Genomic DNA, 72,089 nt, shown 5'->3' with positions numbered 1-72,089 from the left:
GAGCAGGTCCGACGCTTGCAAGGAACGGTGGTGACACTCGAGACCAGACACCGCCGTCATAACATATGCCTCAGGGGCATCCCTGAAACAGTTGGTGGAGAGGACCTGCTGCCCTTTTTCCGGAGACTTACCTCCTCCATGGGCCTCAAGTGTAACTCAGACACCCCACTGATACTATCCGCCTTCCGGGTGCGCAAATCACCAGCAGCACCAGCTGGTGCCTCCAGAGACACGATAGCTACCACCAGAGACATAGCGGCGAAAGCCGCCATCATGGCCGGATCTAGATCTTTGGGGTCGGTGAAATTAGAGGGAAGCGAGATAGCCATCTACAGTGACCTCCCTTTCGCTGTGCTTGCTGCAAGGAGACAACTGGTACCGGTCACAAAGAGACTGAGAGAGCACTCCGTCCGATACCGATGGAGCACAGACGGCTCACTGATGGTACAGCAGGGCACTGATGTACTCACCTTGACCTCAGGGGAGGACCCAGAGACTTTCCTCACGAAGTTAGGCTTGCTAACCAACGGACACCATAAGCGGACCGAGAAACGCAACACTTAGCTATTATAACACTGTAATTCATGTGTTTATATGTGTATATAGTTCATAGGAGTTGTTCATACGCCTAACCTACTACCCCACACATAAGCCCTACCATCCGGTCTTCACAAGCGTAGAATGCGTCAGTAGGGAACGCTAAACTCAAGTAACCTCACTAAGCAACCTCACTAAGCAGAGGTCAAAGTATAAAAATATAAAAGTAGAAAATGCATTTTGGCACCTAGCAATGTTACTGTATATATTTCACTCATAATGAAATGTTTGTAACCCAACGGTATGCTACATGATCTTGTTATAACCTATTCAATAACCAATATATTGGAAAAATGTATACTGTGTGTACAAAACCCAATAAAATACAAATATAAAAAAAAACACCGTGGGGGCCCCTGTTCCCGGCGCAGGTTCATCCTCCTAGCGCCAACCTGGGCCAAACCTACGGTCCTAGTCCCAATCATCTTCTACCATTGAAGGGAGTTGGTCTGCCCACCACTCATCCAGTACGGTCTATGATAGGGGGGAGCAAGGAGGCCTCCTCCCCTGCGCCCGATAGACAGCGGCGCGAGGCCGGCGAGGTTAACAACCTCGAACCATGTCGCTTCGCCGGAGCCTTGCCCTACCGGGAGCGTGGTTTAGGGACTTCACCCTTCCAATAGCGCATTTGCGCACTTGCCTGCTCTCTCCCATGAGAGTTTGACTCAGCCGAGTCGTCTGCCAAGCGGGGGGTTCCACTCGCGCCTCTGTCCGGTTGTGATAGAGGGAGGGCCCTAGCCAGGGCTGTCTCCACAGAGGCGGACCCCGCCGCATCAAACAATGCCTGCAAACTCTGCTCCTGTGCAGAGGCCTCCATAATATCCGAGATGATGGTATGTGACACCTAAGGAGATAGAGAACAGGTATCACTAGCAGGCAGCAGGGGCCGCATCCCTATAGTTGGCAGAGGCAAGTATTATACGCATGCCGGCTCAACAAACAGGGGTCCAGGAGCGGAGCCGCCAGCCAGTAGCAAGCGTAAAATGGCACAGACAACGCAGGCCAAATCATGGGGCACAGACAAAGCTGGCCAATCAAGGGGCACAGACAAAGCAGGCCAATCATAGGGGCACAGACAAAGCAGGCCAATCATAGGGGCACAGACAACAGCTGGCCATTATCTGGGCACGGGTAGCACCGGCCAGAGGTGTATGGAGGCAAAACGTAAATCCTTACGGATGACAGGCAGGCATATCTTGACACGGGAGCGTGTAGGGTAGAGATGTACCAGGGTCCCCAGAACAGGCTCAGAACAGTGTGAGGGATAGTGTCCCCAGTAGGGTCCAATGTAGGTAATATGCAGATGTCAGTAGCAAGGGCAGAGAATCCACGCATAGAGCAACTGCAATCAGCAGAGATCGAAGCAAACACGCATTGCACTGCCACATGCAGTGAGACAGGGAAAACACATGCACATAGCAAACCTCAAATCACACCTGAGATATATATATAGTTAACATGTGGAAGTTGTTATCAATGAACCCTTCCGATTGTGAGAGCTGAAAGGGTGAGATAATCCTGCAGGGAACTGAACCTGCAACTCTGAGGGTTGAGTAGAATCTACAGATCATATGTTAATGAACTGAGCTATCCTCTGACTAGCTTTAGTAAGAAGTGTATCATAGACTGTAATCTCAAGTAGATATTAACACAGAAAAGAAAAAGGTGGTGCCCTGCGCCCTTAAAAGAAGGGCGCACACGCGGCCGGCATAGCAGAAAACAAAACCGCGCACCCCCGAACCCGGCCACGCGGTCACGGGGAAGAGGGCGCACTTAAGCCGCAACCCGCGGCAACAGAGAGGCTCCCTGTACCCTCCCCACGCCGCCCGTTTATAGCCAGGATGCGAGCGAGGGAGGGACAGGGAAGCAGGTAGGGGATTCCCGCTCGGCGGACGAAGCCGGCGGGCGGGAATCAATACACGGCGCACAAGGGACCGCCGGAGTCTTTCTCCGCGGTCCCGACGGTCGGCAGGGAGGCGGTCAGAAGACCGCTTCCCGGCGACCGTAAAGCAATCCAAGCAGGAAAACAAAGGGGAAAAACCCAAAGTAGAAAAGAAATGCAGAATAATATGAAACAAGGGACTAAGAAAAGAAACAAAGTTCAAATACCTCACAGAAAAACGGAGGAACAGATTATACATAGGAATAAAATACACATATGAATAATTTGCATTTCAAAATGACACATATAAAAACCCACAGCCACCCAGAAAAACCAGGAGGCAGAGGTACTCTGACCTGTACTGTCCGCGGAGCAGCAAAGAAAGAGGAAATGGTGGCTTAGGAGGATTCTTATATAGATACCTTATGTTTTTGTCTTTGGTGTCTATCTCTCTGTTAATGTGCTGCTGTGGAGTTCTAGTAAAGAGAGACTTAAGCAAATATGAAGCCTCCTGTCATGCTATAAAATTGAGATTGAAAAAGTCAAGCAGTGTCAATGGCTGAGATGGGCATTTTTTCCCCCCAAAACAGTTGTTTTTGCCGAACTTAGTAAATAAACTTCTTAGTGATTAACCCTTTTGAAAAAGTCTCAAATTAAGCTTCTTTTTTTAGATTGCTGGATGAGCCTCAGATTTAAATTCCTTTGTCTGTTAAAAATGTTCAATAGTGAACAAACCCAACTAGTCTACTTACCTAAAGGAACACTATAGTGTCGGGAATACAAACATGTCTTCCTGACACAATAGGTCTAATAGTGCTGTTTAGGTGGCCAGCGTCACTCTCCTTGGAATAAATCATCAAAATTGACCATTTCAGCCATTTCAATGCTTTCCTATGGGCAAAACACAGTGCTGTGCCATTCATCATCTCCAATGCATCTCTATGAGGAACGATCAGCGCCTACATGTAGTATGGAGGCCCTGAATGTCAGTGCTGCACAAGAAAGCACTGTCCCAGGAAGCAGCTTAAGTGGTCGCCTGAGTGACTGACTGTCACTAAAGATGTTCCTAGTCTGTAGTGTAAAACACTAAAAAGGCAGTATTTAAATTAACATACCTGCAGGTACATACTATGCAAACCAGAACAACTACATTAAGCTGTAGTTGTTTTGGTGACTACAGTTTCCCTTTGTCACGTGTGGCAGTCCGAAGACCGGGATCCCTGTATGCATGAAGCAGATGATAGGAGTCTCAGCGTGGAAAAGGACTATCAGGATCTGGTGCAGGGTAACCACACGCCCCCTGATGCAGGGCCGGACTGGGAATAAAAAGCAGCCCTGGAAAAATGTTATACCAGCCCCATCATAAATTGTACCAGCTGTGACAGATATACAGTTACAATTATTTAACCAACAAGAAGGAGCGCACTCACAGGACTTAAAATAAACAAAAGAGCTGTTTTATTCTAATCAGATGTGCAACATCTTACTTCAACGTTTCATCCTTATAATTTTGAAAGGTCCAGTAATGGGAATGAAACATTGACTGAATGCTGCTGCACGTCTGATTTAAATTAATCTTATTTTGGTTAGTCCTCATTCCTATGAGTGCACTCTTCGTTGTATGTAGTTTGATACCAGGGAATGAACGACTGAGAGAAAGGCAGGGTTATCCACTAAACTAATATTTTTGTGAATGAAAATGTAAATTGCAAAATTTAGGCTACAATAGTAAAGCTGTCACTATACCCAAGTTAAATTTTGTTTCAAATCCGCTATTTTGGTTTAAATTATGAAATTTACTTTTTAAAATTAAAACTATTAGTAATAACCCTTTGGCAAATGTCAAACCCTTCATACATTATATATGTATATGTGTATATATATATATATATATATATATATATATATATATAGATATGTGTGTGTGTGTGTGTGTGTGTGTAATTTCCAAGTGTATTATGCATGAAAATATTATATATTATAAACATAATAATTATTACAATTATGCTTGCGATTTATATACACACACACACATATATATATATATATATATATATAGTGATATAATACCATTTGTGCATATGTATCTATACAGAATACTTTCACAAATAACAGATAAAGCAAAGCTATATTTTATTTTTTTTAATTCAACATGTCATTTAAAAAAACACAAGCATAAACACAGATTTTTGATTAATGGATACACACTGGCACGTACTGATGCCCACACACTCACATACACTGGCACACAATGATCCATACTCACACACATACAGTAATCCACACTGACACTCACACATACATTGATCCATACTGACACTCACACATACATTGATCCATACTGACACTCACACAAACATTGATCCATACTGACACTCACACAAACATTGATCCATACTGACACTCACACAAACATTGATCCATACTGACACTCACACAAACATTGATCCATACTGACACTCACACAAACATTGATCCATACAGACACTCACACAAACATTGATCCATACTGACACTCACACAAACATTGATCAATACTGACACTCACACAAACATTGATCCATACTGACACTCACACAAACATTGATCCATACTGGCACTCACACAAACATTGATCCATACTGACACATACATTGATCCATACTGACACTCACACATACATTGATCCATACATTGACCCATACTGACACTCACACAAACATTGATCCATACATTGACCCATACTGACACTCACACATACATTGATCCATACATTGACCCATACTGACACTCACATATACATTGATCCATACATTGACCCATACTGACACTCACACATACATTGATCCATACATTGACCCATACTGACACTCACACATACATTGATCCATACATTGACCCATACTGACACTCACACATACATTGATCCATACATTGACCCATACTGACACTCACACATACATTGATCCATACATTGACCCATACTGACACTCACACATACAGAACTCCATACTGACACTCACATAATATCTTCAAAAACACCTCCCACACACAATTACACACTCAAATATACACACACCCTATGAATCCTACCTTACTCCGTGCTCACTCAGCTCCTGGCTTAGAAGCAGCCTGCCTGCAGCTCTGTCTAGCCCCACTCCTCTCCCTGCCTGCCAGCACTTTACACACAGGAAGCAAAAGGCAGAGGACCCGCGTGGGCTGCCCTGCTCTGCCTGATTACCGAGTCACATGCTTCCTGTGTGTGAAGGCTGACAGGCAGGCACAGAACTGCCTCCCTCCCTGCTCCTTATCCTTCACTCTCGAGCAGCATTGACAGTTCACTTTGGAGTGCCTGCTGCTCACGGTGTGTACTGTGTGGGGAGAGGAAGGGCTGCTACACTGTGCGGCCCCAAGTGCACCGGCCCACCGGGAAATTTCCCGGTATCCCGGTGGGCCAGTCCGGCCCTGCCCTGATGTTGAGCAACAGGGTCTGTGCGGCCACATACCAGGGCCCTGATGCAGCTTAGCGGATGTCAGGAGCTGATATTAAGTGGATAAGTATCCAGTATTAGAAACAAGGCAAGACTAGAATAGGCACCAAACAAGACAAGACTAGAAGAACCCAGAACCAGAGCAGGACAGAAAGCAGAACCCAGACCATGTACACAATACATGAGGGAAACACAAACAGGACAGGACAGGACTGTACATGAACTGGGAATACAAGACAAATAAAACGAGACAGGAGATACAAGGCAAAACAAGAGGAGACATAACTAAGTATGTAATAAACATTGTAATAAACATTGGAGATTTAGACATACATAAATGGCCAAGATGTATGCAGCCCACCACTTCGCCAAAGTACTCCAAGTACGGCGGGTCCTAACTGCCTAGATATGCATGTCTAAATAAACAACAATAAAACACACACAGCAGTTACCTGCAAAGAAAGGAGTAGAGGAAATGAGACCACTGCTTTCAGGAACAGACTGAAACAAAATGGGTATGGCAACAAAAAACAAACATTTAAAGGAATCCAGGAGACTGGGAATTCCAGGAACAGAATAAAGGAATGAACCCAGAAAACCCAGCATAAAGAAAACCAGACAGAGAATAGAAAACCAAAAAAACTAAACAAGAATTGTAAAAAGAGTACTGGATAACATAAGCCAAGGCCAGACATATCCGCAGAATGGAACAGGATGTAATACCCCTTAAGGACACATATCATGTGTGACATGTCATGATTCCCTTTTATTCCAGAAGTTTGGTCCTTAGGGGGTTAACAAACTCCTCTCTGCTACTATCACTACTACAAGAGAAAGAATGACAAGACAATATTGCCACCAAAGAAAAAGAAGGAAATGGATTTTGGGATGTGACAGGAAGAGGCTAAGTTGCTAGTTTCACCTAGAAGTAGTGTTACTATTCACAGAGGTTTCCTTCCACACACCCCTATTCCATATCCTGTTTGGAAACAGCATGGAAGGTCAGCAGGCAATTTAAAAAGTATACAATAGTGTTGTAAAACACCATATCAATGGGTATTACTTGTTTTATTACTTACTTCCTTCCCCTAGGGCTTATTGCTAGTGAGAATTGAGCTTTCAAAGTGAATTTGAAATTAAAGTCAAAATAGCCAACCTGGAAAAGTTCTCTAAGCCAGCTATGCTTCCAGCCTGACCTTATATTTGACTTATTAACTTTTGTATTCACTCAGTTTAGCAAATAACCCTGTCTGTGTTTGTGCTGCATGGTTTGATTATTAAACATTTACATTTCAATGAGTTGAGAACTCCATAATAAACTGAAAAGAAGTGTATCTCCCTTTTGACATGCCTTGCAGGGTACCTTCTCTTACCTTATCTTTCAATCTTATTCTTATCTTCTGCCCCCTCCCTCCTCCTTTAATCTGACTTCATTAAATATTAGAATCATGAAAATACTTGTCAAATGCCATCTTTCTAGTGTTCTTGTGAAATATTGGAAAATAAAAAAAAGTACTGTAGCAGAATGGGCTGTAGTTCGGTACCCCTTTTTGGTACTAGAGGCTGTCCATATCGCTGTGTGTGTATTTTGTTCTGTTGTATTGTATCCCTCCATTGCAACACTGTGTTACTGTGATATTTCGTTGTTCGGTACTAATAACAGTTATATTGGATTACACTACATGGTTCGACAAACGAACAAAGTACCGAACAACCCAGCCACCCCAGCACCAATTAACCACATTAACCGTCTGCATATCTGGTTAACCGCAAATGCCCGAACCCCTGTGTGATCTTCAGGGTGGTCGTCGTTCGTATAGACGAACACATGGAGGCGGCCATCTTGGCATACGAATGACACCAGCATGGTTTGGTCGTCAAGTGTCTGGAACCCAAATCAGACACTCAACGGCAGGAACAGCGCTAAAACCACCAACATCATGGAAGTTTATGAAAACCCTCTCGAACAAAGCGGTATTCTCTGAGAATAAATATACAATCGAGGGGATTATGCCGAACTAAGTCACGAACGTTCTAGCCCTGGGATTTCATATGTTTTGGCTACTCGAACAAAGACCGACCGCACAGCCCTTTTGTATGGAACTATTTTGGGCATACACCTTGCGTACGGTCGGTAAAACTAAGACCTCCAGGAAATTGGTGAACCCCTGAACCGTTCTTGGTGATTTTTCAGTATGTTGTTCACCCAGATTGGGGCTATCAGGGGATATGTAAATTATTGGTGCATGTTATGGTTTTGGGGTACATCCAAGAATTGGGGAAAAATGTGTTTTACAACTTGAAGATAATTAAGTTATCTCTCATGCTGAGGAGAGGGAATATGTGTACTGTATATATCTATTGATTGGTTGATTCTTAATTCTCTGTGGGTGTCTCTCTTGCATGGGAGAATTGTATAAAAGCTGAGTGTGTGCATTAAAAAAACAGTTCTGCTCCTGATACTGTCGTCCAGTTATTGGGAAGGGTAATGGGAGATTCGTGGATTTGCTTGCTGCTTATGCTGTTCTTCTTATAATATCCTGCTTGTTCCTGAGTAGCTGTTGGAGTACCAGCATAGGAAAGTATATGCTGAACTAACTACTCCGCTACAAGTACATTATAAAAAATATACTAAAATCTACAACTAGTGAATATTAATACTATCATGCAAGACTGCTATCAGCAATTTTGGGGCCCCTTACTCAGCTCACTAATTTAACACACACTGACATACACACTTACTGACACACACTTTCACTGACAGGCACACATGCACAGTTACACACATAAGACACTGCCACACACACATATTTACACACAGAGGAAGTTGACACATACACTTACACACAGAGGACATTGGCACAAACACTCTCTCTGACAAACACACTCTCACTGATTTGACACACACAGACTGACACACTCGCTGACATACACACATTCACTGACAGGTGCACACACACTCACAGACACACAGTACACTGCCACATACAATTACACACAGATGAAATTGACACACACACACACTTACACATAGAGGACACTGGCACAAACACTCTCTCTGACAGACACAATCTCATTGATTAGACACACACTGACAGACACACTCACTCATTTGACACACACTGACAGACACACACATACTCTCACGCACATTCACAAATTGTTATTATTTTATTATTTTTGTTTAAGCCCATCCAGCATCCATACCTTAAGGAGAGCTGGAATTATCCTTTCCCTGGGGTCCAATGGTGTTCCTTTCCTTGGGGTCCTGGGTGGGGCTTGTGTAATCACCATGCTCTTTCAGCACTGCTGGAAGACATTTACACACAGATAAAGTTAACTTACATACAGAGTACACTGGCCCGCATGGGCGTCCCTGGATTTTTCAGCTTGTTCTCCTATTTTTCGTGTGAGATTGAAAATACAGTGCAATACCGGCGTCAGCCAGTAGGTGGCACTGTGTATGGAGAGAGACAGTGATAGGAAGCCTATAGATCAGGGAAGTGAGGCAAGGGGGGACAGCCTATAGATCAGGGAAGTGAGGCATAGGGGGGCAGCCTAAAGATCAGGGAAGTGAGGCATAGGGGGGCAGCCTAAAGATCAGGGAAGTGAGGTATGGGGGCAGCCTATAGATCAAGGAAGTGAGGCATGGGGGGCAGCCTATAGATCCAGGAAGTGAGGCATGGGGGGGCAGCCAATAGATCAGGGAAGTGAGGCATGGGGGGCAGCCTATAGATCAGGGAAGTGAGGCATAGGGGGGGCAGTCTATAGATTAGGGAAGTGAGGCAAGCTATATATCAGGGAAGTGAGGCATGGGGGGTAACCTATAGATAAGGGAAGTGAGGGGGCATCCTATAGATCAGGGAAGTGAGGCATGGGGGGCAACCTATAGATCAGGGAAGTGAAGTATGGGGGCAGCCTATAGATCAGTGAAGTGAGGCATGGGGGGCAGCCTATAGATCAGGGAAGTGAGGCATAGGGGGAAGCCTATAGATCAGGGAGGTGAGGCATAGGGGAAGGCAGCCTATAGATAAGGGAAGTGAGGCATGGGGGCAGCCTATAGATCAGGGAAGTTAAGCATAGGGGGCAGCCTATAGATCAGGGAAGTGAGGCATGGGGGGCAGCCTATAGATCAGGGAAGTGAGGCATAGGGGGCAGCCTATAGATGAGGGAGGTGAGGCATAGGGGAATGCAGCCTATAGATCAGGGATGTGAGGCATGGGGGGCAGCCTATAGATCAGGAAAGTTAAGCAGAGGGGGGCAGCCTATAGATCAGGGAAGTGAGGCATGGTGGCAGCCTATAGATCAGGGAAGTGAGGCATAGTGGAAGGCAGCCTATAGATCAGGGAAGTGAGGCATAGGGGCAGCCTATAGATCAAGGAAATGAGGGATGGAGGGATCCACCTACAGATCAGGTAAGTGAGGGATGGAGGGAGACAGCCTATAGATCAGGTAAGTTATGGATGGGGGGAGGCAGCCTATAGACCAGGTAAGTGAGGGATGGGGGAGGCAGCCTACAGGAAGGGTCAGCAAGGAGCAGGAAGGTAAAGTAAGAGAAGGAGCAGAAAGGAGAGGGAACAGAAATGAGCAGCACAGAGCAGGAAGGGACATCAAGGAACTGGAAGAGACAGCAAGAATCAGGAAGGGGCAGAAAGGGTATGCAAGGAGCTGGAAAGGGCAGCAAGGAGCAGGAAGGGACAGAAGGAGCACAAAGGTAAAGTAGGAGAAGGAACAGAAATGAGCAGGAAGGGTCAGCAATGAGCTGGAAGGGGCAGAAGGAGCAAGAACGTAAAGTAGGAGAAGGAGCAGAAATTACCAGGAAGGGTCTGCAAGGAGAAGGAAGGGTCTGCAAAGAGCATAAAGGGACAGAAGGAGCACAAAGGTAAAGGAGCAGAAAGAATCAGAAGGAGCACAAAGGTAAAGTAGGAGACAGAGCAGAAAAGGGTAGCAAGGAGCAGAAAGGGTCTGCGAGGAGCAGAAAAGGATCAGAAAGAGAAAGGAGCAGAAGAGGGAGCAAAATAAGCAGAAAGTAGCAGAAAGGTAAAGGAGCAGAAGGAGCCAAGGAGGAGAGAAGACAGTGTCAGAAGAAAAAGAAGACTGTGTCAAAGGAAGGAGAAGAAAAGGAGATTGGAGCAGGAAGGACAAATTGGTAGCACTGTACAATGGGCTAAAGTGCATATATGGTATATAAAGTACATAACCAACAAATGTATGCACCATGAGTAAACATGAATAAAGTGTTGAACTAATTACCCAATAAATGTTATATCACAAGTACTGACCTAGTACTGGAGACCAAAACTCCCCAATGTTTTGGCTGTTGCCTTCTTCCAGGGTATCTCAATAACCTATGGTCTCAGGCATCTTATATACCTGAATAAAGGCTAAGTGCCCACCCACTTAAAACGATTTAATTTACTAACAGGGACTGGGCAGTAAATAAGAGACATTAAAGCATAGTACACACTTTGTGTGATAAACTAAAATGGTTAGTTTGACAATTAATATAGGAATTCAAGCTGACACGATAAAAAAACGTGGATATTTGAATGATTCAACCATCATAACACTGTTACAATGGATACACCTATACATCCCTGTAGGAGAGGTCAACCAAAAATCACTCTCAGTTTCATTTTCATGTTAGCTCTGGCCATTATGGTTCAATGGTTCAATCAATTTCTATAAGTTAAGGGCAGCTTTACAATATATTGACTGGCATAAACTCTTTAGTGAAAAGAACACTAAGGATAAATGGAACATCCTCCATCAAATATTATAAAGGTACATTTCTCAGTATGTACCATTGGGTAATAAATATAAAGGAAACAAATTAAAACCAATGTGGCTTAGTAGAGAAGTAAAACAAGATTGAAAATAAGAAAAGGGCATTTAAAGCATTTAAATCGGACAAATCAGATGCATCCTATAAAAGATATAAAAGATATAAGGAAGCCAATAATGCGGCCAAAAAGGCGATTAGATTTGCTAAACTTCAAAATGATAGCCAAAGAGAGCAAAACCAACCCCAAAGCATTCTTTAAGTACATAAATTCTAAAAAAAAAAAAAAAAAAAAAAAAAAATGAAAGTGTAGGTAAACTAAAAACTGAAATGGGGGTGTTAGTTAATGAAGACCAGGAAAAGGCAGGAATTTTAAATAACTATTTCTCCTCCGTATATATTAAGAAAGAACCCATGGCAATAGATGTGCAAATGATTGCTACTGAAAACTTGCAGAATAATTGTAATTGGTTAACTCAAGACAAGGTACTGAAGCAACTAAAGAAAGTTAATATAAACAAAGCTCCAGGGCCTGACGGTATCCATCCACAAGTACTTAAGAAACTAAGTGCAGAAATAAGTGAACCTCTGTTTTTAATCTTTTAAGATTCTTTTCTTTCAGGAAGTGTTCCGGAGGGTTGGAGGAAGGCAGATGTGGTTCCTATATTCCAAAAGGGTTCAAAATCCTTGCCTGGAAATTATAGACCTGTTAGCTTAACTTCTGTGGCTGGGACAATCTTTGAAAGGTTATTAAGGGATAATATTCAAGAATTCCTTGAGAAGAACATGGTTATCAGCAAAAATCAGCATGGTTTTATGAAGCACAGGTCATGTCAAACTAACTTGATTGCGTTCCATGAAGAAGTAAGTAGAAGTATAGATTGCAGTGGACGTGATCTATTTGGATTTTGCCAAGGCATTTGATACAGTTCCACACATTAGATTACATTCAAACTCAAGGAAATCGGTCTAGATGAAAATGCTTGTTCTTGGGTAGAACATTGGCTTAAAAATAGAGCACAAAGAGTTGTCATCAATGGTAAATTTTCAAGCTGGACAGAGGTGGCAAGTGGTGTCCCTCAGGGGTCTGTTCTGGGACCCCTTCTATTTAACATGTTTATAAATTATCTTGAAAAAAGCATTGAAAGTCATGTTTCAGTGTTTGCAGATGACACAAAACTCTGTAAAAAAAAATAGAATGTGAGCAAGATATTACTTTGCTGCAGAGGGATTGTCATGCATGAAAAAGGGCATTCATTCTCGGGATGAGAATATCATTTTGCCTCTTAATAAATCACTGGTAAGAACACATATTTAATATGCTGTGCAAATTTGGGCACCTGTTCTAAAGAAGGATATTATGGCACTAGAAAAAGTGCAGAGGCAGGCTACAAAATTAATAAAAGGAATGGAACTAACCTATTTAGTTTAGAACATCGCCTGAGAGGGGATATGATAACATTATACAAATATATTCAGGGCCAATACAAACCATTGTGTGGAAAATATTTAAAGGTTCTCAAAAGGTAATTTATTTGTAATACATCTTTTTATTAGAAATGTTAGATATTATTACATACACTAGTAGCATATATAATAGAATGTGTTAATATAAATTAAACACGATCACAGTGTGCTATATATACAGATAACAAGTTATACACCCACAGTGTACACAAAAAGTATACTTAATATACTGGTACAGCAATAGTTCAATACCAATACCAGTATATTAAGTATACTTTGTGTACTGTGGGTGTATAACTTTTTATCTGAATATATTTGACTTGAAGGTGATAGGGGAATACACCTCGGTTACACCCCCTTCCTATTAATATTTGCGTTTGAAGCGCCAACAGAACCTCTTTTCTATTTTTATACAGTGTGTTAAATGTTATAACAATCAACACTCCAAATCAATTTTCGAAAAAATATAATCCATAAAATGTTATATTTGGGGAATCACTGAATGTGATTGTGAGAAAAACATACTTTTTTATGTATCCATTCCATGTTATTTTTAGATGAAGATATTAGTTTATGGCATTGACTCACAATCTTCACAAAAATATGGTGCTCAGCATGGTGGTGCCCACACACATAATGAACCTATTATGTGAATCAGTTTACATTCACTAACATAGGAATGTATGTGAGCATATAAAGAATTTGTTTATTTATCACAAGATGCTATTTCAGATATGATAATGTGTGGGACCACTCCTTTTCCATTATTCATTTGTGTGACAAGCGGCCTTGCTATTTTTTTTTTTACCTTAGGGCATTTTAAATGGAGACATATCATTGTGTAGCTACATGTTCTGAATGTGAAAGAATGCTAAAAACTCTAAACCCCTTTCTCCTGGAAAAAAAAATGTAGCACAAAAATGTAAACTTGCACAAAGTATTTTGTTTGTGTTAGTCATGTGCAAAAATGTTGTCATAAAAGAATTTAAAAAGGTAAATAGTTTCACATTCACATATATTATACATGTATGTTACAAGCATACATACATGTGCATACAGCGAAAAAGTGAGTCCAAACACACACAAGAAAAAGCTTGTTTCCTATATGCACTGAGATGTACAATTGATCTTAAAGGGACAATATAGTCTCCAAAACGTCTACAGCTTAATGTAGTTCTTCCGGTGTCTATAGCCTGTCCCTGCAGGCATTTTAATGTAAACACTGCCTATTCATTGAAAAGTCTGTGTTTACATTATTGCCAAGTGACACCTCCGGTGGCAGTCACTAGAACGACCACTAGAGGTGCTACCTTGGTCAGTTCTGCACAACTGACTTTGCGTGGAGACATTGAACATTCCCTATAGCGATGCATTGACTCAATGCATTTCTACGAGGGGATGCTGATTGGTGCAGCACAGCGTTTTGTGGCGCATGTGCAATAGTCTCCCAATGCTTTCCTATAGGAAAGCATTGACATGGCTGAGATAGTCAATTTTGACAATCTCAGCCAAGGAGGTGCATCAGGGATGGAGCAAGCGCAGGCAGACCTGTGCAGCGATGGAATAAATGTGAATGAACTCACCTTTTACATAGGTTACAGTTGTACCAAGGGGGATGGAGGCTAAATAGTGATATTACAGCTATAGTGACAGGAATACAGGTTTGCCTTCCTGTCACTATAGTGTTCTTTAAAATAGGCACAAGTGAAACCAAAACATCTTGTTATGCAATTGTAAAGCACATTTTAAAAAATGTATTTCTATGTTCAAAACCTGTAAGCTCACCAATTTTGTCTTTGATTTTGGATATAGCATAAACTTGTTTGAATGTTTTAATAATTAAAATGTAAAACCAACATTTTGTATAATATTAACTGAAGTCTGAGATATTAGCCATCGAACAGTTGAGATGAGTGGAAAGTTTTGACAGATTTGAAAAATCAAACTTTATTAATATGTAAGGCTAAAAATAACAGGCGTATCAAGAAATGACCCAATACCTTAAACACTGTAACATACATATGTTAATACGGAACCTGAAGAAGATACACACTGGGTAGAGGTATACATTGATCAGTCCGAACATTAAAAACAGGTTAAGTGAATAGCATTGCTTATATCATATATATATATATATATATATATATATATATATATATATATATATATATATATATATATATATATTAGGCAGCAAGTGAACAGTCACTTCTTTGTATGTGTTGGAAGCAAGAAAAATAAGCAAGCGAAAAGATACGAGTGACTTTGACATGGGGCAAAAAGTGATGACTAGCATCTCCAAACAGCAAGTCTTGTGGTTTGTTTCTGGTATACAGTGGTTAGAACCTTCCAAAAATGGTGCAAGGAAGGACAATTTGTAAACTGGTATTAGTGTCATGGGGGCGCACAGGGGCTGCGAAGGTTAGCCCAACTATCCGATCACACAGAAGAGCTAATGCAGCTCAAATTGCATAAAAACTTAATGCTGGCCATGATAGAAAGGTGTCTGAATACACAGTGCACTGTAGTATGCTCCGAATGGGGCTGCATAGTCACAGACTGGTCAGAGTGCCTATGGTGACCCTTGTCCACTACTGAAAGCACCTTCAAAGGGGACATGAGTGTCAGAACTGGACTATGGAGTATTGTCTGGTCTGATGAATCATGTTTTCTTTTAGATCAGGTTGTTTGCTGGGGGGGGAGAGGGGGTTGTGTGTGTGTGTGTGTGTTTAACCTGGGGAAGAGATGGCAGCAGGATGCACTATGGGAAGGTGGAATACTGGCAGAGGCAATGTTCTGTTGGGAAACCTTGGGTCCTGGAATTAATGTGGATGTTACTTTAGCGTGAACCTAGAGATTATTGCAGGCCCCATACACCTCTCTATGGCAATGGTGTACCCTGATGGTATTGACCACTTTCAGCAAGATAATGCACCCTGCCACATTGCATAAAAAGCTCAGGAATGGTTCGAGGAACATGACAAAGAGTTCAGGGTGTTACCTTGGCCTCCAAATTCCCCAGATCTCAATCCAATTGAGCATCTGTGTGATGTGCTGGAACAACAAATCTGATTCACGGAGGCCCCAACTTGCAGCTTGTAGTATCTGCTGCTAAAGTCTTGGTGACAGTTACCACAGGATTTGTTCAGAGAACTTGAAGAGTTAATGCCTCAATGCATCAGAGCCATCTTGGCAGCACAAGGGAAACCTACACTATATTAGACTGGTGGTTTTAATGCTGTGGCTGATCAGTGAAGTGCATCAATAGTACAAAATAACAGGGAAGGAAAGCTCAAAACAAAACAGTAGGAATATAAAAATGACAATATGACAGCTTCACTAACTCTGTTCGCTCCTGTTTTAATTTTTATGCTCCGTATTAATAAATAAAAAAATGTTTCAATTTATGGTGGATGAGTAACGCCTGAAAGCTTTCAGATCTCCAATATAAACGTATGTATTACAGAGAGGGCCACGTGGTGTAATGCATGAATGACAATAAAAAGACTGAAAGGGATGTTTGCCTCCCTCTTCTACTCCAGCCCCCAAGTACAGCATTCCTCTTTGGGAACTATAGAGGCAGAATAGAGTCCTCCCCCACACTCACTCACAGCTCGGACTTGTAGCAGGACCTGTCTGACAATTAACACTCACATTCCTTGAATTAAAGAGAAAGCTTTCAGCTCAACAAAGTGAGCGTCTTTAGGTACAGTGCATTTTAATGTCTTTATTCTGCTACTTTTGTATGTGTGGGTTGAATAATACCTTGCAATACATCTATTCGCTGTTGTATAATTCTTCATTTCTCTAATATTTGAAGAGTATTCTTAATTTATCCTACTGAAAGCCATGAGATGTGCATGTGCTGATAGTCTTACTTGCTGAGGCTGGTTTAGATTAGTGGGTGTTCCAGTGTGTGCATCAGGGCGGGATGCCCAGTCCTGACAATTTTTTTAGATAGTACCAAATTGCATTTATACAGTTTATAAAGTACTTTTCCGCTAGTTTACGCTTTTTTTTTTATTTTTAAAGCTTTTAGTTCTGAATAAAAAAGTTAGAGGGTTGATAATTAAACTCAAAGTGTAATTTAGATGAATGATTTAGAAAAAAAAAAAAAAACTCCCTGTGTTTTCTGTGTTAATTTTGGGAAGTTTGGCTGTACATTTGCAATTCATTTTCAATTTAATGGGAATTCTCACTTTAGTTATTAAACTGAAAGTTTAGGTGTTTTCCACTTGATTGTGCTGAGATGAGAGCTCCAAGTCTTGTAAAAATTTAGAGGGAAAAATAAAACGACTGATTTGCTGATCAGAGAGAAATTATAAATGATATACTGCAGTGGTTCCTAACCCGGTCCTCAAGTACCCCCTAACAGTCCAGGATTTAGGGATTACCCAGTTGTGTCTAAGGTGTTTTTAGAAAGAAAAAAAAGAACAAAAACATTTTAGAGGACACAACAGGGTAATCCCAAAATTCTGGACTGGTAGGGGGTACTTGAGGACTGGGTTGAGAACCCCTGTTATACTGGACCAAGAGCTCCTTTAAGCACCCAGAGCTTTGGTTGCATATTCTACAAACTCAACAAATACAGTTCAGTGGTGTATTCCACGTTTTACAGGCAGCCAGTGCAGAGAATGGAGGATGGGTGTCACGTGAAAAGAGTGTGTCTGATCTGTTAGTAATCTAGCCACAGGACTTTCCACCATCTGGGGAGATTGTTTATCTTTTTTCCCTGATCATCAGAAAGAAATACTTTTTAAAATAAACAGTAACAAACTGCAGGCAATACATGCATCAGCAGAAAAACTAGAGAGAAAACGAAGAGGGAAATGATCATAATATTGTAGAGAGGAGTTTATAAACTATGCGGAAGAAGGGGGGGGGGGGGGGGGGAGGTGGAAGAGGGATGGAGGGGAGGTCTGCCAAAGGTTAAATGCAACAAAACCCAACCACAGACCAAATACCAAAAATAAAAAAGTGAAGTGCAAATAACGAAGTATCTAACTTCAAATCTTTGACCATAAGGCTTAAACATAAAGAAACATAATATTTTGTTTTAATAATACTTTTTTTAATACTTTTTAAAAAAAAAAATTATTTAAGCCTTGTGTTTAAAGATGAGATTATATAATTTGAAATTTAAGTGTGTTTTTTATTTTTTATTTGTGTTTCACATTTTTTATTTTGGCAAAGGGGCACTTGTCTACATGGTGTATATGATGGAGCTTCACAACAACATTATTCTGTTGATTAAAAGTAACTAGGGGTTTGTTAGGATGTCTTAGTTTTGAAAAGTATATATATTTGGAATGTTAGTGTCTACATTTTATTTCTGTGATGTGTCAATGTGTAAATTGTATTTCTGTGATGTGTCAGTGTGTGAATGTGGGCCATATTCCTGTGATGTGTCAGTGTGTGAATGTGGGCCATATTCCTGTGATGTGTCAGTGTGTGAATGTGGGCTGCATTTCTGTGATGTGTCAGTGTGTGAATGTGGGATGTATTTATGTGATGTGCAGTGTGTGAATGTGGGATGTATTTATGCGATGTGTCAGTGTCTGAATGTGGGCTATATTTTTGTGATGTGTCAGTGTGTGAATATGGGCCATATTTCTGTGATGTGTCAGTGTGTGAATGTGGGCTGAATTTATGTGATGTGCAGTGTGTAAATGTGGGATGTATTTATGTGATGTGTCAGTGTGTGAATGTGGGCCATATTTCTGTGATGTGTCAGTGTGTGAATGTGATGTATATTTATGTGGTGTGTCAGTGAGTATGCGTGCAATTTGAGTGTAGTGTGATATTTGTATGGGGTGTAACTATGTATAAACACATTTATCAATTCTAAAGTCACTTTTTGCATCCTACAACGTTTTGCTAGTCTCCTCAACCCTTTAGTTCATCTCTACTATTTCTGTTTTCTCTTCTTCCCTCCTTGCCAACAATGGCTCAGTTATTATTATTATATCTATACACCTTTCATTTTTTATCTTGGCCAAGACTGCTTTTCTTGCTGGGTTCTTCCCTATGCCCAGTGGCAGAACTAATAAACAAAGAGCACTGGTGCAAACCTTCCCCTGGCAAGAATGTTGCAGGTATCAGCCTTGAACCATTTTTATGAAAATTAGAATAGTCATAGAATATCTGTTTGCACATTTCTACCAGACTAAGGCAGTTGGCAGGAAATTTGAAGGACCTTTACTAGCCTAGAATTGTGTGGGTTTGTGTTTGGGCTGGTGGCCTGTGCTCTCAATGCTCTCAAGGCCTGAGCTAGGATATTTCCTGGTGGATTGCATTATCTGAGACTGACCAGTCTGCTGAGTGTGTATGATGTGCCTGGAGGTGTTTGCCAGTGATCACAAGTGTCACTAGTGACAATAGGGTAAGTGACAAACATCTGTTTTGCATGCAGAGATCTGTGTATATGTTTCGTCATGTTGTGCAGGCCTGTAGGATGATAGCACAAACTTGACAGCACATCTTGCAACTCTATCTGTGAAATCTATCAATATTGCGCAAATGAGAAAGCATAAACAAACTGAGATCTGTGGATTTCCTGCCCAAAGAAAGGCCATTCATTTGTACTTGCCCCCAGGCCAAACGTTTCCAGCCCCTCCCTGTGTATAAGTGTGGAATGATGACATTGCAACGTAGTAGTTTCTATGAACAACCACCATTTAGAGCAAATGAGCTACAATAGGTTACTTGAAAATTGAAATATCTAACATTCCACTGGCTGATACAGAAGTCTGGGAGATGTAGGTCAACAAGAATAACTTGAACAACCACTCAAAAACATGAATTAATTCTGAGAATATATTCTCTTCCATGGTTGCCCCTGCCCGGATCCTGAGACATATAGTGCATAAATATCTGCAGACAGAGAAGAAGTGAAATGAGGAAAAGAAAGTGAGACAGAAGATAGTTGGGCACAAAAGAGAGGAAATGGCGATATAGTTTATCAAATTTGATTAATCTATGCCTAAAAGAAAAGAATGTGTTTGTGCTATGTACACAATTTTCACAATAGAGAAACTGTAATCCAAAACAGAGAATTAACCCATTGAGGCAAGGGACACAGCAGCTTTTGATTTATGTTATACGTTATTGCTAAATGCTCCTGGGATGCACAATAGGTAGACAAACAAAGAATATACATGGAATTATGAATAGCACGTTAAAGTAGACAAAATGTTAATGAGCGTAACAAAACTACATTGACTGCTGCTGTGACGCTGTGGTGATTGGACACAAAATACCATGTTACTCTGCAAGGAAAGATCTGGTGGTCGGGATTCCCATGCAGGCCAGGAAACGATGCAGGGTTATTAACTAAAGTGTGAATGATTGTGAATTCAAAGTGAACGGCACATTTATAGGCTGAAAGAACTGAGGTAAAAAGATGGCTAACTTGGACATGTTTTTCAGTTTGTATACTGTGGCCTAAAATTTAAAAATTCACATTAAGTTCCCAACAAAAACCACACCTTAGTAAATAATCCAGTTGGATTCCAGAAGGGTTGCTTACTGAAGGCTGGATCTGCAGCAGCATATTAGGACTTTTAAAACTCTGGGCAACATTTGTGGTTTAAGTTCAGCTGAAGGGAAAATAAAAGTAGTGTAGTAAACATATACATAAAAAAAACAAAAACAAAAAAAACAAACAGTGTAGAAACTGCTCAATGAACAATTCCTGATATAATAATTAGTGATGTCCCGGACGGTTCGCTGGCGAATAGTTCCCGGCGAACATAGCGTGTTCGCGTTCGTGGCGGCGGGCAAACATATGCGATGTTCGGTCCGCACCCTATTCGTCATCATTGAGTAAACTTTGACCCTGTACCTCACATTCAGCAGACACATACCATCCAATCAGCAGCAGACCCTCCCACCTCCTGGACAGCATCCATTTAAGATTCATTCGGAAGCTGCATTCATTTTATTTTTATTTTATTTTATTATTTATTTATTTCTAGTGCATATAAATGTTACAAGCAGATACTCCCCCCAGACACTCTGTATTACCGCAGATACTCCCCAAAGACACTCTGTGTTACTGCAGATACTCCCTCCAGACACTCTGTGTTACTGCAGATACTCCCCCCAGACACTCTGTATTACTGCAGATACTCCCTCCAGGCACTCTGTGTTACTGCAGATACTCCCTCCAGACACTCTGTATTACTGCAGATACTCCCCCCCAGACACTCTGTGTTACTGCAGATACTCCCTCCAGACACTCTGTGTTACTGCAGATACTCCCTCCAGACACTCTGTGTTACTGCAGATACTCCCCCAGACACTCTGTGTTACTGCAGATACTCCCTCCAGACACTCTGTGTTACTGCAGATACTCCCCCCAGACACTCTGTGTTACTGCAGATACTCCCTCCAGACACCCTGTGTTACTGCATATACTCCCTCCAGACACCCTGTGTTACTGCAGATACTCCCTCCAGACACTCTGTATGACTGCAGATACTCCCCGCAGACTCCCCCGCAGAATAGGGACTGTTCCCCCTACATAGGGTCACTTGGCAGATATGGATTGACACCTGTCCTCAGGAACCCTGATACACACTGGGGGGGGGGGGACCTACTGTCCTCCCCCCGCCCGGTGAGTGGGGGCCATAAAAATTATGAGGGGGGGACCTACTGTCCTCCCCCCCGGGCCCCACCCCTACGCGGTGGGTGGGGGCCATAAAACACAATGGGGGGGACCTACTGTCCTCCCCCCGGCCCCCACCCCTGCGCAGTGGGTGGGGGCCATAAAAATAATGAGAGGGGGGACCTACTGTCCTCACCCCCTGGCCCCCACCCCTGAGCGGTGGGTGGGGGCCCTAATAAAAACAATAAGGGGGGGACCCACTGTCCCCCCCAGCCCCCACCCCTTAGTGGTGGGTGGGGGCCCTAAATAAAAATCCCCCCCAATCAAAGGTGACTAGAGGTCCCCAAGCCCCTAGTCACTCACCCCCCCACCCCAAAAGAAGTTACCCCCTACCTACCCCCCTCACCCTAAAAAATAGTGAGGGGGGAATAAAATAACTAACCTGTAAAGAAAAATTCAACTTACCATTTGACGTCTTCTTTTTTCTAAAATCTTCTTTTTTCAGCCCCAAAAAGGCAAAATAAAAAGCCATAAGAACCAACGCAATTAAAAAAAAAAAAAACGAGCGCAAAAAAAAAAAAAATCCATCTTCTTATAAAGCCTTGCCGCGCCCTGCAATTACGCTAAGAACACTCTGATTGGCTGGTTTAAGCCAATCAGAGTGCTCTTTGTCATTTTACACAGCGTGGGAAAATTCTAAATAACTTTCCCACGCTGTGTAAAATGACACAGAGCACTCTGATTGGTTAGATTCCAAGCCCACCAATCAGAGTGCTCTTTGTCATTTTACACAGCGTGGGAAAATTCCAAAGAACTTTCCCACGCTGTGTCAAGATTTTAGAAAAAAGAAGTGGTAAGTTGAAATGGTAAGTTGAATTTTTCTTTACAGGTTAGTTATTTTATTCCCACCTCACTATTTTTTAGGGTGAGAGGTGTAGGTAGGGGGTAACATCTTTTGGGGTGGGGGGGTGGGTGACTAGGGGCTTGGAGACCCCTAGTCACCTTTGATTGGGGGGGGATTTTTATTTAGGGCCCCCACCCACCACTCAGGGGTTGGGGCTGGGGGGAGGACAGTAGGTCCCCCCCCTTATTGTTTTTTTAGGGCCCCCACCCACCGCTCAGGGGTGGGGGCCAGGGAGGGAGGACAGTAGGTTCCCCCCCTTATTATTTTTATGGCTCCCACCGTGCAGGGCTGGGGGCCAGGGGGGGAGGACAGTAGGTCCCCCCCTCATTATTTTTATGGCCCCACCCACCATGCAGGGGTGGGGGCCGGGGGGAGGACAGTAGGTCCCCCCCTCAATATTTTCATGGCCCCCACCCACCGCGCAGGGGTGGGGGCCAGGGGGGGAAGACAGTAGGTCCCCCCTCATTATTTTTATGGCCCCCACCCACCGCGCAGGGGTGGGGGCAGGGGGAGGACAGTAGGTCCCCCCCCATTGTGATTTATGGCCCCCACCCACCGCGTAGGGGTGGGGGCGGGGGAGAGGACAGTAGGTGCCCCCTCATTATTTTTATGGCCCCCACCCACCCCGCAGGGGGGAGGGCTGGGGGGAGGACAGTAGGTCCCCCCCTCATTATTTTTATGGCCCCCACCCACCGCGGAGGGGTGGGGGCGGGGGGAGGACAGTAGGTCCCCCCATTGTGATTTATGGCCCCCACTCACCGCGCATGGGTGGGGGCCGGGAGGGAGGACAGTAGGTCCCCCCTCATTATTTTTATGGCCCCCACCCACCGGGCAGGGGTGGGGGTGGGGGGGAGGACAGTAGGTCCCCCCCCCAATGTGTATCAGGGTCCCTGAGGACAGGTGTCAATCCATATCTGCCAGGTGACCCTATGTAGGGGGAACAGTCCCTATTCTGCTCTGTGTCAGTGTGTATCAGGGATCCTTAGGATAGATGTCAATCCATATCTGCCAAGTGACCCTATGTAGGGGGAACAGTCCCTATTCTGCTCTGTGTCAGTGTGTATCAGGGATCATTAGGATAGGTGTCAATCCATATCTGCCAAGTGACCCTATGTAGGAGGAACAGTCCCTATTCTGCTCTGTGTCAGTGTGTATCAGGGATCCTTAGGATAGGTGTCAATCCATATCTGCCAAGTGACCCTATGTAGGGGGAACAGTCCCTATTCTGCTCTGTGTCAGTGTGTATCAGGGTCTCTGAGGACAGGTGTCAATCCATATGTCAAGGTGTCAATATGTCATATGTCAGGTGTCAATCCATATCCATTGTGATTAAGGAATGTTAGGTGATTTCTGCCTTTTATGGATTAAAACCAGACTCTGCTTCAACTGTGTAATTTTCCATGGGAGTTTTGCCATGGATCCCCCTCCGGCATGCCACAGTCCAGGTGTTAGTCCCCTTGAAACAACTTTTCCATCACTAATGTGGCCAGAAAGAGTCCCTGTGGGTTTTAAAATTCGCCTGCCCATTGAAGTCTATGGCGGTTCGCCCGGTTCGCCGGTTCGCGAATGTTTGCGGAAGTTCGCGTTCGCCGTTCGCGAACCGAAAATTTTATGTTCGCGACATCACTGATAATAATCTATAGAAAAAAAGAAAGACAATTGTGACACATTCGATTCCTCTAGACCTCAACATTACCAGAATACAAATACATATAATATGATAAAGTAGAGAGGAAAAAGATTAGCAAAATTAGAAAATTACTTACAGAATCTTAAACAAAATGTATACATATACTCGTATATTCAATAAGCAATACATATTCACATAATTATACTGTTTATTGAATATTCTTTACCAGTAAAAACCCCTGGACGTTGGGCTGAGGTAACATCCCCAGGACGTACTTGAAAACCAGAGGAATCTGAATGTACCTTTCTTGGTTAAATACTTTGTTATTATTACCAGTGGTGTATCCTGGTTTTGTGCTGCCCTAGGCAGGACCCCCCACCCGCCACCCCCACCCAACCCTTCCCCCCGTGCCACCCCACCCAACCCTTCCCCCCCGCCCCGCATTCTAAATACACACACACACATTCACTGACAGATACGCATACACTAGCTAACAGAAACACACACACACTAACAGACACACTCACACTCAGTAACAGACAAACACACTCACTAACAGACACACTAACAGACACACACTCACTCACTAGCAGACACACTAACAGACACACACTCACTCACTAGCAGACACAAACTAGCAGACACACACACTCACTAACATACACACACACTCACAGGCAAACACACACACTAACAGACACACACAGTCAGACACACACACACTAACAGAAACACACTAACAGACACACACACACATTGACTAACAGACACACATACTATCAGACACACTATCAGACACACACTAACATACACTCTCACTAACAGACACTCTCACTAACAGACACTCTCACTTACAGACACTCTCACTAACAGACAGACTAAAAGACACAGACACACAGACTAACAGACACAGACACACACACTAACAGACACTCTCACTAACAGACACAGACTAACAGACACAGACTAACAGACACACACACACACACTGACAGACTAACAGACACAGACACACACACTAACAGACACTCTCACTAACAGACACTCTCACTAACAGACACAGACTAACAGACACAGACACACACACTGACAGACTAAAAGACACAGACACACACACTGACAGACTAAAAGACACAGACACACACACTAACAGACAGACTAACAGACACACACACTAACAGACAGACTAAAAGACACAGACACACACACTAACAGACAGACTAACAGACACAGACACACACACACACACACTAACAGACACACACACACACTCACCCACATTAAAAAAAATTTTTTACATTTATTTAAACACCCCCCCAGCCTCCTTACCTTTGTGAATGCTGGGGGTGGGGGGTCCCCCTGCAGAGGTGTGTTTCCCTGGTGGTCCAGTGGCTGCTGGGCGGTCGGGCGGTGCGGCCTGCGAGGGAGCACTTCCGTTTCCCTGGTGGTCCAGTGGCTGTTGGGCGGCGCGGCCGGCGAGGGAGCACTTCCTCTGAGCTCTCTGCTCAGCTCCCTCGCGCGCCGCCCGCAGAGCGAGGCTGGAAGGCGGAGCCGGAATATGACGTCATCTTCCGGCTCCCAGCCTCACTCTGCGGTGCGCGAGGCTAACAAGGCATTTGCCCTGGGCATTTGGGGGCGGCGTTTTTTGCCGCCCCCTGGAAAATGCCGCCCAAGGCAAATGCCTTGTTTGCCTCGCGGCTAATACGCCCCTGATTATTACTATGTGTTTTTGCTATGTTTTCACATATGTAACATAATTGGTACGATTGTGTGTAAATGTTTTTCCTTTTCGTCATAACATTTTTGAACTCTCCACGTATTACATCGAAAAATGGGCCTATATTTCTACTAAACACTTGATGGTTGCCCCAAACTTAACATAATGGTCAAGTTACAGCCTTTCCTATATATGAGGCTTGTGTTTACATTCCGCATGCCAAAAATGATGTCTGTCTGGCACAACGTCTTCCCTGTAAAATATAAGATGTGGAGCCATATGAGAAGATTTTCAGGTCTATACTTTCCATGAGATTAGAAATCACAGCCTGAATAACACAGATTGACAAACAATAAATTAATAAATTTGGTACAGTCTAAATAAGTCCAAATAAGATATAGGTACAGTCCAAATAAGTCCTTAAAACTCCAAATTAAAATATAGCAGTTTGTTGCATAAACACATGGATATAAAACCATTGGATGTGTCCCTAGGCTTTAACCCCTTAAGAACACATGACATGTGTGACATGTCATGATTCCCTTTTATTCCAGACGTTTGGTCCTTAAGGGGTTAATGTGAATACTACCTTTTCTCTGTAGACAGTGTTTACAGCACAAAAGCCTGCAGGGAATGATTATACTCACCAGAACAAATACATTAAGCTTGAGTTGTTTTGTTGACTATAGTGTACCTTTAACCCCTTAAGGACCAAACTACTGGAATAAAAGGGAATCATGACATGTCACACGTCATGTGTCCTTAAGAGGTTAAATAACCCCACTTCATGATTTATGGAGGCTGTATATTGTTCTCTATAAAAAAGAGAAGTTATGAAACTGTTTTCCCAGGAGACTAACACAATGCAGGAATAAGAGCAGTTCCAGCAATACATTTGTTAGCAACTTTATTTACTACTAGACCCTTGTGTTTAGCAAATTAACTCATAATCTGCAAAGTGAGGCTAAAAATAGCTGATTTAAAAATTATATATATCCAACTAGTCACAGTTTGGCTATTTTTTGTTTTGCCATACAGATGCTAAAATTTGCTAAAATTTTGTGTTTATTGAATAACCCTGTCAGTGTCCAGATTGAATTAAATGTATGCATAAAACTGTATCTGTAAAAGTAAAAGTGTACTATCTTAGCTGCTGCTTGTTTCTGGAAATCTTATCTTTCTTTCTTTGTCAGTGTAATCTATTAAAAGCTTATCTTAGTGCTTTATGATACAACAGAAAGTCTGAGAATATTTAGAAAACATTCAAGATAAACAGGACAAACATTGCTCCCCTCCTTCCTATTGTTTGTCTAACCAAAAGGTATTTACATATATCTTAATTGTTTTCAGATAAGATATCAGGGAGGGATGGGGATTGAATAGTCACATGATTTTTAGATTGTGCATCAGTTATTACAGGTTTCTGGTATATCTGAAGCCTTGCTGATGTGAAAGGGAGCGTGGACTATTTGCATACCCGTCTTTGATTGCACTGACTGAGAGAACAAGATTATTACGTCATAACATGGTGTCCTCAATCACTGTGTGTGAAGACCCATGTGAAGGAGCAGACAGAGAGCTGTAATAAATGCTGTATGGATAGTTGTACTCACGTCCTAGACCACTGGTTTCTATACCGCCCATGAAAGATCTTCAACATTCCAAGTTTAGAAATATCCAGCTTGGAAATCAATATTATGGTTCCACGAGAATAGGGTAGAAAATCACTACTCTAGTCCAGTGTTCCCAATCCATACAGCAAAGCATATCAAGATTCCAGAAAATACCAACATACTGTGGGAAAGCTGACGAAATCTGGACCTTTGGGGTATCTTTAAGACTGGGTTAGAAATCACTGTTCTAGACCAGTGGTTCCCAACCTTATTTTACTTGTGTACCCCTTGGCAGCCGAATTCCATAAATTGTACCCCTCATATTAGCAAAATGTTTGTAATTAATAAAGTTGCTGTTATTTCAAATATATACATTTTTCTTTGCCCCAGGATACAGACAGACATACAAACAATAAAACGCACAGAGATACAGACACAAAAACACACATAGAGGACATTTTAGCCATATTCCAGTTTCCTACCTTTTGGGTGCAGGAGGATGGCTTCTGCTGGCTGGAACTGTTGTGTTATAGGGGGCTGTGCTTCACCCGGTCTTCCAGCCCCCCTTCTTCAGCCTCCTGCGCGGGAGAAAGTGACCAGCTCTCCAGTAGAACTGCCATTATCGTTTTGGTTATTTTTGCGTACCTCTGGGGGAACTGGATTGTACCTCTGTTGGTACTCGTACCACAGGTTGGGAACCACTGTTCTAGATCATTGCCATTGAATTATTTGATGATCCCTCCCACCTTGAAGCAGTTATAGAAGATGAGGAAAGGGTATAATTGGTGAGTGACTGGTTCTAAGCCTTCTCTTTCTCGTTTCTGTGTTACCATACTGGAAGCATGGAATGTTGTGAAGGAGTTGCCCATTAAAATTATTTAACACACAAATAACAACAAAACTGTTATTCCACGTGATTGCTTAACATGCATCAACAGTGTGGCTAAAGTTTGAGGCATAACTGGAAAGAAGGACATTGATTAATAAGTCACAGATCAAGGTTTCATTGCGTCTGAATTAATTATGTTGCTAGACAGCACTTCATCCAAGGTTGCAGGGCTTCTTGTATGTGCCTTTTTTAAGATGCTCCTTTATGGCAAGTAGCCATTATCCAAAAGTATCATCAGAATTCCAGTTCCTTGGGTGAAATTGCCTTTCAATAGTTATTCAAAGGAACAAATGTAGACAATTATCTAATATCGATAAATTGTATTTATTATTATTTTTTTTTTATTGGTAATGTGTTTGCATGCTCTATTTACTACTCACTAGTGACATTTTATATCTCTATATTTTATTTACTGGTTTTCTAATGATACCCCTCTGACCAGGCCCAGACTGGCTATCGGGCACTTTGTGCAAATGCCCGGTGGGCTGCGATGGCCATCTGTCGAGGCCGGCAGGGGCCCTGCCAGTTCATGCAGGGCCAACGCTATCTGAGCGCTGGCCCTGCAGTAGTCCATGACAGGCCGGTGGGGAGAGCAAAGACCTCCCTTCCTTGCACAGACCCGGCGGAGCTCATTCTCGCAGCTCCGCCGGGTGCCCCTTGCGAGATCCAGAGCGTTGCCATGGCAACGCCCCATTCTCATGAAAGTGAACTCTAGCTCCACAGGCTAGAGTTCACTCACCACTAGCACCACCAGGGATGGCAGCAGCACGGCCCCCCCTCCCAGGCTAAAGGTAAGAAGGGAGGTGGGATACAATGCCTCACACACAACACTCTCTCACAAACACACACAGAGCACTCTCACACAGACAGCACTCTCACACACACAGCACTCTCACACACATCACCCTCACACACATCACTCTCAAACACATCACCCATTCACAGCACTCACATACATCATCATCACACACATCACCCTCACACACAGCACTCTTACACACATCACCCTCACACACAACACTCTCTCACAGCACATTACCCTCACACACACATTACCCTCACATACATCACCCTCACACACAGTACTCTCACACACAGCACTCTCACACACATCACCCTCCCCACACACAAACAGCGCTCTCACACACACACACACATTATCCTCATACACACACAGCACTCTCACATATATCACCCTCACACACACAGCTCCCTCTCACACACACATACACACTCACACGCACAACTCCCTCTCTCACACTAACAGCACCCTCTCTCACAAACATTTCACCCCTTTACACTCACAGCATCCATCACACACTGCACCCCTCTCACACACACTTTACCCCCCCCACACACACTACGCTCCTCACAAACATCCATTGTGCCCTTCACAAACCCACTGCACCCTTCACTCACATTATCCAGCCCCTATCCACACATGCATTACATTACACCACAAACACAAAATGACTAAAACCAATCTTATCACACAATACCACACCACAATCAGCTCCCTCTGCACACACGCAATCCCACAAGCAGGCTCCAAACACATGCATAATATTCTTTCCTGGCCCTTTTGTCTCCTGGAATCCTATTTATAGAGATACCAGAGACAAGTTGCAAGGAAACACAGTGCAAGCATGTTATTAAATTTGCTTGCACTGTGCAGAACAAATACAGGGCCTTTTTTCTCATGTTAGAGCTCTTCAGCAGAGCTCTGGCATTGTCTGCCCTGAAAGAGCATTGAACCAACTTGCTCACTTTTGAGAGGGGGCGAGCTTGTCAATGGTGATAACAAAACCCACCCTCTTGCCCCGGCCCCTTCTTAGTGGGTCGCTGTGATTAAAAAAAGCCCAGGTCAAATTTTTTACCAGTTCAGCCCTGCCTCTGACTACAAGGGCAACTGAAAGAAAAAATTTAACAATCTTACCAGGGTACAAAAAAATTTATTTTATTTAAAGGGAAACCATAGGAGTGAAATTACTTCCCTTTTTAATAGTGTGTGTAATAATGTAGATAATGCTTTAAAATAACTCAATCAATAAATACCTGTATTTAATGAGTCTTCTGGTAACTGCATATAGATCCCTCTCTGACTCAAATTAAAATTAGTCAGGAGCATCTAGTTTAGGTTTATAAGTTCTATTCTTATGCCATTAACTCTTGCTGGACAAGTACATAGTTTATCCCCCAGCTCAGGGAGAAGCTGAAGGGGTTATGTATGAGAAATGGCGCTGCTATTTTCACTCCAGAATTTTGTAGTGTTTTATGTTTTGTGTTTTTTTTTTTTATCAAGTTGCAGATTTTCTGTACAATGCATGGCACAAGAAAATAAATCTAAAAGACAAGTATTTTATGTGTGTCGATTACCTAAATGTCCATCAATGTCCATGATACTGCAGCACTACATTTTATAAGCACACACGATTAATATTACATGAATAAATTGCTGACAGACCTAAATTAGGATTATAGTTACATTTATAAAGAAGTGGCCAACATAATCAGCAATCAAAACATTGCTATTTAAAGGCTAGCAGCTCAGTTATTAATGCACGACAGACAAACTGTAAATAGCTGACCCTAAAATCTTAAATAGCAATGGATATTAATATACCATGTAGGAGCATATCCCCGCCCTCAGTGGTATATCAAATGCAAATTTTTGCTGTACAATTGTGCGCATGCACAAGTCACAGATGTTTTACTAAAGAGAGAATTACAGGGGAATTTGTCATTTAAGGCCAGGGTAGCCAAACTGAAAGCATAGCTGACTTCCAGAATGTTTTCTCCACTTCGAATTTTCACACTAGTGAATAATTCTGTAACATTTTTTTGTCTTCCTTGACTCCATCCTTTAAAATGACAACCTGTATATTATCCATTCTTTTTTAAAAGCATTTTATATATAACGCGTTATAAATATACACAAAATCAGTAGAAGTAAAATAATAGAGATAAGAGTCTTTCACATTTGAAGGTTCTGTACTTGTGCTTTTACAGTGAGACCAGAAAGTGACTTTGTGAAACATGGTGCTCCCTTCCCTTTCTATGGCAGATGGGCCAGGGCTTCCTGTAGGCCAACTGGATGGTCGTCTTGGGCAGGGGTGGGGAACCTTCGGCTCTCCAGATGTTTTGGACTACACCTCCCATGATGCTTTGCCAGCATTATGTGTGTAAGAGCATTATGGGGGATGTAGTCCACAACATCTGGAGAGCCGAAGGTTGCCTATCCCTGGTCTAGGGTACTTCTTAAGGGGGCCCCTGCAACGGCTTTACTGCTTGTCTGGATCGCCACTCTATCTAGTGGGACTATATATGTATTGCATGGATCACCTATTGTGAGTGAATGTGTGCAGGCGTCAGTGATTGAATTTGCATGTGTGTGTGTGTCAGTGATTGCATTTATGCATAAAGTACAGTTTTAATTTAAAGAATACAAACGAAAATTCTCAATACTTTTTAAGGAACACTATGGCGTTAGGACTATAAATGTGTATTCTGAATACTGTACAATAGTGTCCCTAGATAGATTAAAGTCCCTCAACGGCAATACAAATGGTTTAAAAAATAAATACATTTTTTTTTTACTTTTTTCAACCATCAAGACTGACTCTGCACTGCTTGCCTCTCGTGATGTCATTGAGGGAGCTGCGTTGGTCCATTTCAATGTTCCTCTTATAGGATCATTGGGGACCTGCTGTGTATGCGTGGTGAGTGCAAATAAACTCTTGCACCAGCTCTGTATGGCAGTGCTGAGCTTATCCCATAAATTCCAGCATAGCAGTGCTTTATGGACGCTTTTTGGGGAGTCTAGTCGTAGCTCCAAAATATACAAATGTGATCACTGCGACTTCCATCTTTTTTCTCTGGATGAATGCCCCCAAAAATCTCAGAGCAAATACATCTATGTTCACACTACATATAGCATACACAGTGCGGCAGAATTCTGCTCTGAAGGATTTTTTTTAGTCGTTAAGCAAAAATGAAGATTGTGAAAGCAGCTTACCTATCACAGAAACCGCCACTCTGACAGTGGCAAAAATTATTTTAGAAAGAGGTGCACTTTTACGTCTCTTTTTCTATACATTGACAGCTCCACTATTTAAAATCACACAACAAAACTGTTGGGAATTAAGTGAACAGGAAAATGCAACAAAATGTTGGTGTGAAAACAGTTGCGTTCCTTTTTCTACGTAATAATGAATACACATACTAATTTTATATATAAAAGACACAAACTTTGTATAACTGTGCTTCCTAATATAACAGACTATAACTAAACAGTGAATATATTTGATATCCTCTTAAGGGTATTAACTGGTGAGGTTTTTCCTTAAAGTGGCACTGTCACCGTCTGGAAACATCGCTGCTAGTGGGTCCGGGAGCCGGAAGGAGCAGGTAACGGTGAGATTGCTAACCTGAACCTGTCCCTTCCAGGCGCCGCTGTCTCTATTGCGCTGCTCATCCTCAATTCCTGCCGCTTCAGCGCCAGAAGCCGGCGTCACTGCTGTACTGTTCAGCTTGGCAGACAGAGCCAATTTCAGTGACAACTGTCAGGGCTGACTCTTATGTCGAAGAGAGTCAGCTGGAGGAGAGATACATACAATTCATTGTCAAATTTCAACACAGTCGAAATGAGTATTTCATAAGGATTCTATCTTTTATGAAACACTTTTTTTTTTCAGGGAAGGGGTGGGGCAGAGACAGTGCTGCTTTTCTTCAGTTCCTTTGTAGTTTTTGTTTTGTTTTGTTTTTTACATGTGATCATATGAAAAAGACAAAGATGGAAAATGGCTAATAATTTATACGTAATTTCTCTCAGTGCCATCCACCTACAACAAGCAAGACTCTGACTCAGCACCAATTCACAGTTTAGTAAATAAACACCAATTTCTGATAATTGTCTTGCAGACCTATTCACAAAATTGTTAGTTTGTGGGAATTTCAAGTGGTTTCAAAACACATTTTCACAGTCAGCCATGTTTCAGTTTCAGGTATTTGAGTCTGAAAATTTTAAATCCACAGGGATTCACACATTAGTGAATAAACCTCGATGCTACAAACATGATTTGATAAACCACGCCCTGGTGTGTGTGCCTGCGGTCTAACTCTATATATCCGTGATGTCATGTAGGGGTGGGGGAGAGTTAGAGTCTGCCATCATTGAAAGCTACATAGAGCCCCCTACCAGACTGACTCCTTTGGAGACCCGCTAAACTAGTAAGTATAATATACAACATGGGATATTATTGTTTGTTGCTACTTATTTAAATGTTGTATCATTATGCATGTGTGCGTTTATAAGGACACTTTCTGGTGTTCTTGTCAGCCCTTAGATCTCGTGATAACTGTAACATTGCTTGCAGTGAAGTGTTTTATATATTTTTGTAGAATGTTGAGTTGATTGAGCTCGAAATAATATGTTTGTGTTATGGGTATTGATGTAGCTGAATTGGAGGTTTACTTGACCTTATGTTTCAGAGCTCAAGCGAGAGAGAGAGAGTTTTTTTTTTTTTTTGTTTTTTTCCTTCAGTAAAACCCAATTTTAAAATGACTTGGCATTGAACTTCTTAATTGAACAACTTCTGGAAAGATTGGGCTCTATATCGCCCTTTAAAGGAACACTATAGGCACCCAGGCAACTTCATCTAATTGATGTAAAACATTGGCGTGTAACATTTTAAGACTGTCCCTTTTTTATTTTAAAATCTCTTTTTCTAGGAGATCCATATTGTTAATTTGTCCAATCCACACAATATGCTCACAAAATCCAAATAAGCAGGACATCCTATGCTAGCACAGAGTCTTTAGGGATCAGGTTGTAGTCATTAAGGGGTTAATGTTCATTGCTGAAGTCACAATCTGGGAAAAAAATCTAGAGCTTGCTTCTAGCTTTCTGTTACCACTTAAGTCAAGATTCACATGTGAAGGATTAGCACCAATTTGAACCAATTCTTAAACATGACCTTACTATACACAATATTGGGAGTGGTTGTAGATTTAGTTCAGACATACAGTCTGTATCTGCAAAGATCTTGAGTTTGCTAATCTCCCTGAGTGTAATGTGAGAACTCCTGGGGGAAGGGATGTTAAAGGGGGACTCTAAGCAATGTAAAACTACTACAGCTCAATGTAGTGGTTATGCTGCCAATAGTCCAGATGTTGTCCCCTGTTTTTCTTTTTCTCAAAATGCTGGGAGCAGTGTGACAAATGGTGCTCATTGTCCAACCTGTCCATTCCTGGCAGGGATATTCTCTGAAGTGTGAATTGTCAGTAAGTCTTCCATTCTGTAAACCCCAGATTTTCTGGAATTAAATCCAAATTACAATATTTAGGCCAAACTAAGAAAACCATTCAAGTCCGCTATGTTTTCATCTTGGCAATTATACCCAGACCATTTAATTTCAATGAAGCTGTCGGAGTGCAATAGGCTGGACATTTTAACCTGGCATTGCAAAACATTGCTGTTTAGTTTTGACAGTCACCAGAGGTGTTTTCTTCTCCAGATTGAGTAAAACTGTAAATCCATCCATGCATGTGTACTATCAATCCATTGCTTCTCTATGAGAAATAATAGATTGGAGATTGCAGGCGTGCAGACGTCTTCAAAGGCAGAGTAGATGGCTGCAGCAGAAGAGCCCCAGCGCTGAAAATCAGGGTGGTAATTTTTAAAATGACCACTCCACACCCATAAAGCACTTCAGCTTGCTGAAGTTCTTTATGTCTATAGAGCAGGGCTTGACAAATTCCCAGGTAGCCATGGCGCATAGGAATTTGTTTCATGGCATCTGGAACTTGTCAGCCTGTTACTATTCAGTGTAGGCGGCCGGCCCAGGGAGCCTGGTGAGGGCTGGCCGACCCAGAGAGAATGTAGACAGGTGGAAACCATGAGCTCTTCTTGCTCCGTTCCCTTGCATGCCTTGCAGAGATGCCAGGAGCTTGAATATGACGTCACTCCAGCCCCGCATCGCTATATGGCGCACGAGAACTGTATTTTTATCTATGAAAATGAAACCGGTTTAAAAAGCAATCCAAAAAAACCTGTCTGCCAACTTTTTTTACTTGGCTCCTATAGTCCAAGCAAATATGTCAAGTCCTGCTATGGTGGTGTCCTAATTTGAGGCTCATTTCTAAAATTTATAAAATTACAGATTTATTTGAGAAATCTGAATTGTTATCATTGGATAAAGAAATGGAGGGAAGTGGCCAGGATACTCTACTTGAGTGCCTGCCTTCTCGCCATTGCTGCTTAGTCCTCAAACCAGGTGTGGGCACCACGGACACAGATTGAGACTTCCCCATGTGACTCCTTGGATTGGTTATTGCCCCGTAAAAAGGGAGGGCTTGCAAAGGTTGCAGTCATAAGGTTGCAGTCATAAAATATGTTTCTACTTGATGAAGTTGGACTACTCCATCTTTTCACCAAAGGACCAAAGAGGAGCACCACATATCCTTGAATGGGGATTATTCCACTTCACGCTATCCATACCAGAGCTGGATTTAAGCTCTGAATATTGTGAGTAGTTCCACTGTTATTTACAGAATATCCATATTTTGTTTTTATACTACACCATTGGAGTTTTTCTCTCTTCCGTTCTTCCCGCATATTTATCTCCAAACTACAAATATACATTCGGACGCTAAATACCCTTCTGATGGACTACTAGGACCACCATTTGCACATTAGGATAGACTAATAGGTACCTGTTGTTATTCCAATTTTTTATATTATATTTGGACATTTTTCGGACGTTTGTTATTGCTGCTAAAACTACTTTTATATTATTTGTTATTTCCACTTGTTTTAGGCGCACCCTTATTCCTTCCTTTTTCCTCCATTGTATTCTAAGGGGTCCAGAGGGGATTCCCCTTTTTAAGGTGTGCTGCCTTGCTGTAATATTCCCTGTTTCTTATCAGCGCTGAACATTATCCTGATCTTTACGCCTCGTGGCAGATGTCCATCAGGTGGCCCTAAGTGCATTAGCCACCTGATGGATCTTCATCCTGTGTATTCTGGATCCCAACCATGGGTTGGGAACCTCTGGCTTATAGGAAAGACAAAACTGGCGGAATATGATGGAAACATTTAAATACACAAAGGGAATCCACATCATAAAGGGGGAGACTATATTTAAAAGAAGAAAAACAACCACAACAAGAGGACCTAGTCGAAAATTAGAGGGGCAAAGGTTTAAAAATGTCAAGTATTACTTTACTGAGAGGGTAGTGGATGCATAGACTGAGGGAGTTTAAGCATAAGGCTATTTGAAATGTAAAATAAGGCCAGGGACTAATGAAAGTATTTAGAAAATTAGGCAGATAAGATGGGCTGAATGGTGTGTGTGTGTGTGTGTATTGTATCTGATATTATATGGTGCACTGCAGATGTTCTTTAACTATGTCTGTAGTTCCTGTAACTTTGGGCAGTGGCTCATTGTAAAGAGACTGGATAATAAGGATTATAGATGTAATTTCCTGTAGAGGGTGGGATTTTTTTTTTTTCTTCCCTGTTGTGGACGTGTGGGATCTGATAAAAATCTGGTTTGGCTTGGATTCCAATTACATGGGGAGTAAACTCAACAGGTAACAAAGACCTTGTTTAAATTCCTTTGGTTGTCATCCTCCCAGTCTCCAATAAGAAGTGGATTTCTTTCTATGTTGTAGAGGTTGCTGATTAATCTGGAAACAAAGGTACTGGTAACATCACTGTCAGTGCTGTATGTCCTGTTAGAGATAGTGAAAAGTGTTGCAAACTAGTCATTTAATGAGTTGTTTTTCTTATGTTGCAAGAGCTACAGTGTTGTTGGTGTGTTTTTTTTTTGTTTGGTTTTTCGTTTTTTTTCTCTGCTTGTTCGTAAATTATATATATGTTATGCTGAAAGCAGCACATGGGTAAAAATGCTTTCTTGTGGGACATTGGTAAATTAAAGCTCTTCTTATTGGTATTTTGTCTGATTTATGTAACTGGTTTCTTCCCCTGAGCATACTAATTCCATGTACTCTAGAACAACACCTTTCATACACAAACCATCAAAAATGCAGACCTTAGGGATGCATGTCCAGGAAACAATGGCTAATCTGGCCACCATATTTTTGACTATTAGAGGTTTTGATTTTCTGCCAATCTGTGTACAATGCCACAAAACATTGCAGTGTATTACCAAGCATGCTACATAAGAAACATGTTTACCAAAAGGCGTTACTGCCTCTTTAAGAAAGATAATTGTACTTGTGTGTCTTGCAGTTCAGAATATCCATTAAATGGCATGAGTATTCTAGCATGCAAATGACTAAATCTGAGTTGGAGGGAATGTGCAACCTTGTTTAGAAAACGGATTTATAAACCTTTTTTTTTACAGTGAAGTGAGGAAGAGGCTACAATAATAAACAGGATATTTTGGTTACAAGGCTTTCTCTTCATGGGGGCTGTAACCTTCTTTTACAGGAATCAAAGGTTTAATTGCTGTATTGGTAACCTCCCTTCCCCCAACCCATGCTGCATGGTGCTCTTCAGGAAGATCCAATCAACTAGAGTGCTATTTATCTAATGTATACAATCAATACCTTGACTTTGTACAGAACCTTAGAACTGGTTTTCGTTAAAAGAAAAATATAAAAAATGTATGTGGTGTGTTTATTTATTTTTTTTCATCAATATCCTGAACATATTGGGCTGCCTTAATTTCCATAAATTTTCCTGATATTGATTTTTCACTCCCATTGTAAATAGTTTGGTTTTCAACGGCTTTACTTCTTACTTGTGGCCCAGCGTGTATTGCTCCCTTCCTCCATTATAGCTACAGGAGAACCGAAAGTTCTCTGTCTGACCTAAGCTTGGCGGCGCTTTGGCCATTGGCTGAGAGTGATCAGCTTGTGCTCCCAGCCAATGAACTAGCCTGCACTGCAGGCTCAGAGCTTACAGAAGCTCCTAAGCAGGCACCTCATCAGCTCTCCTGTAGCAGGGAGCAGCACCCGACAGAATCCAAAGGCAAAACCACTGGAAAATCATAGAATGGTACTTGACTCCTTTAATTAAAAATGTTTTCTGATAAATTCCGAACAATTCATTAAAGAGCCAAACTGAAAAAGTCTGCAAGTTGCCTATAATTCCAGCTTTTTGTTTTGGCTTTAAAGGGAAACTCTAGACCAAGAATGTTAAACAAACTGTGCGTGATCATACCAAACGGGAACACCTTTGAAAATAGGTTGTAAGTAACTATGCTATAGTGGCTGTTCTGACAGCCGCAAGAAACGTGTTTTCAGCCAAATGTAAGAATTCCTGCCAAATCAATAATCCTGTTGGGGTTTCTAAGAATTCTATATAAATGGTATTCTGTGACGTTAACTTTATTCTATTTTTTTTTCTTTTCTTTCAGAGCTATGGACATTCCAAATTATGGACCCCCTCCTGGCCAGCCAATCCAGCCAGGGTATCCAATGATGAATCCTGGTATGATTTATTTATTTTTGCTTGTTTCCTGCCCACATCCATCCCTGCTATATTTTACTTATTCTCTTCTCCCGTTTGGCTTACAACAAATTTCATGGGAAAGCTCCAGCTACCAAAATTACTTAAGCTAAAATAAGTTGTTATGGTGCCAGGAGGCACTCTCACCTCAAGGGGTTAAATGTTTCTTGAAAGTTGCCTCCATTGGTGATGTCCACTACTCCCCTGGCGACATCAGCTTATGAATTTTCAGATTCATGAAGTGCGGAAATCCGCCGGGCAGGGGTGCTGCTGATTGGATGAGATCGGTCAGCTGACTTTCAGCCAATTGGTGACTAACCAATTCACTAAACTGGCTTGCAAAGAAACATACCTTTTTTTTTCAAGCCAGTTTAGTGAATGGGGAGTCACTGATTGGCTGAGAGCAGTCCGCTAATGCTTCCAGAAGAAGTGTAATCTCTAGATCTTAATATCTACATAGAAAAGGTGGACATCATTTTGATGATCATAATTATGGTGGTACTAAGAATCTTAAAATCTAAAAAAAAGTATACTGAAAAGGTAAGACCTAAAGTACAATATTACAAATACTAGCTGGTTTGTTTCAGAAAATAACGTGCAAAATGGTTGGATAGTGTTTAACTTAAAAATCGATTTTCATCTAATTTTTTTCCTAGCTTAGTGATGCAGTTACCTCCAACCTGTACTGATTTTTGTCAGATAATTGTGCTACACTACTTTAGAGCTGGTGTTTTTGACTGTATATTATAAGTTTGCTTTTGGAAATCACTGCATATTTATATATCCACACAGATTTACACTGTTTGGTTTTCTATGGTGTACCTGTGAGAAACTTCTCTTTTCAGTATTATTGGGTAATTTATGCTCCACTGTTCAGATTTTGTTTTATAATTCGCTATTTTAATGACATGCGCTGGACTTCACTTATGATTGTGTTCAGTCTAAAACACATTTCTAGAGTCTCCTGAATAGACAGTGTCTGGTACATAATGGGATTTATCCAGTAAATATACATTGTTAATGTCTAGGAATTGTTGCTGTCTTTTTAAAGCTGGATCAATGACCAATTAAACTTATTATTTTTTCCTTCAGTGAATCCTAATCCTGTTTTTGGCCAACCGCCCATTCCACCTGGTAATATGAACCCTGCAATGGCTCCAGTATATTACCCTCAAGTCAACAATGCTACATATCCTGCTCCTCAGGGCTTCCCTGCAGGTGCTCCTACAAACTTCATGGGTACTGTACCTGGATATGAAGGAATTGCCACAGGGGGTGACGGTAAGTAATTACCATGGTTTCTTTTGGTAAACTCTGGTACAGAATAATAAACCTATAAAATAATTCAAATGTGTCTAAGCCAAGGTGTTGCTAAAGTCTGTTTCACCAGAGTGTAGTCTAAATTGCTACATTTAGACAAAAAAATAAGATTTTAAAAGACAATAGGGGGTGGGTGTTGTTAAGACAAAAACTGGTGCTTGTTTTGGGGAAAATGCTAAACATTGCGTCCTTTAACTTTTGTTTGAGCAGCAATCTGTAAACAAACTTTCTGTTTTATACTCCTGCTTTGCATTTTTTTTTTTTTTTAAATGTTCTAATATTTCTGCTAATGCACCTTAATAAAACTGGCCATCAGCTCTGTTTGGTACTGTTCAAAAACACAAAGCCTCACCCTTGAAATAACTTTAAACCCGTTACCAACTTAAAATCTAGAATTCCTTCCGTTAATGCTTATTGCCTAATAGGACTGAAAATGACTTCAATGTGTGTGCTTGTTATTTTCAGGGTAAATTGGTATTTTCTCTGACTTCTGTTGTATAATACACACTACTGTGCAATGATTTTAAGCGGGTGTGAAAAACAATCGGTAAACTATGAATGCTTTATTTTTCTCAGTTAACAAAATGCAAAGTGAGTGAATGGAAGGGAAAAAAAGTGAAAAAATTTTTGCGCACAATCTTTGTCACTGAGAGTACGTTAATTGTTCACTGTTGATCATATTTAATTTCTTTCTTTTTTTTTTTTTTTTTTTTTTTTTTTACTTTTCAGGTGGGAAATTCTTGCCGCCTCCTCCTCCAGAAATGGGACTTGGCCCTATTCCAGCACCTGCTCCTGGACAGTCTAACTGGCAGTAAGCTACTATATTACTCTCTTACCCAGTTCTGTACCAGCCCATTAGTAAATTGTGGTAATCTTATAAGCTTGTAATAAATACACACATGCAAAATCCTGATGTGTGTGTGCGTGTTAGCGCGCATGCACCTTGCAGGCCACATAAGGAGGAGGAAGAATATTCATATCAGTAGTCCAGGTTTGGATACATGTGAGTCTTATTTCAGGTTAAAGGAACCCTCCAAATCAAATAATATTTATATTATATATAATTTTTTTTTTTTTACTTTTTACAATTTAGTATATTCCTCCCACCCCCACCCAAATGCATGTATTTTTTTTGCGACTTTTACTTTCATTAGGTGCTAGATCTAAAACCAGCTTGCAAAAACTGCCTTTGCAAGCTCTCCTCATTCACTCCCCCACCCTACCCGCAGAACAAACTTTCAGTCTGTGTCGGGGAAATGAACAATTGGGCTTTTCATGCGTGCGTATAATCTTCGTTTTTTAAAAGAATTGTTTGTTTACACGTATTTTTTTTATTTTTATTTTTTTTATTTTAGAGTCCCGTGTATCACAAATGAGGATGCAAAAGAAGCTTTAATGGAGTATGCCAATGGAGAATGCTGTTATGGCACTAGTCCAGTCCAAGAGATGGAAATGCAGGCACTCAAGCCTTTTAATACATATCGGGTATAGTGTGTGGTTATTTATTGATTTTTCTTTGTTCCTCCTTCCACCACTGTAAAGTCTATACATACATGTGCTATACAGGAAAGCTCACATAAACAGACAGACATACTTTTATTTTCAGGAAATAATGTTTCCAACTCCTTAATTGCAAGTGGCTCAGGGGATTGTATTCTTCTATGATTTTGTTTATTCTAAAAGTGTTTTGAAGCTGTTTGGGGACTTTGCAGGGTGTGTCCAACCACCCCCTCTTTTTAAAGCAGAACTAAAAGTATATAGAAAGTAAGAGTACAAGCCAGGAGTCCGGATAAACATCAAGGACCAGTGGACTGACTCTAAATGGCGAGTACCAGAAATGAGGTCAAATACAAATCCAGAGAAATCACCTTAATACGAAGAGTCCTGAGTAGGAGCTCAGCCAATACAGAGAATGAAGGAAGCCCTACCTTTATTGATTCTAGAATCCCCTGAATCCTGCCCCACCTCCTCCCACACACTTCCACTCCCTGGCTTGCAAACACACCCTCCACCTCAACACAGTGGCAGAACTAATGTAGAGATGGCCCTGGTGCAAGACATTGTTCTGGGCCTCCCCTCTAGCGCAAGAGGGGAGAAAAGATAGATCCTCATCTGTTGTACAATTCCCACGATGCTATGCCATATTTGGCCATTCTTGTAGGGCTGTATTTGTGGGCAGTGTTTGTGCATTTGAATGTGAGCATGTTGTTGTATAGAGTATGTGTGTGCATGTAGGGTGTAGTGTTGGTATTTGAGTGAAGGGGTGTGTTTCTATATACTTTACTTTTTGTGTTTGCATGTTTGCTGGGATGCATGACCTACATTAACGCACTTATACATGCACACACTGACAGACTGGCATGTAGACACACAGACACATACATACACAAACACAGATAAAACCACTGGCACATCCACACACAGAAATACACACTGACACAGATGTGTACACACTAAGATATATACACACACACGGGTACACATGCAATGGTGTATTTGTGTGCAGTGTCTTGGAATGCAAGGGTCTATTCATGTGCGGTGTTGGAATATAGTAGTGTATTTGTGTGCAGTGTTGGTACTGGAATGATGGGATGTATGCATTGTCAAATGTATAGATACATGCATACACTCACTGACAGAAACACAGCCAGACATGCATACACTCACTGACAGAAACACAGCCAGACACGCATACACACCAATATCAATTTACATGGTTTAGCCACCCTCCTGTGTCCTTACTTTTACAGAAGGGTGGCTTCCCTGGTGTCCAGTGGGAGCTGGATGGGTGAGGTTCGATGCGAGTCTGAGGAATTTAGCTACCTCAGTCCCTCTCCTCCTCCTGTGTGTGCATCCTCATTCTCCTCCACTTCCATATGTGTCTCCTCCTCCCCAGCGGCACTCTGTTATTTGGGAGGAAGTGATCTCCCCTCACTTCCTCCCAGCAGGCAGGAAGACAGGGGCCAAGTCCGGAGCACTCTTAAAGGGCTGGAGGGCCCCTGATTAAATCACCTGCTCTGCAGCCCACCGGGATATTTCTCCATATCCCGGTGGGTTGTTCAGACCTAGTTGTAGGAAGAGGGCCACGGGGACCCATGACTGCTACAGATCAAAATAGAATATGTAGGGAACTGCACTCACTCCAATCAGTCTGAGCTACAGATTGCAGGCACGGCCTGGTACTCTTTCCTCCCTCACCCACCATCCCTGTTTCAAACTACATAGGAGAGCTAGTGAAGTTCCTCCTTAGAAACTTATGGCTCTGAGGTGCAAGGCTTATACCAGGTACAAAGTCAAACACCTTCACCCTTTACACTGGGCGGTGGTTGCCAGGGCATTTCTGGTTCTTTAGCCACTACAGTGAGTTGTAATGGTTATTTTGCTTGAAGTGTTCCTGTAAATACAATTCCAATGTACATCTGTGATCTATGCCTGTATTTGACTTGTAAAATTTACATAAAGGGATCAACATACATTTTAACATCTTGGTCTATATATTTTGTCTTTTGTCAGTATCGCCTGGAAACCTTCACAGAGACCCGAGGTTGTGATTGGGCAACTTCCCCTTTTAAGGGTAAGTGGCACCGTTGAGAGTCAAGAATGGGAACCCTGAAATTTTATGTACGTTGCAGTCTTGCTTGTCTGTATAGGGCATTGATGGACTTTGTTACATAATCTGCAGCCCTAGTAAACCATAGATTTGATTCCAGAGACAGATCTTCGTTAATCTGGATCTTCTTGACTTGTATACTGCTAAAAGGAACTAGGAGTGCAAAATGTTAATACAGTGTGCCAATTTATGTAGTCTGTGGACTGATACTTTCTGCCTGAATTGTGCAGATAATGGGAAGGAAAGGTGTTGTCGTCTTGAAGCGACACTTTCAAACATTTGACAGGGGATCAATACAGACACATACCAAAGGTATTAATATTTGGCACTCCAGATGTTGTGGACTACATCTCCCTTAATTTGCTTACAGCCTTAAAGCTGGCATATGTTGTGGACTACATCTGGAGTGCCAAAGATTGCTTTCCCTTTTTTTTTTTTTTCTTTTTCTTTTTTTTATAACCTTACAGCACCTTAGGGATGTCTAGTGCCCTGGAATGTTTGTGAATGCCCAGTCATGTAGTTTTCCTTCTCTACCTGCCCTTTAACGCTTTAATATTTTAAGCACATGAGCAGTTGTATCTTTCCTGACTTTGTAGGAAAAATAGTCTGTAAAATAAAATGTTAAAGGGACACTTCAAACTCCTAAAGCGCTTTAACTTTAGTGATGTGTATTCTCTCTTTGTAAAATTGGGGGGGGGGGGGGGGGGAGGAAGGAAGGAAGGAAGGAAGGAGTTTGTTTCAACAGAAATTGGCAAATTAATAAAATAACCTAATCACATCGCATGACTTTCAATCAGACAATAGGTCATGTTACTTTCGGGTTTGTTTAGCTAAACTCTATAAAGGCAATTCAGTGCTCAACTTCTTCATGACAGGTGATTTATTCACTTTTTTGCATTTTGACAGTGGAGTGTCCCTGTAAGGCTTTTGAAATGCAACTTGTCCCATGACGTTTCCTAACATAATAAACCCTTGAAACACTATTCTACGTTAAAATATTAGAAAGGAGGTAATAGAAACTGCTACTTGGAAACAAACCAAAAGCATACTTGTAATTTGTCCCATTTTGGCCATTGAAAAGTTTAAACCCTTATTTCCCCTCCTGCTGCTAGAAGAATTAAGTACATGCCTTCCTACTGTTCCACATCTGCAGACACTTGCAAAAGACAGGCTTGTGCCAAGCATGGTTAACATGGGACATTTAAGTGTGTGTGATCTGCCCAGAGTAGGGGTGGCCAGCTAGGCTGTCAAACCGCGTTTTTGGGTAGGGCCAGACCTTTAATATGTGGCCCCCTTTCTTCCCACTCTTGGTTCTGAATTCTTTGGAAAGTAGGACAATATAGATAAGCGGGGTGATTGCCTTTTTGTTTATTTGTGAGTGACTGTGACATGTGATTGCCAATATGACACATCCTGTCCTCCCCAACCTGGCTATATACTTGCCAATGATTTGGAGCTATGCACTGAGCAAACTATGGATTGACTATATTACAACTGTTAATTTTTTTCCTCTTCTTTTTTTTTTAAGTGAATATTGTGAAGTAAAAATAATCTGAGATTGTATGCATCCACATGCTGTTGCTCTCAGTAATAGCAAACATCTGGACTCTTGAGATTATTTGATCAGTAGCTAAATAAGACCATGATTGATGGTTTAGAAGAGGTTTTGCTTTTGTCTTAAGGGAACAAAACAGCCTTGCAGTGTGTGCTTTAACCATTAATTTTAAAAGCAAATTGCTGTTGGCCCCGCTAATCACTGCTAATTCAGTGTATGTAAGAAGAGTTCATTAAAGAAGGCATAAATGTCCAATATTCTCTGTAGTCACGGAGTTAAGAGATCACTGATTACAGCACACATTCAGCTACTTGCTGCAGGGCAGAGTACAGCTTCAGCTGCATTTTATCTATATTCAGCAGTTTGTATATGATGCTAGAATCCTTCGTTGCTACAGCTATGAAATAGGCCTCTTTGCCAGTGATGGACAAACTTGGCTTATTTCTTGCTTTTGGAACTACATTTCCCATAATGCTTAGCCAGCCTTAAGTTTTGAAACACAGGGTGCTGGCCTAGGAGATTTAGTAGAGTGGGCTAATATTTCAGCAGTGAATATATGCAGTCTGGTGTTCATATCCCAAAGTGTCCACTTGCCATGCCACTCAGTCTCAAGTTAGGAATTAAATCACACATGGCCTTGTTAAATGTCTGTATTAAGCCCAACCCCTCTATAATACATAAATAAAAAAACTGACCATTGGAGTTAGTCATATTAGTATGAAGTGTGTTTTTATTTTTTTTTATTTTATTGTGGTATAGGTGCAAAGGAAGTGGAGACCATATTCTGCATACTTTAATATTTTCTGCATTAAAAATACATGCAAACTTGGTATTATTAAAAATATCAGATATGCTATGTGTACACCACGTGCAACCTCACATAATCCTACATCACACTTTTACCAATGGATAACTTAGAGAAAATCATCTCTTGTTGGTTTTGGAGCACATGACTTTGTTTTAAATCAATAGTCTACTATTATGTTACAATAGGGCCATTCCCTTTTTGCAGTCACTGTAATGCACAGCCTGGCACTGTAACAGATTGAAATGATCACTCATTCAGAGCTAACTGAATGAAGTGTTGACAACCACCAGGACTGATTTTGTGCTGTGATTATAATATAGTTTTTGTAAGTAACAATATCGCTTTATTTTTTTCTTTTTTTTTTTTTTCTCCTTACTTAGAACGGGAATTTAAAAAGTCGGGTAATTTTAAAGTCACTTAAACACTTGGTTACAGAGATGTTTCACCAAGAGTGCTTTAGGGTTGAAGGTTACAAATATAATCTTTCTTAGGAAAAAATACCCTATAGTTTCCTTGACGACTTTTTATTGTTCCTATGAATACTACAGGTTGTGATTTTTGACTTTTTATTTATATTTTTGTGCTAAACGCTTAGGGGAATATACATTTTGACACTATGCATTCTAAGTCTATTAATGTATAGTAAAGATGTTTACTATTGACTATACCTGCAGGCTACTTAAAATAGTCTTAATTCATTTGCAACTAAATTGAGTGTGCAATTACCTGTAGCCATAAGCTCTAGCAATGCCCACATTTTTTGCTTTAAATCAATAGTATACTAGTATCTTGTAAATTTACAAATGTAAAGTCTTATTTGTTTAAATATCTGGTTATCTTGGAATCTCACATTGTTCATGTCTGTTTTGGTAGGACAAACACTGGATTCTCCAAACCATGGGCAGGCTCCACCACCGTGGCAGATCCCAGTGAAAAATCCAACCCTTTTCACAGACGAGCAGCTCAAGATGCCTGTTCCTCACACTTCTTCTGTGAAGGTAAAAATTGTGCTGATTTTATTAGTTTTCTTGACTTGCCTTGGAGATTGAAAGCGGTTCAGACCAAAGAATATTCTGTTTAATGTTCCAAATGGAGGAAACTCTTTGTAGCACCCACCCTGGAGCTCACGTGCAAAGTCTGTCTCAAAAAAATGGGTCAGTGGTGACACAATTTCTGTATATAGATTCTCACCAAAATATTATCCTTCTATGCCAATTGCTGTTTGTAAACTATATATATCTATATATATATATATATATATATATATATATATATATATATATATATAAATTTTATTTTTTCTTTCTCTCATGCAGACTTTACCATTTATACATAACCCTCCTGTAAAATAGGACAGATTTTGTGATCATTAAAAAAAGTGTTTTTGGTAACCATGTAATGTCAAAATGGTATTTTCAGTCGCCGAGAGTTACATGGCAGCGCTTAAACCACGTGAGAGCCTTTGGCAAAGCTTTAAAAGATCTCACAAGGTCAATGTTACCTGATTATTTGAGGAGACAAGTCACCAGTTCCATAATTGTCTTCAGTTCTTAATTTAAATGGTGAATGGAAGATCTTGTGGTGGTTTGGAGTATGTTTCTTGTTTTAGTGCATGAGTTTTTTTTTTTTAAATACTCATGCTATTATTAACTAGCTGTTTGTCTGCTGCTTTACTAGTTCAACTATTTGGAGTGTTGGATTTTGGTTTCTGTTAACAACTATTTTATTTTATTTCCAGCCCTGCCAACTGTGCAATGGGGCTGGCAAAATTGTGTGTCAGACGTGCCATGGATCTCGGGTGAGTAGATATTTTGTAATCCCTGAGTTCTTATGCCTATTGATAAGATAACCAATTGGTAGTCACAGTGGATATGTTTACAAATGATAGCCCAGTCTTTATTGAAATGAGTGAATGTGTCACAGAGCTGTTATCTGTATATTGGCTTGAATTAAAGGGGTTGCAGAAATAATAACAAAAGGAGGGGCACTAAATACTACATTTTCTGAAAAGATTTCCATTGACTATCTTCTGGGCTTGTTTTTGTTATCTTTTGATCTGCAGAAGAGCAGGGAGTATTTCACTTTTTTTTTTTTTTTCAAGCTCCCTAATCAGTTAACCAGAGCTTCCATCAAAAAAATAAAATAAAATGTATCTGTTTGAGTAGGGCCATCACCAACTTTTGTCCCTAGAAATCTTATGTGTCCTGGTGTAATTGCTTGTGTATCAATCAACCTGTTGTACAGCACTGTAGAATGTGTATATATACTAACCTCAAATGGTAAACTCTTTATCACCATAGTAGTTGATCCTAGAGGCTTAACCTAAAACTTTAACTAAATGGATAGGCTGCATGTAATGGTTAAAGGGGAACTGTCATTTCCAATAACTCCTATTGTTAACTATACGTTTTTAACAAGTGGTTTTTGTGGAATAAATAACAATATAAAATTTAGGAAACCACACCTTTATCCTGCAACTAGGCGTCTCTATCTTAACTCTGTCTCAGTCTGTGTTCTTGGCTTTTTCCTTTGCGCCATGCAGTCAATATACAGGGCGCCTATAGAACAGAGGAGAAATAATGCAATGTTTTTCTCCTGCTCATTTGCATGATTTGTCATGACTGAATTTGATTTAGCAATTTTCGAAATCCATGAAATCAAATTTTAAAAGACAATTTGGGCATCTCATGGAAATAAAAGGTTAATAGATGTTTACAATCTTGTAGTGAAATGGTTACTTCCCACAGAAATGGTTTCCTTTTAATTTTAGTGACCCAGTCAAGTGTATATGGAGCCCTTAAGGCTGTTTTTCGGTATAGTTTGGGTGGGGGAGAAATGTCTGGGCTTATCTTGATCCTTGCACAGAAGCTCTGGGACTAAAGGAAGTGAATACAGATCCAGTCCTTCTAACATGTTTAGAGAAGGTAGGTCAATTGCAGTGGCCCTAGTCCAAACCCAAGGTAATCCCAGGGAAGTCACCTGCCTACAGCCAAAAGTATGGGAATAGGAAGGAGGCTAAAGTATATATTTGTGTGTTTTAGTATGGGTCTTTGAATGCATGTCTTTGTTTAGGAATCTATATGTGTGTCTGTGCTGGGCAGAAGGTTTGGTGTTTTTGTTTTGTTTTTAGCACAAGTGTTCATTCCTTAACCAAAGGTTCATTCCTTAACCAATCTTCATTCCTTAACCAATCAGAAACTAAGAATATTTAAAAATGTGCATCAATTTGCTTGTGTCATTCCCTGTTACATGACCATGTTACTCTTGGAACACTGCATAGCTATTCAGATCCGCTTATGTTTTCTTCTAATGAATGTTACAGGGCCAGTGTACACGATGCAATGGAAAGGGTGAGAACAGCGAGAAAGAGACTTGTGACCAGTGTGGCGGAGATGGAAAGGAAGAGTAAGAACTCCTATACCTTTTTTTTTTTTTTTCCCCCCTTCTCTCGTTTTTGTTATGGCTAGATAACTGATGTGTTTGTCAAACGGATTTAAAGAAGTGTACTTATATTTTTTGTTTTCACAGCTGCAAAACATGTAACAACAGTAATATCCAGACTTGCCAACCATGCGAGGGGAAAGGACAAGTTGTGAGCTTCATTGAGCTGACAGTCACATGGTGAGGACACAATATGACTTGGCATCTAGCCAGAGATGGGTTTGCAACATCTGATTTTCTACTACATGGTTGATGTACCTGATACATTTTGCCATGTGATATCCAGAGGCGTACCTAAAGTCTCAAGCACCCTTGGCGAGGAACCATATCGCCCCCCCCCCCCAGCCCAATATCATGAAAAAAGAAAAACGTAATTTTTTTGGATCAAAGTTTTCCACCATGTAAAGGAAAGCTAAAGAAATAAATCTAGCATTATTTTTTGTTTCCTCATCTTCCATGTCCCATAAAAAGTGAATAAAGAGAAATTGAAAGTTCCTGAGGTTTCTTAGGAACAGAGTCCTGCCAGTCACCCAAAGCCCCCCTCTCTATATGAAACCACTACAAGGAGAACTCCATCAGCTTGTGCACATGAAATCGCAAATCTTCTTATACAATGCTTTCCCAATAATGCCAATTATAGGGTTTGCTCTAATGCAGCGTTTCCCAAACCAGTCCTCAAGACCCACCAACAGTCCAGGTTTTGTTAGTATCTCCATTGGAATAAAAAAGGGAAATGCATAAATCCTGGACTGTTGGTGGGCCATGAGGACTGGTTTGGGAACCATTGCTCTAATGAATCTGTTATCAGCTTTAAATCATAAATATATATTTACACATTGGTGATGTGCCAGTGGAATGCTTGTCACCATATTGCAAGCCTAACACATGCACATCACACCTTTCTACAAGCATAACACAGGGACATCACACCATATTCGTGCCGAAACCAGGGGCTGGCTGCACTCACCTTAACATGCATCAATAGGGTGCTGCTGGGGGCCAATTTATACAATAAAAAAGAGAATCTAGCACACTCCCTTATCCACTAAACAGCAATTTTGATGGATTTTTTTTTGTTTTTTTTAAAAACACATAACCTAGGCAAAAAATAATGCCTAGCTTAGGTGTTTAAAAAAAAAATAATAATTTTTTGCCTAGATTCTGTGTTTTTAAAAAAAATCTGTCCGCACCAAAGTTGCTGTTTAGTGGATAGGGGAGTGCGCTGGATTTTCTCTTTTTTTACCATATTTGTGCCGGACTGGGGATAAAGACCAGCCCTGGAAATAAAAGCAGCCCCATAGCATTGCGTCATTATACCAGCCCCATCTTATAACACTATATTCTTGTTCACAAAATGGTAACCGTGCTTTTTAAAAGTACATTTGAAGAGTGTATTATTATTTATAGATACGACTGATATATACCCCTTCCCAGGGCAATATATATCACAAGTATTAACACAAGGTCATACCTCACACATTGCCCTGATATATATCACATGCACAGGGAAATATATAGGCCCCAGTATGTACACAAGGTTATTTGAATTGCCCTGTGCAAGGGTATATATCAGGGCGGTGTGTGAGACATGCTTTGTATATAGTGGTGGGGAATATATTAACTTACCCGAGCACACAGATTGCACTCCCAGGACTTGCTACAGTAACCAGTACTTACCCAAGCACTAAGGTTGCACTCACAAGACTTGTCCAAGTACCCACCCCAACACAGATTGCACTCATGGAACTTGCTCCACCACCTAGGACTTACCCCGGTATTTAGATTGCACTTGCAGGACTTGCCCCAGGACCTCAAACAGCCTCATACATGTACCATGCAAGAGGGAAAAGATGCCGGATGAGATTTCCAGTGGCAACAGACATTACATTGGCCGCGAGAGTGCGCTCTCACACTCTTGGTGACGCATCTGCATCCCGCCACGGCTAAATTCTTAAAGGCCGCATCACACAGCTGCCCCAGGGTACTCAGGCCTTGCACAATATTACAAGTTGGAGTCTTTAATGGTATAATTTTTATTTTTTATAAAAAACACATCCATGTCCTTCATATCTCGCATCCGTGTCTCTGGCCCCGCCCATCCGTGTCTCTGGCCCCGCCCATCCGTGTCTCTGGCCCCGCCCATCCGTGTCTCTGGCCCCGCCCATCCGTGTCTCTGGCCCCGCCCATCCGTGTCTCTGGCCCCGCCCATCCGTGTCTCTGGCCCCGCCCATCCGTGTCTCTGGCCCCGCCCATCCGTGTCTCTGGCCCCGCCCATCCGTGTCTCTGGCCCCGCCCATCCGTGTCTCTGGCCCCGCCCATCCGTGTCTCTGGCCCCGCCCATCCGTGTCTCTGGCCCCGCCCATCCGTGTCTCTGGCCCCGCCCATCCGTGTCTCTGGCCCCGCCCATCCGTGTCTCTGGCCCCGCCCATCCGTGTCTCTCCCTCTCCCTACTCTCTTTGATGGCCGCCCTCCTAGCGATTTTACTTGTTAGAGCAAGGAAGGGGGGCAGCCTCTCGCTGGCGGCGCACTGTCACACTGAGCGCCGGGTAGTGACGTGACACCCGGCACTCCTACGCAGAACGGAAGGAGGGGGAGAAGCTTCCCCCTCCTAGTGAGTACTGTGCGCGTGGTTCCCTTATGGAGCCGCATGCTTCTCTGGGGAGCCGGGGGCGCAGGCCGAGCGGGGGTGCAAAAATCACCTGTCACGCTGACACTTGATTTTTGCGCCCCTTTCACCAACCCCACGGTACGCCCCCGGTGATATCAGAGCGTAACTGACCTATGCTCTCAATGTCTGTGACTTTAAGTGGATTTAGAGCTCCAGTTTGTAACACTTTGCATAATGGGTGGGGGTGAATGCATAATGGAGTGATAATGGTGTTGGCAACATGTAGGTTACAATATGTGTTGGAATATGCCATGGTAAAAATTTTTTTTTTTTTTCTTTTTTCAGGAAGAATAATATTTCGGAGTTCATACCAGATTACAATTCTGAGTTTCCCGTTTCCAAATTTGAAAAAGTGAAAGGAGATAAAATCTTTACAGATGAGCAGATAATGGTAAGAGGGTTCTTTTCAAATACTCTAACCCTGTTTTTTTTTTTTTGTTTGCCTAGCAATTTTCTATTTTATTTTTTTTAAATCTACCTTGCTTCTATGTAAGGTGTACTTGTTAAAGATGGCTCATTTCTCCTGTTTTAGAAACCAGTGTGACTCCACTAAGTGATAGTCTTGTCTGTTTTGAATTCCCAGGTGCCTCCAGTAGTCAACTTTCCTGAAGCTTCCATTAATCATGCTTCCCAGAACTGCGTGCAGGAACATCACTCAAAGTATTTCACATCATGCCGTGTGTTGAAACAGGTATTTCATCTTCAAAGCTTGTGATAAGTAATTTGGGGGGTGTGTCTTTGCACTTGTGGTTTTTGTTATTTCCACTTCTTATTTAGATCAAGATGTTTCTACTAGCGTGGGTTTTTTTTTTTTTAGATTTCCTATGGCTCTATTCTTCTTTATATTCTGGCACACTTACAGCAACCTTTAGTAAATCAAACTTCATAGCTACATTTTGGGCAGAGGGCTGTAAGCATTTTATTGCAGGTTGCAATAGATGCATAAAATGCACCATATGCTAAAGATGCTTGTAACTTTAATTGTATGATGCCTGTGTAAAAGCAGCTTTTAATTTTGGTGGCATTTTTAGGAAGCTGCAGTCACAAAGGGTACATATATACATACATATACATTCACTTTATAGTCGTACTGTACTGCAAGGTGACGTCGTAAAAGCTGTCAAATATGTAAATATTTTATATTGCCTTTAGCTTTTCTTTCTACATTGTTCACAAAAAATGCTATATAGCCCACAGGTATGCCAGTTTGTAACGCTGTGACATAAAAGGTAAACCTTTTTTTTTTTTTTGGTTAGCAGCTGAATTTGGTTGAACCTTGTTGCTAGGAGCAAAGGAGCTGGCCAAACATGCTTACACTTCCCATGTGCAATGTTTATGGCATTTACCCTTATTAGATGGGAAGTCAATGCACCAGTGGTGAAATGCATGTAGCAAAATAATCATTGCCCTCATAAAGCAAAGAACATGGTCACATTAAGCAGCAATTCTATGTACCCATTTTATACAGTTCTTACTGTAAACTGCATTGTATGATCTACTTGTTGGATAAAGACTATTTTTGCACATCCATTGCTCGTTGAAATGATTTGACTGTCCTGTATAAAAGTCTGCCTCTCGACTGGTATCACTTGATATGGAGTCAAAAAAAGAGATGGAGTCTGCACAAAGCTCTGGAACGATACAGAACAGCAATGGTCCATGAACTGGACAGTTCCCAAATCTGTTCCAGTATCAATACTGATAAAACCCAAGATAATGTCTTGAAGAATGTACTCGTGTACAGTATTGTACTTCACTGACATACTTTTTAGGATTGAACTTGAATAGTGAACTATTACCATTATGAGTGAATATTAAATATAAATATTGCCTTTAATAAAAAAAAAAAAATCCCCCTACCTCTAGGTTTATTAATTTGAACTTTGCAACATATCTTTAAAGATATTGAGGAAATCTGAGTGGCAGTTTGGAAACGGTAGACCAGTTATTGACACGTAAATGCTTGCTGGTCAATTTAAACCGTCCAAAGGCGTAAATTAACTTTACTGGCATACTATAAATTTGTGTATGCTTCTAACCATCTTCAGACTTGTATGTACTATTAAAGTTTTTTTTTTCTTTCTTTTTTTTTTTTTATCTATATTTCCCTCCCACCACTGACCACTTAATACTTGGCATAGGTAACATTTGTCCACTCTAAACATGTGTGTACATGTACATAAAGCGGAATATCTCAACTCTATTTAGTGCTCAGATACTTTGGTGTTGTATTTCACAAGAGGGCCACCTTTTTAAATTTAGAAACATAGAATGTGACGGCAGATAAGAACCATTCGGCCCATCTAGTCTGCCCAATTTTCTAAATACTTTCATTAGTCTCTGGCTGATCTTATAGTTAGGATAGCCTTATGCCTATCCCACACATGCTTAAACTCCTTTACTGCGTTAACCTCTACCACTTCAGCTGGAAGGCTATTCCATGCATCCACTACCCTCTCAGTAAAGTAATACTTCATGTTATTATTTTTAAACCTTTGTCCCTCTAATTTAAGACTGTCCTCTTGTTGTGGTAGTTTTTCTTCTTTTAAATATAGTCTCCTCCTTTACTGTGTTGATTCCCTTTATGTATTTAAATGTTTCTATCATATCCCCCCTGTCTCGTCTTTCCTCCATGCTATACATGTTAAGATCCTTTAACCTTTCCTGGTAAGTTTTATCCTACAATCCATGAACCAGTTTAGTAGCCCTTCTCTGAACTCTCTCTAAGGTATCAATATCCTTCTGAAGATACGGTCTCCAGTACTGCGTACAATATTCCAAGTGAGGTCTCACCAGTGTTCTGTACAATGGCATGAGCACTTCCCTTTTTCTACTGCTAATACCTCTCCCTATACAATCAAGCATTCTGCTAGCATTTCCTGCTGCTCTATTACATTGTGTGTCTACCGTTAAGTCCTCAGAAATAATCACCCCTAAATCCCTTTCCTCAGATGTTGAGGTTAGGACCCTATCAAATATTCTGTACTCTGCCCTTGGGTTTTTACGTCCAAGATGCATTATCTTGCACTTATCCACATTAAATGTCAGTTGCCACAACTCTGACCATTTTTCTAGTTTACCTAAATCATTAGCCATTTGGCTTATCCCTCCTGGAACATCAACCCTGTTACATATCTTAGCATCATCAGCAAAAAGACATACCTTACCATCAAGACCTTCTGCAATATCACTAATAAAAATATTAAAGAGAATGGGTCCAAGTACAGATCCATGAGGTACCCCACTGGTGACAAGCCCAAGCTTCGAATATACTCCATTGATTACAACCCTCTGTTGCCTGTCATTCAGCCACTGCCTCACCCATTCAACAATATTGGAATCCAAACTTAAAGATTGCAGTTTATTGATTAGGCTTCTATGTGCAACAGTGTCAAAAGCCTTACTGAAATCTAGGTAAGCAATGTCTACTGCACCACCCTGATCTATAATTTTAGTTACCCAATCAATTCTAAGTAGCCAAAATTCTTGGCATTTCATTCTAAGTAGCCAAAGCTACATGTTATCTCTCTTTAGAATTCTATGAATGAGAAAGTGACCAATATGTTAGACAAAGTGTCAAATTGGTTGCAATTTGCTTTACACTTATTGTTTTCGAACTACTCTTTTGCAGCCATGTTGTTCCCTATGTTGTATGTATTGGCATGCATTTGGTAACCTCATCCTTTCTACATCTTCCTACAGAGACAAAGCATTGAGTGGCTGCCACTGACCAAAGTTGAATATAGCTGGAAAGGGAAATCCTATAGCTACTTTGTCTATGGAAAGGAGAAAAAGGTCCATACTGAAAAGTATCCTGACACCTGCTGCTGTGTAATCTTGTAATGGAAAATGACCTTGGGATCCAATTCCAAAAAGTGATTGCACCAACAAACATATTTCAGTGCCCTTTTTTTTTGTTTATCTGTATTACACACTCTGCCATATAGTATGTAGAACACTGCACAAACTCATGTTGCAGATTGTGTTCTACTTGTGTTTTTTTTTTAAATTTTTTTTAACTTGTGATTTGTAACCAAGCTGTATCTTTCAGTCATTTTATTCTAGAATATCTTAATACTCAAATTATGAATCTGTGTATATATTTTTCTTTGTGTACAAACTGCTTTTTTTGGTTTTGTTTTTAAACTCTATAAATCCTAAATGGGATTACTAGTAGTGATCTAAGGATTAATGCCTTAATGCAGGGGTTCCCAACCCAGTCCTCAAGTACCCCCTACCAGTACAGAATTTAGGGATTACCCTTATGTGTCTAAAGTGTTTTTAGAAAGGAGGGAAATAACACATTAGATACAACATGGTAATCCCTAAATCCTGAACTGTAAGGAGGTACTTGAGGACTGGGTTGGGAACCACTGCCTTAATGGAATCCTTACAAATATGCCTTCTCAATCCCTTTTGAACTTTTTTTTTTTTTTAATAAAATTTTTAATTGTCATTTGTCTTAAAGTGATGCTCTTATTTTAGTTTTTTGTTAATGCAAACCTACATAAAGCAGGGTGAATATTGCCTTTTATTTAAATCTGGGTGTAACATGACTTGAATCATGAATGCATTTTCATCTAATTTGAGATCTCAAAACAGGCAGTCATAAGGACAGAATGAAACAGTTAAAGATAATACCTAAAATAAAATGTGGATAGCATCAAGAAGTAAATAAAAAATCCATGAAGAAATCAGCAATAGTGGTGGATGAGATACACTGAACAAAATTATAAACGCAACACTTTTGTTTTTGCCCCTATTTTTAATGTGCTGAACTCAAAGATCTAAGACATTTATTATAATATATTCCTCACGTATAGTGGCAGTACTGTAACAAGTGGATTTTCTTGTGGACAAGATGCTTTCCCCATTCCCCCTCCCCCCATCATTTAAATATTTAATTAAGATCCTGATTTTCCCTTATAACCCCTGTACCTCTAAGTTTTCCCAGTTCTTGTCCCGGCATATGGGACGGACAGGCTCCTCCAGGCATAGTTGTAAATAATATCGGTGTGGTCAGCGCTGGCTGGGGAGGTGAGTGCCCAAAAGCTCCAGAGCTGGGAGGTGAGCGGCAGAGGCTTCTGGAACGCAAATAGTAGCCGGCTTATGTGGCCAGATCCTGGGAGGTCCTGGGCGGGCCTCCCTCATTGCAGGACGGAAGTTTGAAAATTTGGTGCTAAATTCGAAATTAAAAGCTGTGCAGGACCTGTCTAACCCCAGAGGTTGTTGCCAGAACAGGTACTCCATGTCATCAGCCCTCCTACATGGTGCTGAGGTTTTTGAGGTGGGAATTTACTTTAAATCTCCCTTGAAAATGTAACCTTTATCGCATGCCTCCTAATTTTTAGAAAAGCTACAATTAAAAAAGACAGCGGGTCAGTTAATATTCAAGACAGAACGGTAAAGAAGCGAAAGAGAGAGATCCACATCCCTGTCTGAGCTCTCATCAGGTGAATGTTCGTCTTCACTTTCGGAAGCTTCCAGTCTAGCCTCAAGTGTGGATGAGGGATTTCCACCAGAGGAATTGAAGAAATTTATCAGGGAAGTATCGGCGGTTGTTCTGGAAAATGAACCTACTTAAGGTAAAAGGTTTTCTTGTGCACCCAAGGGTTCTGGAACTACTGCAGAAGGAGTGGGAAAAACCCAGAAAGACGTGCTTTCATTTGTAAGCACTTCAGACAACTGTTTAAACTACAGACAGAGGAAAAGTGGGAAGAATTTCCTCAAGTCGATATCCAGGTGGCACAATTATTAAAGAAAACCACAATCCCAATTGGTGAGGTTTCTGGTTTAAAATATCCCATGGGCTATCCGTGCAAAGCCGGAATCACTGGTTAAGCAGTTCTAAAAGCCCAGGACATGTGGTTACAAACCTTAGAAGAATCCCTTATGGGGAAAATCAGAGTTAGGCCCAGCTGTTTCTTCTTAAACTTTTTCTAATGAATTTCTATTGGATGTTTGATGAGATGCTTCGATTAATGTCTCGGATAATGGGTTTATCCTCGGTGGCCAGAAGAGCCTTATGGATCAGAACGTGGACTGCAGACTCTGCGTCAAAATCTGCTTTATGTGAACTCCCTTTGGAGAGGAATAAATTATTTGGCACTCCTCTGAAAGAATTTATTAAACCTATGTCTGAAACCAAAAAGATATTACATCAGGATTCCAGATATTCAGGATCTCAAGCTTATAAAAGATCTCAGTTCACTGGACAGCGTTCCTTTTGCTACCATGACATTTTTATGGTATTTTTATGGGTTTATTCTCCCCTGTTTTTAGTTCAGAAGCCAAACAAATCCTTCCATCCTATCCTAGACCTCAAAGGTGTCAACGCATGCATTCCTTATCAGAGGTTCCATATGGAAAGCATTTTATCACACACACATTCTGCAGAAGGGGGAAAGTGGCAAAGTTAGACTTGAAGGATAGCTACCTCCATGTTCTTATATCAATCTTTTCTCGGAAGTTCCTAGGGATTGCAATACTAGCAGAAAAAGGAAAGATTCTGCACTTTAAGTTCAAGGCCCTACCATTCGGCCTATCATCAGCCCCTCGTATATTTACAAAGATCCTGGCTCCTCTAGCAGAAAACTTACGTCTAAGAGGTGTGACAATAGTTCCTTACCTGGCTGGCTGGTTCTTGAAAGCAGAATCAGAACATCTTCTGCAGTTGGATCTCAATATCACCAGGAGGCTTTAAAGATATCAAGGTTGGCTTTTAAACCTACAGAAATCTCAGATGATTCCCTCAACAAGGATGGAATTCCTGGGACTTCTGGTGGATTCAATGTCCCTTTTGCTTTTTCTTCCTATTTCAAGGCAAAAAAGAATAATAAAGGTAGTTTCAAGCTTACCAAAGAAAAGTTTGCACCATCAGACAGGCCATGAATGTTCCGGTACTTCTCACCTCTGCAATCCCAGCGGTTGGATAGGCAAAAGCAGAAATCAGACCTTGACAATGGAACATTCTGTCAGAATGGTCAAGAAAGAAGGAAGATTTGGATGCAATTATCTGCCTGTCAAGCACAGGAAGAAAACAAAATTGGTGGAAAAATGCAAACAACCTTTCCAGAGACCTTTCATTCGAACAGAAAAGATGGATTACCATCACAACAGCTGCCTCCCAAACTGGTTGGGGCGCCCATCTAGATTCACAGTTCATTCAGGGGAATTGGACTCAGAGTCCTCAAACTTCAGAGAGCTGAAGGCAATTATGAATGCTCTGGTAGCTTTCAGTCCTGTCATTGCAGACCATGCTGTAAGGATTCAGTCTGACAACGCTACCACGTTGCTTACATGAACCATCAAGGAGGCACAAAAGTAAATTCTCTACAGCAGCATTTCCCAATTGGTGTTCAGCAGAACCCTGGGGTTCTGCTAAGATGTCTAAAAACAAAATGGCCGCGGGTGGCGAGGGAGCAGTGGGTAGTGATCTCACTGCTCAGCTCTCTCGTGCGCACAGCAGTGATGCCGGAGCCTGAATATGACGTCACTCCGGAATAACTAAGAGGCGCGTGAGGGAGCTGAATAGGGAGATCACTGCTCCCTAGCAGCCCCACTGGACCCCAGGGACCGCACGCTCAGCCCAGCAGCCCCACTGGACCCGATGGACCGCACGCTCAGCCCAGCCGCCCCACTGGACACAGGGACATAGACTACATGCCAGCATTCCCAAAGGGCTGGGTGGAGCAAAATACATTTTTTTTATAGCATGACAGGAGGCTTCATATTTGCTTAAGTCTCTCTTTACTAGAACTCCACAGCAGCACATTAACATAGAGATACAAACACCAGAGACAAAAAAATCAGGAATCTATAAAAGGCTTCTCCCACCTAACTATTTCCTCTTTCTTTGCTGCTCCGCAGACAGTTCAGGTCAGAGTACCACTGCCTCCTGTTATATATGGGTGGTTGTGGATATTTTACTGTATTTATATGTTTATTACTGTATTGATTTATTTGTTTAGAGGGTATTTTTGCATCTACCTTCTTAGTGCTCTAGTGATTGATTTATTTAGCTGTACTGTATTTTCTGCATCTACCTTCTTAGTGCTCTAGTGATTGATTGATTTATTTAGCTATCTGTATTTTCTTCACCTACCTGCTTAGTGCTGTAGTGATTGCTTGATTGATTGATTTACTCTGTTTTTCTGCATCTACCTTCTCATGGCTGCAGGGATTTATTTGTTTAGAATGTGTTTACCTCCCTACTGCCATTATTATTTATTTATTTAGATTGTATTTTTCTGTCCCTACTTTTTTGCCGTAGGAATGTATTTTCTCTTATGATTTTTCTGCATTTTCCTGTTTTGGGCACCCCTGGGGATCGTTTTTTTCTTGGGTTTGGAGGGGGGGGGGGGGTTCCCTTCCTCCCTTCCTCCCTTCCTCCCTCTACCTTTTCTGGGTGGCTTAGCCCCCTTCACTTTTTGTCCATTTTGCGGCCGCTGGAAAGCGGTCCTCCGACCGCTTTCCATTGCCGACCGCCGGGACCCGGAGTAAGGCTCCGGTGGTCCTACGTGTTGGATCCCGCCCGCCGGCTCAGTCCGCCGAGCGAGATCCTCTGCTTCCCATGCAGTGCTAGGGCCCTGAGCATCCACTTCCCCGCAACTGCGTGGTCGGGTGGGGGTGGGGCCGGCCAGTTACCAGACTTTCCGCATTAGTTCCGTCGATGGCAGGCACATGTGCTGTAGCTTTGACTGGGACTTGGCTATGACTTGGGCGCATTGCACCCTCAGGCTGTCCTGGCTTTGTGCCCCATGTGGCTGGCAGGTTAGGCTACTGGGGACCATAGTGGATGATATAGATCACAGGCATGCTATATAGAGCTGTGCACAACCCCTCAAGGGTTACAGGCACAACTGGCAGTGTTACCACTTATACTCATCCCCCCCCCCCTTTTGTTTGTTCAGATGATTGCTTGCAGCGCTCTGTTATATCATATTGACCAATGGAGAACCTCTTGTGAGGTAACTCAGTTGGTGAGTTCCCTGACTACAGGTGTACTCATTATGCAAGTTCACTATTTACGGAGTGTCAGGCACTATTTAACTGAAGTGCGTTATCTACAGTTACACAATGGAATGCTTGGTACAGTCACACAGAAGAATGCTATCTACAGTTACACAGTAGAAGACTATGTACAGTTACACAGAAGAATGTTATGTACAGTTACACAGAAGAATGTTATGTACGGTTACACAGAAGAACGTATTGTATGTTTACACATAAGGATGTTATGTACGGATGCACAGAAGAGTGTTATGTACAGTTACACAGAAGAAGGTTACGTACAGTTACACAGAAGTGTGTTAATTACAGTTACACAGAAGTGTGTTATGTGCTATTAATTTGAAGAAGTGTTATGTACATCTTATCTGAAGAGCGAAAGGTACATTTTATCGGAGAATGGAATGTGCAGTTCCTCACCTGTACATCTCTGAAGGTCCTGCCTTGTCTGTGCCCCAGGACTTGGCCGGCTTTGTCCGTGCCTTACTGATTGGCCTGCTCTGCCTGTGCCCCATTGATTGGCCTGCTTTGTCTGTGCCCCATTGATTGGCCTGCTTTGTCTGTGCCCCATTGATCTGGCCTGTGCTGTCTGTGCCAGAATGTCTGCATGCCAAGCCTACTGCCACATACTCACGCTTGTGCATTGCATGCGCTGCCCAACTTGCCTCAGTCACTATATGGGGTGCTGCCCCTATCTCCCTGCCAGTGACTCTTGTCCTCTATACTCCTTGAAGTCGCTTTGCCTGGGACCTCTGCACAGGAGAACCCTTATCCGGGTTAACAGCGCAGACAATGACTACTATGGCAGTGACCGCCTCTGTGGAATTAGGCTTCAGCCAGGGTCCTCCCTTAAGCTTATCAGGAGCGTAACGCTAGAGGGCCCACCTTTAAAACGGCAGACGTCTTGAATGAGTCAGACTCTCCTGGAGGAGAGCAGGAAAGGGCACATAAGCGCTACTGGAAGGGTGAATGCCCTGAACCAGGCTCCCGGAAAAATAAGACTCCGAGGAGTGGCTAACTCCTCTGCAGTCGGCCAGACGGCCCTGCCTATATAGCGCGGGGGAGGCGATGACCACCGGATGCGGCAGTGACCACCTTCTTAAAAAGGCAGCCGACTTGGAGGAGTCAGACTCTCTGAGTGGAGAGCAGTCAAGGGCGCATAAGCACTATGGGTAGGTTGAAGGCCCGGAACCAGACGCCCGGAAAGATTAGACTCCGGAGAAGTGTCCAGCCTTGGTATGATTGACCTTGATGGCCAGACGACACTGCCTATGTGGCGCAGGGGTGAAGGTCCCCGTAAACCCCCACCATGGCCGCCCTAGCTGAATGGCGGGCGGACCGGTTCCCCTCGGAGGGAGAGGACGATGGGGGTGTGGATTATGATGACTGCCCCTAGTGTCACCATGAGATGTAGAACAAAGTCCACTGCAGGGGCCCCGACGACCTTGGAAGAAGAGGTCGTCTCGTGGATCGCCCCTGTTCGACCCTCGATCCATTGCTCACCTGGTTTCTTTGGAATGATCTCTGCCCGATCACCTAGCACCATCGGTGCGTTTCTGGGCCCGTAGACCGCTGGCTTGAGAAGCCCGCATGATAATTCAAGCGGTATTCCCAGCCGGGCTCCCGAACAAAGTAGCTGCAAACCCAGACCTAGACCCCGATGGGGCACTGCGGTTTTGCTGGTTAAGCACCTGTCTAGTATTCAGGAGATCCTGAGTGCAGCCCACTGCAGTGCCTATACTATTAAGTCCACACTGGAAAGCCGATTGTTCTCCGCTACACGAGTGAGTTGTGCTAGCGGAACATACGAGGAAGTATAAGAGCTGTCCTTTTTTACATGGAAGTACTTCACTGGAGCTTATCCCAGCTCCAACCCGTACCTTTTATAGGGGATTGGACCCTTGACCCGGAATTTCACACTTGCCTCCACTTTCAGATGACATCCCAGACGGGGCTCCGAGTCTGGGGTGGCAGATGACCCTATTCTAAATGCAGTTTGGACAGCTGGAGGTGCTTGGGATAAAGGGATCTGAGCCCCTCGGAGTCCCGGCACGAGTCTAAGATTGAACGTATATTCATTAGTTACTGTGAATTAGACGCAGCCCTCAAGAAACTTTTAGGGACCGCAGGGCCCAGTTCTGGTAAGGTGGCCTCTATTTTCTCCCTGGTGAGATAGGTATCTTTTGCACCAGTCATTTGGGCGACAATACAACCTGGTTGGGAGGAATTGAGGACATTCAGGAATACCAGAACTATCTGAAGAGATCTTTCTTGTTTTCCACGCGTTGGGACCCGGATGCGACTCTTGATCGATATAGGACATCTTGCTGTACAGTCTACCTGGACGGGCTTGCCGGACCCCCTGCGAGGTACCTCCCAGACCGAAAGGTCAGACGCTCCCTGCGTTTTCCCTTGTTAGAGTCCCTGGATTTCGTTTTTTTCAACTAGGGAAATATCGACCTCCTCTACATCTCAAGGAGTGGAGTCCTGGAGGGCGGATTGGACGCAAGGGGGTGACCCCTACGCTCTCCTCTGCCCGAGTTCTCGTACATATGGAATAGTTTTCTCTGGGAGGACCCGGCGTCAAGACTTTAGTCCACGGAGGAGGACCCATCAGGCCCCGACCAGTTCGGCTGGATGACGGACCCGTTTGCTCAGCGATGGACGCTTCCCTCCAGGAGTGTTCGACACGGAGATGCGGACGAGTCTCCTCCGTTTGTTTGGTCTCAGGACCTTTCTACAGGCGCCTCAGTCTGCTGGTACTTTGGAATTATGATCTCCTAGATTCCCTGGACCCTTGCTCATTTGATCTCGGGGATTGTGAGACTTTGGTCTGCATGGCAACCCTGACGTAGTTGGATCTCCTAATTTTGCTACCGCTTTTACAGGGTTTGGGTATTGTTCGGTCACTTTATTACCGGGGACTGCCCTATTAATTAGATTAGGTAGCGCGTACGACTGTTGTCGGCGGGCCTCGCTCTGCTTAGAATTCCCTTTACGATTCCTGAGGACGGGTATTCATCTCCCCAGGGGGTACAAGTATTTTTGTCATGCTCCTATGGTGGGTTCTGTCAGGTTTTGCCCATTCACGGATTCTGGATTTATTTCAGTTATTATACCTTGTTTTTCTTTCAGATGGGTTTGGCGGTTCGGACCTTAGTTGTCTACCAGCCTTAGTCGGACCCGAGGGTCATATTCTTACTTTGGTAGCGCTCCCACCTTTAGGCGGTGTTCGATGTCACCGTTTGTTTAAATGGTTCTTCCCTTTTTCTTGCCCTTCATGTACCGCTTTGTTGTGGTTGGCATTGGCGGGGCGTATAGGTTTTTTCGGTTCATTTCAGTCCGTAACACGGCGACTTCAGGTACCGACATGGCGGGCGTTTTTCTCCAAGACATTGTACGCTTTCCTGACGGTTACGAGGAGCTATGTTCATAGAGTTTAGATTGGTACGATGGATCGTGTTTCTTTGGTCTTTGCTGTCCGAGCGTTAAAACAGCAAATATGAAGCCTCCTGTCATGCTATAAAATTGTAGATTATACTTGCTTTAGTGTAACTATAATCTTAATTTTATTAATGACAGGAGGCGAATATTTCCCTCCCAGATTCTCCCTCCCATTGTTGTTTGTTGGTTTGACTGACTTGTTGTTTATTAACCTGGTCTCCTGGGCTAGGTTGGTTATCTGGGGGGGTTGGGGTTTATCTGGGATACGGTACCGTCAGTATTTTATGATGGGGATTCAGATTTTTTCACTATCTGGGATGTTATACTGTCAGTATTTACGATGGGGATTTATGTTTTCTCAGTACATTTCATTCGCTAATCAGTGTTTTCGACTCTGTTTATCTCGTTTCAGTTTAATGGTTTGGCTACAGTTCTTAGATCCGACTACTCTACAGGATAAAGGTCAAGGCTTCACCCACTGGTTCCACGGTTTCAAGTTCGTATGGCATTCATCGTTATGTTATGTTTGTTTCTTCTGTTATTGTATTTGTGGTGTATTGTTCATGTACTTTGTCGCAGCGTGAAAGAGGAAATAGATAGTTGGGAGAAGCCTTTTATAGATTCCTGATTTTTTTGCCTCTGGTGTTTTTATCTCTATGTTAATGTGCTGCTGTGGAGTTCTAGTAAAGAGAGACTTAAGCAAATATTCGCCTCCTGTCATTAATAAAATTAAGATTATAGTTACACTAAAGCTAGTATAATCTACAATTGTATGTGTCCGAGTGTCAGTGCGTGTGTGTATATGACAATGGGTGTATGTGTCAGTGTGTGTATATTTCACTGTGTGTATCTGAGTGTATGTGTATTTGTGTGCCAGTGTGTATCGGTGTCAGATACACACACACATATATATATATATTTGTAGTCGGGGACATAAGCCGTAAGTGTACTGATTATACCAGAGTATGAAAGTCGGTTGAGGTGTGCCGTAACCGACGTATGAGGTAGGCCTGAAATAAAAGAGGGCCCACCCAGGAATGGTTTATAGAGGGTTGTGGTGGGAGGGATGAACCCGGCTATTCCAGTGCTGAACCAGAGGGGGCCTGAGCTTTTATAGCCGGGTAACCCCTCCCACAACTACAGGCTATGCCTTACTATTTGTAGTCGGGGACATAAGCCGTAAGTGTACTGATTATACCAGAGTATGAAAGTCGGTTGAGGTGTGCCGTAACCGACGTATGAGGTAGGCCTGAAATAAAAGAGGGCAAAAAGGTTGGAGTAAACAATACATTTTATTTATACACAGATTACATAGCAAGACCTTTGAATGCTGATCTTAGTTCTATTTCTGGTTGTGGAATGTAAGTGGTGTAAACCGCTGATTTCCACCGACCTAATCTTTTAATTATGTGAGATGGTACGCCATGACTAGAGGCTGCTGAAGCGGCTCCGATTCTGAACGAGTGACCGGAAAATCCTGTGGGATTGAGGCCGAGTCGGGTGAACAGAGTTCTGACGTACTGAATGAACTTGGCCGTTGTTAAGGGTAGACCTTGGAGTGTGAGTAGTGGGGTGTTTTGATTGAGACCTGTGAGGGAGGCCAAAAAGGTGTCGAATACTGCGACCGGGCACCACTGATTGCCCGTGGGGTAGTAGCAGATCTTAGTCGGTGGGCCTACTTGGTTAGTTTTTGTGCGACCTAGGCTGAGAACGTAGTGATCTGTGTTTCTCTGGAGATTTGAAATGTAGAGAGGCTGACAAGAAACACTATTGGTAGTGAACTCGTTTGGACGTAGAAACCCATAGAAAGCTAGGTATGCCGCTGTCTTGATAACCAGGTTGGTATGGGATTCGAAAGGTTTGGAGTCCAAAATATTGGAGAGTGAGCGGAACTTGTGACCGTCTATCGGTAGTCTAGACGAGGTAGTGGGTATGTCTAATCTCATTATACCTTTTAATATGGTTTTTACGGGATAGGAAGATATGAAGGGTTTAGTACTAGGGTAGGCACTGATGATATGATGTTGTATACCCGAGAGATATAGTTTAATGGTGTTCAATGCTAATTTTAGGTTAAGGTGGCAGAAAGAAATAAAGGCGATAATGGAGTCTAAAGAATGGGTGTTGGTTAACTGATGGTCTGTTGTGAATTTGGTGTATAAGCTAAATGCTCGATTATAAGCGCGGGATGTGTTTGTGGATAGGGCTGCTCCGGCTAGGTATCTGCTGTGAGATAGCAGTCTTTCTAGTCCAGGATGAGGTCTCGGAATGGATGGGTGCTGACCGGTCTGGAGTTGGCTGTGGGATGTGTCTTGAAGAAAACCTGTAAGTTAAATCGAGACAATGCATCAGCGGCTATGTTGGTTTTCCCTGGGATGTGGATGCAAGTGATATGGAACTGTAGTGTCGCTGCTAACCAAGTCAGCCTTCGAATCAGTCTCATGATGGTGAGTGAGGAGGATCTACCCTTGTTTATTATGTCACAGGCTGGTTTGTTGTCGGAAAAGCATTTTACCGCTTTCCCCTGCCATAAGTGTCCCCACACTCTTGCGGCTGCCACTATTGGGTAGATCTCAAATAGAGCCGATGTACTCGGAAATGAGGGTAGACCTAGGGTTTCTACCGGCCATGAATCTCTGAACCAGTCATTGATATAGATTGCTGCGAACCCTGTGTGAGCTGCTGCATCGGTCCAGATGATGGGTGAGGAGTCTGATAAAGGTGTAATGAACATGGCTACCCCATTCCAATGAGTTAGGAACCGTAACCACATGAGTAGGTCTGCCCTTGCGTGAATATCTAGCGATATCCTGCTGGAGTCTGTATTGAGCAACGGGAGGAGGTTCAGCAATCTTGAGATAAACGCCCGACCTTGGGGAATGATTTTCATGGCGAAGTTTAACGTGCCCAGTAGGGATTGTAGGTCTGACCTGGTACACGTGTCCTTCCCCAGAAAATACTTTACCATCTCAATGATCTGCTGCACCTTCTCACGAGGGAGACTAGCCTGTAACGTAACGGTGTCTAGGTCGATACCTAAGAACGTGAGTTTTGAAGTAGGGCCTATTGTCTTAGCTTGAGACAGTGGCACCCCCAATGCTGTAAATAAGGCCAACGTTTTCTGGAGACTAACTGGTGCGGACTGAGGTGGTTCTATCGTCAGGAAGTCATCCAGATAGTGCAGAACAGTGGGACAGTGAGTGACATTGAGGAGTAGCCAGCATAAAGTGTCGGCAAAAATGTCGAATAATTTCGGGCTACTTTTTGCTCCGAAGGTAAGGCGGGTGGCAAAGTAATATTTGTTTTCCCATTTGATGCCGTGCACGTGCCACAGGGACGGGTGAATGGGTAGGAGCTTGAAGGCGTTGGAAATATCGGTTTTTCCTAACCAGGCTCCCCCCCCTGCCCTCAGAATAGATTGAATGGCATCATCTACTGTGGTATACTGCAGGGAAAACTCTTCCGAAGGTATTAACGAATTGATGCTGGGAGTAGGTAAAGAATGAGGAGCGGACAAGTCGTAGATAAGTCTTTTTTTATTGTTGGACTTGCCAGTGGCAATACCTATAGGGTTGGTGCGCCAGCTGGCGAAAGGAGGGTGAACAAAGGGGCCTATGATAAAGCCGTTAGTCAGTTCGGTCTTGAGTAGTGACTGTGTAGTGATTGGGTCAAGGATAGCTGACTGTAAGTTGGGACATTCTAGAACACCAGTGGGGAGTGTGACTAGACCCGTGTGGAAACCTTCAGTGAAGCCCTGAATGAGGAAGTCGACTAAGTGAAGGGAAGGGTGTGCCTGGAGGTAGAATGCCAGGTTGTCGATGCTAACTTCGGTTAGTCATTGTTTGGGGTACAGACGATTGGGGCACATAGTTTTTGCATGTGCCCGGAAGCAGATTGAGCAGACGTGCAGCAGTCTGCAAGAACTGAACCCACAACTTCCTGAATTGAAGTTGTTGCAGATCTGCGCTTTGCCAAGGTATATAATGGGTCTGCCCAACTTGTCCTTCAATCCTCTGTGTTCTGTAGTGGAGGAACCGAAGGTAGCCCGACTAGTGGTAGGAAGGTTAGGATCGACTGGGCACAGGTTGGTGGAGTGTGAGATAGAGGCGCATAGGGCACAGGATGGAGGCTTTTGGCCCGCGAAATGGCGGCAGAAGAGTTCAGTATCCATGTTACTCCAGTTGGTATGAGTGTTAAATTGAGTTATGGATGCTGCCGCCTTGGCCGAAAACGATTTGTGGTAATCATAGAAGGAAAAACCCCCATACTTGTGTCCTAAGTCCACCAACTTGTGCATGTACAAGTCCAATTCCTCCCTACGGTGAGGGGAAGTGGAACAGATTACGTCACGGTAGAGGCCGAAGGCAAGGACGAATTCCGGTATGGTGAGCTTCCGGTTGAGCCTGGGATCTCTGGCTTTTAGCACAACCGAAAGATCGCCGTAGCAATAAACCTTGTTCTCTACGACATCTTGTGATGCGATTAGCAGAGAAACCAGGTTTATGTCCTTGCCTTCCAGAATGTCTTTGCGTATTGTCGGGGGTACGAAATGTGCAGGCGTGATGATGTGGGAGGATGTGCTTGGTATTGGGTTTATGGTAGTGTCATTACCGTGGGGGAGGAGGACCGGAGTGAGGGTTGGTGCCGGAGTGAGGGTTGGTGTGGGCGAGGTGACTGTCGCCGTCTGGGGAGTTTCCAGTTTATCCAGCCTGGTGCTGATCGTGGTAATTGAGGCCAAGAGGGATGACATCAGACCCTTGATCTCATTATAGTTTTCTGAATGCAGAACTACTCCAGGTTGGGGAGTACAAGCATTAGAAATGTAAAGTTTGTACAGTTCTGCTTTGCGGGCTGTAGCTGGATACGGGACACCCATGCGACGTAGTTCAGCCGCGAGCTTGGGGATGGTCCATGACCGGAGAGCGTATGGGCTGGCTGGTTCTAGGTTCTCGGTGGGAGTGCTTGGGCCGGCCGGAGTGGCGGGTCTGGTAGGGGTTTCAGGTATGGCCAGCTCTTCTTCTTGGTCATGGGATTGAGACATACTAAAAAATTAAAAATAGGGTAAGAGACGGGTTTTGATTCTGAGCGAAGTTGCCTGAGTCAACTGGTGCTAGCTATGCCGAGCCGGCGAAACATTATCTGTCTTATGAGGAAGGTGAGGCCCTACTAATGCCAAGTGGCGAGAGAGGCTCTATCTATGTGGAGGGCCGGTTGGACGAGGGACACCTAAATGACGTGGTGGTAACGTTGGCCTCTCTGTGACTGTAACAAGACAAAGTAGGTTGGCTGTGACTGGTGAGACCCTAGCTGACCACCAAGGGTGGTTGTTGTGAGGCTCTGTCTATGCGTTGGGCCGAGGGGCGAATACCTCCGACGAGGATGGGTGTATGCCTCCCAGGAACATTTTTAATTTACAATAACTTAGCTACAGGCTGTACGCCAGTTGTCACCAGTTGACTGCCCTATATATGTATATATATATATATATACTGGGTCGGGGTGGAGTGATCGTCGTGCGACCGTACCTATTTGTTTGTTGTACGAGTTTCCAACGTTGGGTTTTGGAGGGATTTATAGATTATTATTATTTCCTTTTCGTCTGTGAAATAAAACATATGGTTAGGGACGGCTAATTGGTTTGGGCTTGAAAATATATATATATATATTTTTTTTTTTTTTTTTTTTTTTTTTTTAAATGGTTTTACCTGTTAACGCTTTAAATAACGATGTTGATTTGGGTGATAGCTTGGACGTCAGGTGGGGTAACAATCTGGGGGTAGAGTTAGAAGTTATCCTTTGTATCCTCTATGTTAAATATCGGTTAAGGATAAAGTGCGGTGAAACTTAAATATTTACCAGTGGTAGGCTAGGAATGGGAGTCCGATGATGGCTCCGAGTATCAGGGGAGTTGTTGAACCAGGATTCGAATTGGGCCAGGCGTGAATCCTGAGGAGATGGACGTATTTGGTTTAAGTCGTGACTTTTATGTGGAGGGCATGACAAAGGACGGGACAACCCCTGACATGGGGTAAGCTAATCCTTACCGAGTGCGTAAAGACAAAAGTTTAGCTTTAAATATCTAATTGTATTATTAATTAATTTTTTTTATTTATTTATTTATTTATTTATTTATTTTTTTTTTTTTTTAAAACACCTGTGTAGGTGATAGGTAACCTCACCCGGTTTTTGGAAATGTGTGACAGGTTCAAGTAAACATTTGAACCAAACATATTACACATGAAAACATTATGATATAATAGCCAGGAGTATAACTTAATAGTGAAATCTGGGGAAAAAGAAGGGGAAAAAAAAACCAACAAACAAATATACTGCTTATTTTAACATTGTGTCATAATATGTGTGGCCACCAGGGGTCGTCTGTTTCCTTTTTTTTTTTTTTTTTTTTTGAGAAAGTAAACGGATATAAATATATTTTGTCCACCAGGGGGCGTTGTGAGCTGACATGCGTTTTGTCAGCAAGAAATTTGCAAACACTAATTGCCGGGTGGCCGGTTACCGAACCGCGTTGGAGAGAAAGGGTTTGAGGTCTGCGTGACCAGTGAAACCGGATGGTAAGGAACTGCGGTACCGAGCGGTAGTGTAAGTATAAGGACGTAATTTGGAACAGGTGAGCAAAGTGTGCGTGGATGCCAGGCGTCTGGCTGAGGGTGGTGTGGATGAGACTCACGGTTTCTGGGACCTGGATTAGGTAAGTAAGTGTCCGGATTCAGCAACCGCCGTGGGTCTGGCTGGGGAGGATGGGAGTTCGTCGGGATCCCGGTAGATTGCCGGGCTGGAGCGCTAGACACCGAGCAGAGGGTAAGCACTTCGGACCGGAGTGGATCACGTGGGGACGAGCTCGAACCGGAAGTACAAAGGTTCCGAATGAACCCGGCTATTCCAGTGCTGAACCAGAGGGGGCCTGAGCTTTTATAGCCGGGTAACCCCTCCCACAACTACAGGCTATGCCTTACTATATATATATATTATACGCACACATACACAGATATACACACCTTGACACATAAATATATACACGTTGATACACACTGTGTGTATCTGTCAGTGTATCTGTGTACCTATGTGTGTATATCTGTCACAAACACAGATACACAAACCTTGACACACAGATACACACACACACACACAGTGTGTCAAGGTGTGTATCTGTGTGTCAGATACATACACACACACACAC

At 42.3% G+C, this 72,089-nt stretch overlaps 1 protein-coding gene across 2 annotated transcripts; it reads left to right on the top strand.

Moving 5' to 3' along the window:
- The first annotated feature begins 16,816 nt into the window (after positions 1–16,816).
- Positions 16,817–56,870, top strand: LOC134568828 (protein SSUH2 homolog). Of its 2 annotated transcripts, none has more exons than XM_063427512.1 (13): positions 16,817–16,904; positions 38,945–39,018; positions 40,129–40,317; positions 41,086–41,167; positions 41,712–41,841; positions 43,870–43,930; positions 47,203–47,327; positions 48,068–48,127; positions 49,652–49,734; positions 49,858–49,950; positions 52,724–52,829; positions 53,022–53,129; positions 56,141–56,870. In XM_063427512.1, the coding sequence occupies exons 2-13, from the start codon at positions 38,949–38,951 to the stop codon at positions 56,279–56,281; spliced, it is 1,248 nt and encodes a 415-aa protein (XP_063283582.1). In that variant the 5' UTR covers positions 16,817–16,904; positions 38,945–38,948; the 3' UTR covers positions 56,282–56,870. The 2 variants fall into 2 exon arrangements, with proteins under 2 accessions (XP_063283582.1, XP_063283583.1); XM_063427513.1 differs by lacking the exon at positions 16,817–16,904 and adding an exon at positions 33,709–33,788.
- The last annotated feature ends 15,219 nt before the right edge of the window (positions 56,871–72,089 follow it).

Source organism: Pelobates fuscus, chromosome 7 (assembly GCF_036172605.1).
Source record: "Pelobates fuscus isolate aPelFus1 chromosome 7, aPelFus1.pri, whole genome shotgun sequence".
Lineage (NCBI taxonomy): Eukaryota > Metazoa > Chordata > Amphibia > Anura > Pelobatidae > Pelobates > Pelobates fuscus.
This window is presented reverse-complemented; position numbering and strand designations above follow the sequence as displayed.

What these genes read in the sequence shown, in the direction of transcription:
- LOC134568828 (XM_063427512.1), top strand. Translation starts at nt 38,949, where the DNA reads ATGGACATTCCAAATTATGGACCCCCTCCTGGCCAGCCAATCCAGCCA. An exon ending in CCTGGACAGTCTAACTGGCA is followed by an intron (nt 41,168 to 41,711) that starts GTAAGCTACTAT and finishes TTTTTATTTTAG; the next exon opens with AGTCCCGTGTATCACAAATG. An exon ending in CTCACACTTCTTCTGTGAAG is followed by an intron (nt 47,328 to 48,067) that starts GTAAAAATTGTG and finishes TTTTATTTCCAG; the next exon opens with CCCTGCCAACTGTGCAATGG.